Source organism: Phaseolus vulgaris, chromosome 4, assembly GCF_000499845.2.
Source record: "Phaseolus vulgaris cultivar G19833 chromosome 4, P. vulgaris v2.0, whole genome shotgun sequence".
Classification (NCBI taxonomy): Eukaryota; Viridiplantae; Streptophyta; class Magnoliopsida; order Fabales; family Fabaceae; genus Phaseolus; species Phaseolus vulgaris.
The window spans coordinates 32,522,733-32,594,821 of NC_023756.2; the positions used below are offsets into that span (position 1 = coordinate 32,522,733).

The 72,089-nt window shown below is 36.6% G+C and overlaps 2 protein-coding genes across 4 annotated transcripts; both read left to right on the top strand.

Annotated features, from left to right (window-relative positions):
* Positions 1-43,069: 43,069 nt before the first annotated feature.
* On the top strand, positions 43,070-50,625 carry LOC137837536 (SPX domain-containing membrane protein At4g22990-like). 3 transcript variants are annotated; one of them, XM_068646556.1, is made up of 12 exons: positions 43,196-43,379; positions 43,480-43,573; positions 43,838-43,931; positions 44,024-44,144; positions 44,373-44,684; positions 45,027-45,131; positions 45,279-45,733; positions 46,050-46,351; positions 47,649-47,824; positions 48,734-48,924; positions 49,157-49,290; positions 50,075-50,625. In XM_068646556.1, exons 3-12 carry the CDS (start codon positions 43,879-43,881, stop codon positions 50,311-50,313), a joined length of 2,088 nt encoding a protein of 695 aa, XP_068502657.1. In that variant the 5' UTR covers positions 43,196-43,379; positions 43,480-43,573; positions 43,838-43,878; the 3' UTR covers positions 50,314-50,625. The 3 variants fall into 3 exon arrangements, with proteins under 3 accessions (XP_068502656.1, XP_068502657.1, XP_068502658.1); XM_068646555.1 differs by lacking the exon at positions 43,480-43,573 and having other exon boundaries at positions 43,070-43,337; XM_068646557.1 differs by lacking the exon at positions 43,480-43,573 and having other exon boundaries at positions 43,197-43,379.
* A 6,896-nt stretch (positions 50,626-57,521) lies between these two features.
* Positions 57,522-58,570, top strand: LOC137838673 (uncharacterized). The gene is made up of 2 exons (XM_068647906.1): positions 57,522-57,694; positions 57,781-58,570. The coding sequence occupies exons 1-2, from the start codon at positions 57,522-57,524 to the stop codon at positions 58,568-58,570; spliced, it is 963 nt and encodes a 320-aa protein (XP_068504007.1).
* Positions 58,571-72,089: the final 13,519 nt, after the last annotated feature.

Here is a 72,089-nt window from a genome sequence, read left to right on the forward strand (position 1 = left end):
AATAGCGAAGAGCTCAAGGCTTTGCCTGTGCCATCCACGTGGCGCTCCTTGTATAGCTGATGGGACCTTCTATCATTCGACTTGATCCACGTGGCGCTGCTGGTATGGTTGATGGGGTATCTAGTCATTCCATTTTCTGACTCCTGCTGTACCCCTGGCTCTCTTTCGACGGCGCATCGTACCACTGGACATTCTGCTGATACGACGTTTTCTGATTTAAACCAGTGGTGTCAGCGTCATCCTTTCATCTTCTGCCACGTGTATCAATCGTGCGGTGCATCCATTCACGTCGTTTGGCGCTCTAACTGCTTTATTTAACTCTTCAAACTCTGGAACTATCCTCATTATTTTCTCACTCTTCATAACCTACTTACGTTCTTTCTTCTTGTACCCTTCCTTCTTGCGCCCTTCCTTCTCTCAACTCTTGCATTTCTGGCCATCCTAATCTCGTTAAAGAATGTCTTCTCACGATGCTTCCTCCAGGGTCCGTCCCAAAGACTTGTACCCTTGGGCCTCGAGTGAACTTCTTGATGAGTGTTCATGCTTGCTCTCCACCAGGGCCGTACGGGAACACAAAGGGGAGTTATGCTCTTATGACCATCGGGCCTTCGCAAGGAGGCACGATGACGACATCGCTGTGCTCCCTTGCACTCTGGGGGAGCCAGTGTGTGGAGACGAACGGGCCAACGACGGGGTCCCTTTCTTTTACTTTTACCAGGTGGTGTTCAAGACCATCGGGGTGCGCTTACCCTTCTCCTGGTTTGAGAAGGAACTGCTGACGGAGATCAACGTTGCTCCGGCCCAGTTATATCCCAACAGCTGGGCCTTTGTCAAAGCCTTCGACGTTCTCTTCGGGTTTCTGGGTTGTGCACCCTCGGTTGACCTCTTTCTTCACTTCTTTGAGGTGAAGAGACAGAGACACAACCTCCGGGTAACTCTCAGTAATGTGCCCGGGAGGGTTCTCTTCACACCCTTCCAGAGCTCGTTCACCGGGTGGAAAGGCCGGTTCTTCAAGATCTGTCGTACTAACCTTGTTCCCGACGCTCTGGATGGGTTTCCACTGTACTGGGTGAGAGAGGAAAAGGCTCTCAAAGCCAAACCCCTCAAGAATCTGGCTCCAAGTGATCAAATAGCTTGCCGGATTCTTGCTGAGGCGGGAGGCTTTGACTCTGCTACGGTGATCAGCTTGTAGTTCAACGCTAGGACTCTTGAGAAGTACATATGTGAGAACCACTGCCTTAGGCAACTTCGGCCTTCGTTACTTTCTAACTGTGCCTGTCTTTCTTCCCGGTGTCTCTAATACATCTGTTCCCTTTGTGCAGGTTCGAAAATAAGCCAAGAAAAGAGGACACGACTTACTCGAGCGCTGCGGGCTGGGAAAGGGGCTTCGCCTTCCTCCAGTGATGACTCTGATGAGCGCTGAGAAGTGGCTTGTTTGTGTTTTTGCATTTTGTACTGAACATTGCTTGTAACAACAACTTTTCAATATCATAATTCTTTACAACGCCACTTTACTTTGCATATGCTTCATATACCGCGCGACTTCCTTTCGTCTCGTTCTGCCAACGATGCATGCTTTTACTTGGGCGACGCCTTCTTTCTGGGCGACGCCAAGACCTAGGCGACGCCTTCTCCCTTGGCGACACCATGGCCTAGGCGGCGCATCACATTACTTCTAACAAGGAAAGATAAAGGCTGAAAACCAAGGCACTTCTTTTTCTCAACTGGTTTTTCCATTTATTAGGGTGACCTCATTAAAAAACCCCCGAAAGGGAAAAAGAGCGTCCCCTTCAACTAAATTGTTACATGCTGCTTACATAAGTCAACTGAAATAAAATTTTAAGTTGGCTGCATTCCAACTGCGCGGGATAGGGCCTCCATCTAAAGTCTCCAGGTTGTACGAACCGTTGCCCTTAGCCTCAGTAACTCTGAAGGGCCCGGTCCACTTGGGAGACAACTTATTCTCCAACTCGTATGGGTGAGCTTTCCTTATCACTAGGTCACCCACCTGAAACTGTCGCGGCTTTACTTTAGAGCTATATTGCCGCTCCACTCTTCTCTTCATCGCTTCAGCTTTTATTCTAGCTTCTTCCCTGGCCTCTTCTAGCAGATCCAGGTTTACCCGTCTCTCCCCATTAGATTCCTCCGCCACAAAGTTTTGAAAACGCGGTGAGCTTTCGTGTATTTCTACTGGAATCATCGCGTCCGACCCGTACACCAAACTGAAAGGCGTCTCCATAGTAGAGGATTGGGGTGTGGTGTGGTATGCCCATACAATCCTTGCCTTGTGCCAGTCGGCGTGCTTTTGGCATTGCTTACACCGCTGGGCGTGCCGTGCGTAATCCTCTTTCACTATTGGCCAGAAGAAACCTGCGCGTATTACCTTGGAGGCTAAGGACCTTCCTCCTACATGGCTTCCGCAGATGCCTTCGTGTAGCTCCGCCATTATCCTGGTGCACTCATCGCCACTGACGCATGTTAGGATAGGGTGAGTGAAACCGTGCCTGAACAGCACCCCATCCACCAAAGTATATCTTGCGGCATTTCTTTTGATTTTCTTACCCTCTTCAGGGTCCACTGGAAGGACCCCATCCGCCAGGTATCGTTTATAGGGCGTCATCCAGGTGTCTCCCTTGGACAGGACACAGACCTGCATCTGCTCTTCCTCAGACACACCCGCGTATATACTGATGCGGGGCGCCCTCTGCGTATCTTGGGTCAATGAGGAGTGACTCCTCGGCCTTCCCCTTGATGCATAAATCTGGAGGACATCCACCCTGTTGTCTTCCACGAATCGACGCGGAGCTTTGAGAGTCTCCTGGATCATTGTCCTCTGTCTACCCCCCTTGCCTGAGCTGACCAGCTTTGCGAGCAGGTCAGCTCTGGCATTCTGCTCCCTCGGGACGTGTATTAACTCAAGAGCGTTGAACGCCCCTCTCAACAACTGGACGTATTTTAGATACGCCGCCATCTGTGGGTCCTTCGCCTGGAACTCACCCGACACCTGCCCCGTAATCAACTGGGAGTCGCTCTTCACTAGGAGGTTCTGTGTGCCCATCTCCTTGGCCAAGAGCATTCCTGCAATCAGGGCTTCATATTCTGCTTGATTGTTACTTGCCTTGAAGGCAAAACGCAAGGCCTGCTCGATCAGTATGCCGTCAGGTCCTTCCAGCACTATTCCCGCACCACTCCCTTGTTGGTTTGAGGAGCCATCAACCGAGAGCAGCCACTGTGAACCCGCTTCCCCCTCTTGCTCACCTCCGGACGAAAGTTCTGCTACAAAATCCGCGTACACCTGCCCTTTGATGGAGCCTCTAGGTTCGTACTGTATGTCGAATTCTGACAGTTCCACTGCCCAGCGTACCATTCTTCCTGCCACATCGGGTTTCTGCAGCACCTTCTGTATGGGGAGATTGGTCATCACTACCACCGTAAAACTGTGGAAGTAATGACGGAGCCTCCTAGCAGAAAACACTACCGCCAGCGCCGCCTTCTCCAGTGCTTGGTACCTTGTCTCAGCCCCCTGTAAGGCCTTGCTTACAAAGTAGATGGGCTTCTGACTCTGGTCCTGCTCTTGGACCAACACAGAACTGATGGCCCGCTCCGTTACAGTAAAATACAACCGGAGGGGCACGCCCGTTACCGGCTTGCAGAGAACCAGTGGCGTCGCCAGGTACTCCTTCAGCTTAATGAAAGCCGCTTCGCACTCATCAGTCCAGGCAAAGCGACTGTTTCTCTTGAGGCACTGGAAGTACGGGTGCCCCTTTTCTCCTCCGGCGGAAACAAACCTCGAGAGCGCCGCCATCCGCCCTGTCAACTGTTGCACCTCCTTTACCGATGTCGGACTCCGCATGGCGATAATAGCCGCACATTTGTCGGGGTTTGCCTCTATTCCCCTCTCGGTGAGCAAAAAACCCAAGAACTTACCGGCCTCTACCCCGAAAACACACTTTTCGGGGTTCAACTTGAGGCGGTATTTGGATATTGTGTTGAAAAACTCCTCGAGGTCTGCCATGTGCTGCACCCTACTCTGTGACGCCACCACCATGTCGTCGACATAAGCGTACACATTCCTCCCAAGCATTGGTGCCAGGACCTTATCCATTAGCCTCTGGTACGTGGCGCCCGCATTTTTCAGCCCGAAGGGCATCACCTTATAACAGTAACTGCATGTCTCCATCATGAATGCAGTTTTGCTCTCGTCTCTTGGGTGCATCTTGATTTGGTTGTACCCTGAGAAGGCGTCCAGGAAACTCAACGCCTTGCTGCCGGACGCGCTGTCTACCAAGGCGTCGATGCTGGGCAGCGGATAGGAATCCTTTGGGCATGCCTTGTTCAGGTCCGTGAAGTCAACGCACATTCTCCACTTTCCGTTCGCCTTTTTCACCAAGACGACATTGGCGAGCCACTCAGGGTACTGAATCTCCCTAATGTGGCCAGCACTCAGCAGCTTCTGCGTTTCGTCTCTCACCACCTGTTGTCGTTCCTCATTGAACTTCCTCCTTCTCTGACGCACGGGGCGGACCGTGGCGTCCATGCTGAGGTGGTGACACAGGAAATCAGGGTCGATGCTTGGCATATCCGAGGCGGACCATGCGAAGGCATCCAGGTGGCGCGAAATCACTTCTACCACCCCTTCCTGTTCTTCTGGGCTTAGCGAGCTTCCTAACCTGAAAGCTTTGCCGCCAATCTCCCTTTCTATGGTGTTAGCTGCAGGCTGCTCCCTGCTATCATCTTCGACGGACGCCGCCTCTTCGACAGGCGCCGCCTCTTCTACGGGCGCCGCGTCGTTAGGGCCTTCCTCCATTGGCACATATGCTTCGGGCCTCGCCCTCTCTGCTATGGCCGCTTCAGGCGTCAGCCCAACGGGCGTCGCCTCAACCATCGTCGTGTCCGCTCCTGGCGGACGTTCATACACCACAAATACGCCTCTCTTCGTCTTCAGGCTGTTTTCATAGCATTTCCTCGCCTCCTCCTGGTCTGACCTGATGACTATCACCCGGCCACTGAGGTCCGGTAGCTTCATCTTCATGTGACGGGTGGAGGACACTGCACTCAGACGGTTTAACGCCGGTCTGCCCAGCAAAATATTGTAGGCAGAATTAGCGTTCACGACGAGGTACCGGATACTCTCAGTGCGGGAGGCCTCTCCGTCCGTGAACGTAGTCCTCAACTCCAGGTACCCCCGGACTTCTACCTGGTTATCCCCAAACCCATACAAACATCCCGTATAGGGACTCAGCAGATCGGGGGACAACCGTAACTTATTAAAGGTCGACAGAAACATGACGTCTGCCGAGCTTCCTTGATCAACAAGCACTCTGTGGACCTTCCTTCCAGCTGTGACGACTGAGATGACAACGGGATCGTTGTCGTGGGGCACCACATCTCGGAGGTCTCTTCTTGTGAACACAATATCTGACTCCCAGGGCTCCCCCGAGAGCCTCTCTTCGATTGAATTCACCCCCCTCGCGTATTTCTTCCGCTGGGAGGTGGTGGGTCCTCCGCCGGAAAAACCTCCAGCAATGATATGGACCTCGCCAAGCACAGGCATCTCGGGTGCTGGCTCATCTGCCGGCGGCGGCAAGGTGGCGGTCGTGGTGGAATCTGCGACATAATCTTTCAAAAACCCAGTCCTCACCAGCTCATCTAGCTGGTAGCCCAACGACAGGCAATTATCAATTTGGTGCCCGAAAGCCTCATGAAATTCGCACCAAGAGTCTTTGCGGGGCCCTAACACCTTGTCGGTCTTCGCCGGTCGCCTCAGCCTCTCGGCTATGTTGGGTACGGCGATCAAATCCTTCAACTCAACTACGAAGTTGTACCTCGCCGGTCTTGCTCTTTCTCTGGCGGGGCGTTCGCCTCCTGCTGGGCCCCGGGGCTGGGGCTTTCTGGCTTCGTAGGGGCGTCTCGCCTCTGGCTTCTTTCTCCCCGTCGTGGTCTCATTGACTCTGACGGGTTGAACTCGCGCCGGTCCCCTCGGGCGTGAGGGCACGGCGCTGGTGCGCTTCACACATACCTCCCCTTCCGAAGCAATATGCTCTACTGCCCTGCGCCGTAATTCAGCGAAAGTCCTAGGGCGATTACGGATAATGGATTCTCCGAAGGGGCCGGAGCATACGCCTTTCACAAACGCGTACACGATCATAGGCTCTTCTGTTGTGCCAACCTTCACGACCTGGGCCCCGAAGCGATTGATATACTCCTTCAGGGTCTCCCCCTGATATTGCTTCACGTCGAACAGGTCGTAGGAGACCGGCGGCGGGGCCTTGTTGGCTAAGTACTGTTCTCGGAATAACCGCGACAATTGGCGGAAGGATGTGATATGACCTTCTGGGAGGCTAATGAACCAGTCCATAGCCATCCCGGTCAGGGTGCTCATGAAGAGCTTGCACTTGGCAGCATCAGAACCGCCTATCAGAACCATCTGCGTGTGAAATGTAGCCAGGTGCGTCTCTGGATCCTCCATCCCGGTGAAGATCACCTTGGGTCCCGCGAACGTGTTCGGGATTGCTGCGTCTAGGATCTCCTGTGAGAAAGGAGTGGAAAACTCCCTTGGTGGGGAATGGTTCTCCGTCTCGTCATGCCCAGGCCGCCTCCTATCGTTTCTCAGGCCCTGGCGCAACTCCTCATTCACACGGTGGAGCTCTTCGTTCCGCTCATGCGAGACGTCAAGGTCTGCCTGCATGCGCTCCTGCTCCATTTTCGAATCCGCCATGTCCTGCTGCAGCCCCCTCATTATTTCCAGGACCTGCTGCATGGATAGGTCTGCTGGGGCTGCGCGCGCTGCTCTTCGTCTGGTGGGGGCCATTGTCGCTCCAAACTCCTTCAACGTTACTGTAACTTGATAAACCTTCTCGAACTTGTGATGGGACTGATGTTTTATATCGGCCCCACGGTGGGCGCCAAATGTTCCGTCCGGTTGACCGGGACGTCTTCGTGCACGACCTCAATCGTCAGCTGGGGTCTCCTTCCCGCTGGTTACCCGCGGTTGCAAAAAAGAGGACAAAGAGGCGCCCTAGCGGCCGTGTGCACTCCGACGCTCAAGTCAGCCAGCAAGAAACACCAAAAACTGTCCACCCACGTATCTGAGCACCGCGTGTGGCACTCTGAAGGTGGTAAAAGAACTGTGTATATGTGTGTGTTGTCTCCTTCAGGCAAAAATATTCTCCAGTCACTTGTACGTAATCTTAAAGCACGGGCAAGCCACCAGAGATTTTCTCGTAAATTTGCCAAAGGTTCCAACCTTTTTTTCGACATTCTCAGCGCTATTTAAACTGCCCCAGCATTTAAAGCGCCTTAAAGCGCTTTTACTCACAAACGTAACGCACTCATTAAAGCGCTTAATTACGAAACGTAGCGCATTTAAGACGTTGAAACGCTCGGGAGCCATAATAGTACCTGAATGCTCGAAAGGGAAACTGTATTGAATATCTTTAATTACCTGGCACCTGACTAGAGGGTGTTTCTATTCCGGCATGGCTGTCGTACACGTGGAGGGCCTCACGACGCCATGACCCCATCTGGGGGCGCTTCGGCCCACCTGGGGACGTTTCTACGTGTGAGTCCTCCTGCTGGGAGTGCTACTGCGCTAGGGGTGGCTTTTTGGGTGCCAACTCATGCCCCCAAGTATCTAGCCACTTACTCTGAGAGCGTATCTGCCTTCCTCTCGCACCCTGCACCCGGTTATCCTGGGCGTGAGCTTCCTCTTGGGTCGTATCTGTCCCGAAGGCTTCTCTAGGGCGACAGGGGTACTTCACGAGTCAGGCTGCCCTTCACTGGTACTATCACTATGGCCTTGAAGCCACCTTTTCCTTCTCTTTATCACTTTCCCGAGATATCGGGTCCTGAGGCTTTCCCACGGCGTCGCTCCCTCCATGGTCTTTCCTACCCATGGGTATCGGGGAACCATACCGTGATTGCCTTACTTTTACACTGTTTGATCTGGCTACGCCCTGGTTGGGCGACGCCTCCACCCAGGCGACGCCTTGCCTTGGCGACGCCTTGTCCTATCTTGGCGACGCTTCCTCTTGGCGTCTCTACACCTGGGCGACACCTTGAGTTGACTTTGACTTTCCAGTCGTTGACTTTGACTTAGTCAACGCCCTGATACGGGACGGTACATCACCTATATGTTTTTAAGTCTTTTATAAGTGTAAGGGTATCATACTCACACATGTAAAGAAAGGAAATAGTGTTTATTAACTATCAAACGCAACATACAACATGCAATCACAGTCATACTCTTGATAGTTTTGTACTTTAACAATTGATTCTCCTTTGAGCATTTTTAACATCTCATACTCTTGTATTAGAGCATGTTTCCTTGCTCTCTTCACATCATTTGTTCCTTCATGGGTGACCTCTAGAGTATCCCACATTTCCTTAGCAGATGCACATTGTGAGATCCTGAAAAATTCATCAGAGTTCAAAGCAGAGGTTATGATATTCTTGGCAATGCAATCAAACTTGGCCTTTTTATTTTCAGCATCAGTCCATTGGGACCATGGTTTATCAATAGAAGATCCATCCTTTTCAAATTTAGGAATAAAAGGGTCATTTTCAATTGCATCCCAAATTCCTTTATCAAGTGATTCCACAAAGATTTTCTTTCTAACATTCCAAAACTGATAATTCAAACCACAAAACAAAGGTGACCTGTTAATTGAGGCACCCTCCCCAAAAGGTAGTTTTTCAGCCATAGAAAAAAGATTTTAGGATCAAACTTGAATATTTTTCAAGTACCAAGCACTTGATGCCAATTGTTAGAATATATGGCCTTAAACAAGAGAGGAGGTGAATTGTTTAAAAGGGGTTTTTGAAAACTTTTTCAGGTTTAATGAAATTCTTTGTATAAATCCAGAACATGAATCAAGTTAGCCAAGAACTCAAGCAATTATGCAGCAATACACAGAAAAACAATCGGTTGTTTCTTTGAAACAATCGGTTGTTTATATAAGATAAACTTAAAACAAAATTAAAAGGAGTTCAGAGTAAGAGAGAATTACACAAACAACTTATACTGGTTCACTCTTAAGCCAAGAGCTACATCCAGTCCCCAGAATACCACTGGGTAATCCACTAAGCAATCAAACCAAATTACAAAACACAAACTACCAAAGCAGTGACCTTGAACCCTTCAAGAAACACACTACCTTTGGCAAACCACACCAAGAGTATTGATCTTGAACACCTTAAGAACACACAATACTCTATGGCAACACAACAGCAGAAATACAATAGGTTTAGAAAGGATTACACCTTATCACAATACAATCTGAATTGAATACAATTGCAATCCTATTTCACTCTCTCTTGAAAATCCAAAGCTTGATGTGAATCTTTAAATCTTAGAAAACAAATCTGTCAAAACTGAATTTCTCTAAACTGTTTCTTATATATGTTTGAAAACATAAACAAACCATTTATATTTTCCAAAGATTGGTCAAAGCATTTAATGAAGGAGCGTATTTAGTTAGAAAACATTTAAAACAGATTCACCATTTTAAACTGAATTCTGTTATGATTTTCAAAGAAACAATCGGTTGAAATCACGAAACAACTGATTGTTTTGTCGTTAAGTTAACCAAACCAAACACCTTTCAACCTTTTTCAAAAAATCCTAAGAGTAAAACAACTGGTTGATTCGACAAAACAACAGGTTGTTTTTCACTTAGTTGGAAAAACACTTAATTTCAAAAAGGTTTTAATTCACATCAGCTTTAGATTCAACAAAGGAGTGGATCACACTCTATTCTACCCAGATCCCACCCAAACATAGCAACAACACCAGTCTTTCATTAAACACCTTGGGTTTGGATTCTTCAAAGCACTTGATCACACTTGATCAACACAAACATCCCCTACTGGGCCATGCAAGCCCAATCTACTTAATACTCGCCCTTAAACTTATGTGGCAAAGATCCTTGACCATAAGTTTACTCTGAATCTTTGTAAAAGAGGCACTATAAACCAATTTGGTTAAGAGATCAACAACGTGATACTGTGAGGGAAGGTGAACCACAATGAGGCACTTTTGCTGAATCATGAACAACGAAGAGGTCTAACTCAAAGTGATTGATTTTGGAATGTAGAATAAGATTGGATGCAAGAACAACACCAACATTGTCTGAATATATCTTAGGTGTTGCTGATAAGTGTCATAATTAAGTAATATTTCATACAAAAAGATAGACACTAATGGACTTTAATTGATAAAATAGTTATAATTCAGCCTCTAATTTAGGAATTTTAACATTTTTTTACATATTTTTGGATTATAAGATGAATATGAACGATTTATTCCCAAATTTGTGTTAATTTAAGGAATCTAGAGGAAAATGGAGCTAAAAGGGCTAAAGGGGAATGAACAAGTTAAAAACAAGATGAAAAGATAAAGTTGGAACATTTATCAAAGTCACTCCAGGGGAACTCGCCCAAGGCTCGCTTAAGCAAGTAATATCTCGCTCAAGTGAGATGCCACTTAGTCCAAGCTTTATTAGGTTAAATAGAAAGCGTGAGACATAACCCTAAATATCATTGGGAGGAACCAAAGGAAGGAAACCCTAAAGGAGGCAATCGTCAAGGAGAAACGCTTTGGATCCTCTCTTTTTGTTGTCCATGCTTGTAATAGCCACCATGAGTGGCTAAATATTTCCTTTGAGATTGGGGGTTTCAAACTCTTATGTATTGAGGTGATATTTATCTATAATATTCAGTTATTGATTGATGATTGGTATTATCATTTTATTCTCAAAGTTGTAAATATTCATGATTTTGATCCTTAGATTTGGTTAGAAAGTACTTCTAAGCATCTGACCTAAATGATAATGCTTAACATATTTGAATTATAGAAATAGATTTGAAATGTTAATTGCTTTATAGCATTTGTTCATAATGATAAGGATTTTTTATAAATATGCGAGAAATCAATATTTAGGAGACTCTCTTAATAATTTTGTATGCGGGGAATCAATATGAATTTTTTTTACATGTGCATCAATGCCAATCAAGATGGAATGTTATATGTTTAAAACTACAGATGAGTGAGAAGGATTAACCTCATTCTCGATTTTCTTAATTGAAATGTTTTACTCATTTAATTTGCTTTTATTTAAATTTTATGTAAACTATTGTCAGTATCAAATCAAATTAAATTATTGTACATATTCTTATACATAGTGAATGCTATGATTAGGATTTTAAATAACTGTTCCTTGTGGGTTTGATATCCGTTCTTGGGGAAAAATTATTACTTCTGACTCAATCAATTTTCGTAAAAAAGAGTCATTAGTTGCAGACGGTAGACGAAGTTCAAAAAAGGATGCACTTCGTAACTTTACAATGATGAACTTGTGGAGAGTGCATGAACTAACATACCTTATTATCAGAGAACGAAATTTTAGGTCTAGTGATTGTGATATATTGGAGAGCAACCAACTATTGATCGATAGAGGGTAGGATCGTCCATAGCAATAGAGTCGTCAATGGTTAACACGAAGAGGACACCATTGGTGTTGGTTGGAGATTTGAATCCTGCACCGTGGCACGTCGAAGGAGATTATAGATGTACTGAGCTTGTGACAAATGTAGAGAGCCATCAATCTACTAGGATACTTCAATGCCATAAAATAATGGAGTTTACCTAAATTCTTCAATGCAAAAAGATCACTTAATTGTTCGATAAAACATTGTATTAAAATAAAGGTGATACATGTAACTAATATATCATCAACATAAATAAGAATAATTGAAGTTCCTTCAGTAGTAAAATGAAGAAAAAGAGAAGAATCACTTTTGGAGATATCAAAATTCATATAAATAAGAGTATTAGATAGTTTAAGAAACCAAGATTGTGGGGCTTGCTTCAAGCCATAGAGCGCTTTATGAAGCTTGCAAACGAGCGTGGTATCCGGTGAAACCAGGTTTTTGTTGCATGTAAACATCTTCATCAAGGTCTCTATTTAAAAAACCATTATTAATATTAATTAATGGAGAGGCCAATGTGCAAACAAAGCCATCGTGAGGACAATGCGTATAGTGGTTTGCTTTACACCAAGACTAAAAGTGTTAGTATAATCAAAGCCTTCAGTCTGATGATAACCTTTAGCAATCAACCGTGTTTTATGTCATTGAAGAGTGCCATTTGTGTTGAACTTTTGTTTGAAACCAACTTACAACCAACCAGACTGGCGCCAAGAGGTAGTGGAGTAAGCGTCCATGTTTTGTTAGAAACAGGCATGTCATATTCAGATTGCGTAGCTTGAAACCACTCATGTTATTTCAGAGCTTGTTTGTAAGTTGTGGGTTCTTGCAGATGCTTAGAAGTGGTAACCTGAAAGACCTTAGGCTTAGAAATACTTTCCTTTGCACTAGTGATCATAGGATGAACATTGGAAGGAGAATCAGATGACTGTTGTACATGACTTATAGTCAAGGGTGAAGTACTAGCAAAAAAATTGTCATGAGATTCATCATAAAGCTATTGTACAGGACCTACAAATAATGGTGAAGTACTAGCACAAGAGTGCTCAGGTGTTTCATTCTTATGAGATTCATTACAAATAGTTGGACGATCATGTAAATTGTGAAAAAAGATACCACAATTAAAGGATGAGTCATAGAGGTAGAAGATTAAGTAGAAAACATAGTAGTAAAAGAATTATCCGACATAAAATAAGGAAACAAATATTCATTGAATAACACATGCCTTAATACAATATTTTTTCTAGACGATTCTGTACACATATCCTTTGTCTCTAGAGTTATAGCCTAAGAATAAGCACAATGTGGATCTAAAGTCAAATTTATGTTGATTATATGTTCATAATAAAGAATAACAAACACAAGAAAAAACTTCCAAGAAATTGTAATAAGGTTTTAACAATAAACACTTTTTATAAGGACTGATATTATGAATAACAAGTGTTGGAAAGTTATTTATAATATGAACAATGGTAGAAAAAGCTTCACCCTAGTATTTTAAAGGCAGGGAAGCGTCAACAAGAAGAGAAAAGCCCATATGAACAATATGCTAATGTTTGCACTCTATAGAGCCATTTTTCTTATGCGTGTGAGGGCATATAAGACAATGATGAATTCAATTAGAGGTAAGATAAGGCGTGAGAGATAAAAATTCTTTCGCATTATCAATTTGAAGAGATTTTAAAATAAAAATAGTTTGACGTTCAACATATAATTTCAACTATAAAAAAACATTATTAAATTGACTTAGAATGAAAAAGATAAAACCATATATATATCTTGAAAACGCATCAACAAAAGAAATGTAATATATGGAACCATTAGAAGCATGCATTGGGGAAGGTCCCCAAATGTTAATAAACGCTAACTGAAGAGGTTTAGTATAAGCAGTAACTGAGTTCGAAAATGGCAGTTGATGAGTTTTAGCTATAACACATGTTTGATAGAAAAAATCAGGTTTGGTACACTTTATATTTCACAGACGCATAACATGATGAACAGTTTTAGAAAAAACATGGGCTAGCCTAGAAGGCCACAATTGAGAAGGTGAGAGCACACGATTGAAAATAGTACTAGAAACAGAAGATTTCAGTGAAGGTTGTATGGTTGGAAACACATATAAGCCATCATTAATTTTTTCTTGGAGGATTATCTCCTTGGTGTTCTGATTTTTAACAAAACAATGGTTAGGATAGAACTCAAAATATATGATATTATCCTTAGCAAATTGAGAAACACTCATTAGGTTCTTATTGATGGATAGAATGTGCATCAAATTATGAAGACAAATGAATTTCATGGAATGAGGATTAGTGACTGAGCCAATATGATGAATATGCATACCTGTTCCATTCCCAGATTGAACCATATTAGGACCATTGTAGGGTGTTTTGGTAGATGTGTAGCACCATTGTTAGGGTACCAAAGCGGATCGTTAAGAATGGACGGGGTGCCCAATATTGAAGGCTTAACAAGATCATTTTCTAAAGAACAAAACTAAGAAGAATTAGCAATAATTGTAAATGAAGAATGAGGATCATACCGATGCCAACAATCAGGAGCTTCATGACCAAACTTGTGACAAATTTGACACTGAAAACGGGTACACAATGAGGGATGAGGTATAGACAAATTGTTTCCAAGGAGATTTAAAAATAGACTGAGAACTATAGTAGTGTCTAGTGGGATTGTTATTTCGTGGCGAAGGACGAAAAACATGATTCTGAGAAGAGTTTGCACCAGGAATAGGTCTAGATGAAGAAATGTAAGTGAATTGAGTGGAAGCAAGATTGGCTTGAACAAGATGTAGTTCATGAGATCTATATTTTTCAATACAGTCTTCCAGTGCAAGAAGCAAAGCCTCAATGTCTTCCATAGTGTAGGGGTCTAGACGCGTGGTTACAAACATGATGAATGATTTGTAATATTCGGATAAACAATCCAAAATGGCTTCAAGATACTTTTCGTTGGAGATTGGTGAACCTGTAACTGCAAGGGTATCTACAATCTTCTTGATATCAAGAAAATATGCATATATGAATCTGTCATGCTTTGACATTTTTAGTTGAGTCTTGAGTTTCTTGATTCTTGAACGGGTTTGGGAAGCATAATAAACTTGGACTTGATTCTAGATTTAAAAAGTAGTACGCAAACCCACCATTTTGGTCAGAATCGGCATTGTCATTGATCCAAGGAGCCATGCAACCAGGATATGATCTTGTTGTTGATGTAGAGTGAACACCAGATTGACTTTATTGCTGGCAGAATCTTCGACAGTGAGAAAGCGAGGAGGTGTATGTGAGTCTTCAAGAAACCGAGTTAGAGGCCACAAACGTGAGTTAGATTTAAGGGTGGACAAAAAATCCAATTCATAATTATCCAAATTCATATTACTTTTAAGTCCATTGAAATGGATTTATCTCAAATCCAAATTCATCTTTTTGGATTTTATTTTCAATCCATTTAATTGGATATGGATTAGAATCGATTGGATACAATTTTGGATTATCCAAAATGGATTTTTGGTTGGATTTTGAGTTGACCCAAACCCAGGTTGAGCCGAGTTAACCTGAGCCTAGATCAAGCTAAGTTAGCCCGAGCCAAGGTCCAGCTGAGTCGACCCAAGCCTAGGTCAAGTCGAATCGGCTCGGCCTAGGTCGAGCCAAGTTGACACAGACAAGGTCTAGCCGAGTCGACCCGGGCTTAGGTCGAGCTGAGTCGACCCATGCCCATATTGAGCCCAAGTCGAGTTGAGTCGACTCAAGCCTGGATCGAGACCAGTCGATATGGGCCCATGTCGAGCTGAGTCGGCTTGGTACCAGGTCGAGTCGACTAGGGCACAAGTCTAGCAAAGTCGGCCTGGGCCCATGTCGAGCCAAGTTGACCCAAGCCCAAGTCAAGCCGAGTCAACCCAAACCCATATCGAGCTAAGTCAACCCGGGGCCATGTTGAGCCGAGTGGGTTCGGGCCCATATTGAGCTGAGTGCGCCCAAGCCCATGTCAAGAACATTGGAACTAGGCCCATGTCAAGCCAAGTGGGCCCAGACCCATGTTGAGCTGAGTCGGCCTGGTACCAAGTCGAGTTGGCTCAGGTCCAAGTCAAGCTTAGTAAACCTGAGGCCATGTTGAGTCGAGTCGGCTCGTGCCCATATCGAGTTGAGTCAATCTGGGACCATGTTGAGTCGAGTGGGCTCAGTCCCATGTTGAGCCGAGTGGGCCCAGACCCATGTCGAGCTAAGTCGATCTGGTACCATGTTGAATTTGCTTGGGCCCAGGTCGAGCTGAGTGGGCCTGGACCCTTATCAAGTCGAGTCGGCTTAAGCCCATATCGAGTCGAGTTGGCTCGGGACCAGATCGAGTCGAGTCAGCTCGAGCCAAGGTCGAGCTGAGTCGGCCTGTTACCAGGTGTAGCGTAGTCGGCCCGGGTCTAGGTGTAGCCGAGTTGGCCCGGGTCCAGGTTTAGCTGATTCGGCCTAGATGCAGGTCTAGCCGAGTTGGCCTAAGCCCAATAGGAGCCAAGTTTGTCCATTTTCAGATCGAGATGGATTTAATCTAGATTTAATATGTTTTAATTGAATTTGAAAAAATTCAAATAAATTTGATCTATTAAAATGGACATAGATTTTAAATGCAATCCATTTTATTGGATCTGGATTGGATCTAGATTGGATGTTGAAAAATTCCAATCCATGACCACGCCTAACTTAAAATATGTTGTTGTCAAATGAGATAATTATCATTATAAACAACGAAAAAAGTATGGAGAAAGTATAGAATCTTGAGAAGTAGAAGCAAAAGAAGAGTGACAAACATGATGAAGAAGAAGCAAAGAATGCGGTGAGGGGTAAGCTAGCATAATAAATATTTTCTTTTACTCTTGATACCATGTAAGAATATCATACTCATACACGTAGAAAAAAGAAAACAATGTTTATTAACTATCTAACACAACATACAACTTGCAATCAAACTCAAAGAAACAATATATATAAGGTTGATTCTCCCTGCACCCAATCATGTTTGCGAAAATTCCAAAATGCCCTTAATAAAATTTGCGAAAATACCAAAATACCCTTAATGAAATTGAAATTAGGTTAAGGGAGAGATTTGCACCCAATCACAACACTCCTTCGTTTTCGCGCAGCAACCACCACTGCCACCTTTGTTTTTACGTAGCAACCGCCACTGCCACCTTCGTTTTCGCACTGAATGCAACGGGCTGCGTCGTCTTGCCATTTCTTCCCATATATGAGTCCGGTGTATCCATTAAGAATGCTGGAAAAAAAATATCACTTAGCTTCCGAATATAGAAATCCATAAGTCAAAAAATATATTTCTACATGCCCACATCCAGAACACAATTAACTATTCCAGATATGTACATCCAGAATTCAAAACCCAATTCCAGATATGTACATCCGGAATACAAAATCCAATTCTGGATAATGATATCCATAATGCATTTCTCTACTACGGACATAGGTGTCCGGGAGCTTCAACTGCAAATGTTAATTGCTTACGTTTATATCCGGAGTGTTTAACAATGACTTCTGGACGCTTGCATCCATAAGGTTAAAATCAGGATCCCGGATATCGATATCCATGACCACCTCAGCTCGAACAAAATGCGAAAAACCAACTTAAATGTCTTCTTACCTCACAACAATGTCAACCGGTGGACCTTACCGTACAAACGACTCATCCACCACCACACTAAAACCACCTCCTCTGCAACTCAAACCACCACCAAAGAGGAAAAGCAAGTTTCTCTACACCTACACTATTTTTCAAAATAAAGAAGACAAGGGTATAATAAAATTTTAAAAAAAATTGTTGGGTGCAGGAAGCAATTGATTGGGTGCAGGAAGTCACAACCTATATATATAAAGACACAGAAAAGGCCCAATCTACTTAACAATAAGTATTTAGTGTTTAATAAATAATTTTTTATATTTAGTATATAAGTAGATGAATTTTTTTAAACTCATTTGCATAATTACTTTCAATCAAAACCATATCCATCAATCAAAACACACCCATCAATTTAACTATTTAGTCAAATAATTTTATATTATTATCTTCTTTTTATATTCTCTATTATTGACTGGCCCACGATTAGGCCACTACAGAGTTTGAATGAATCATGTTTCTATGTCCATATATTTTATACCACATTAAAGAGACGGGGTTCGAATTTTTCAAATGACAGGTTTAGCATTTTAATATAATTTCTTTTGTTGGATTTTATTAAGTTTCAATAAAATGGGGATAACTCGTGATTTAATTTTTACAAGTTTAATTTATATTTCTGTTCTATATGAATTATATATCATATTCTAAATTACTTTTTAATATAAAGAATGTATAGATAAACAATAAATTAAAAGTAAATAAAATAAAAAAATAAAGAATTATATTATATTTTAATTTAACTATCTAGTTTTCTTTTTATTGAAATTATTTTATCATTAAAATAATTAGCATGTAATTTTTAAAAGTTATCAGAAAATATATAACGGTGATTTTTTTTAATGTACATATAATGATACAAAAATAAAAAAATAGAACGGCTACAAACGAGTTCATATTATATTTGGGACGAGTAATATTTGTTTATCTCCTGTCTTGTTCATTAGAAAAAATTGACACCTAGACAGTTTATTTATAATAAAAATAACTATTTTAAAATTAATTATATTAATATTTTAAGTATTTTTTATATTATTACATTAATAAAATAAAATTGTCAAGTGGGTGCGTTTGATAAAGAGTGTGGAATTTTCTTTTTCTAAAACTATCATCTAATGATTTAAATTAAAAAAAAAAAAAAAACTTGATGATGAGTCTATATGTATGTTTGAAAGGTTTTGTGAACCTATTATCCTTTGATTTTCACAACAAAATCTCATGTTACGTAAAAACTCAAAGTTGTTTTCAAACATACTACAAAGCAAATCTGCAACCCTTTTTTTCTCTACTCTTATCTATGTTTTGGATTGAGGTATGTTATCTGGTTTTGAAAATAATAAAGTTTCTTTTACATTCTAAATAGTAAAAACAACTATCCTACAACTACTTTTTAAAATAAAATATTATATTATAATAAAATAATATATTTTTTTAGCTGTGAAATGAATATAATGTTGGGAAAAACAGGTAATTTTCTCACTAAAACAGAATCCTAACAGAGCTACCCGACAAATAATATTGAATAAATAAAGCGGAATAATAAAAGAGATAAAGAGGAAAAACACACCAGAAAATTGTTAACGGAGTTCGGCCAATTTAGCCTAATCTCCGAGCACAGCAAAAACAGCTCAGTTTTATTATTATGAGAGAAGATATTACAAATTGGGATATCTAACCGTGAAAGAGGAGAGTTTAATTTATAACCCTCAAACCTCCTTCCCAAACAATGAACCCACCGATGTGGGACTTGGGATTAAGCCAAAATCAACAAATCTCCACCTTGACTTAATTTCAAGTCCCACCTAAAACAAATCTTCTCAAAACATAACAAAAACAAAATTTGTAGAGCTTCAAATTTGCGCCTCCGGGCGCCAACTTCAAATGTGCAAGATATTAACCAAGTCTAAACAATGTTCAAATTTGGCTCTTGTAACCACCTTGCCTTGTAGCGAACATCTTCTTTATTAGGAAATTCTTCTTTCTTTTCAAATACCCATTTGCACCCAATTGCTTCTCACCTTTTGGTAATTGTGCCAGCTTCCACGTCTTGTTTTTCTTCAAAGACTACATCTCCTCTTCCATCGCACCTGCCCAATTACCACTCTCTGAACTCAGAATGGCTTCTGGGTAAGTGGATGGAATGTCATCAACAACTGGAAGTGCATAGGCAACCATATCCATGAAACGAGCAGGCTTCTGAATATCTCGTCTCTGTCTTCTAACAGCAATTGGCGCTGATTGCTGTTGAGATTCTTGGGTAGGAACCTTTTCCTCATCTGACTCTTCTTCTTCCATAGGAGAGTCACTTGTGGTATTTCGTGTTGGGATCACCACTGTCGACTCAAACTCCACCTGCTTCCGGGCACACTCCACCTGTTGTGGAGTACTATCAGCTCCTTCTGGATTTACCTTCTTTAACATGGAAGATTCATCAAAGGTAACATCCCTGCTGATAATCGTCTTCTTTGCCTCTAGACACCACAAACGGTATCCCTTCACTCCAGGACTAAAGCCTATGAAAAGAGCCTTCTTTGCCCATGGATCCAACTTTGATTCAATCACATGATAATATGCAATAGAACCAAAAACATGCAAAGAATCATAATCAGTTGTAGGTTTTCCAGACCATACCTCTAACGGGGTTTTGCCATCTATAGCAGATGATGGCAAACGGTTGACGAGATGTTGAGCGTATGTCACAGCCTCAGCCCAAAACTCTCCGCCTAACTCAGCATTAGACAACATACAACGAACTTTCTCCACAAGTGTCTTGTTCATACGCTCCGACATCCCATTCTGTTGTGGTGTTTTTCTAACAGTGAAGTGTCGAACTATGCCACAATCTTGACATACCTTCAGGAACGGATCACTCTTGTATTCTCCTCCATTGTCTGTGCGAAGAACCTTAATCTTCCTTCCTGTCTGGTTTTCAACTTGAGCTTTCCACTTAAGGAAAATTTCAAGCACATCATTTTTGTTCTTCATAGTAAACACCCAAACTCTCCTGGAAAAATCATCCACAAAAGTGACAAAATAATGCCTACATCCGATTGACGGAGTCTTGGCAGGTCCCCACACATCTGAATGCACATAATCTAGAATACCCTTGGTATTGTGAATTGCAGTGCCAAACTTCACTCTTCGTTGTTTTCCCAGAACACAATGCTCACAAAATTCAAGTTTGCAAGCCTTCGTACCTTTCAACAATCCCTGCTTGGTAAGAATTTGCAAGGATTTCTCTCCAGCATGTCCCAACCTCATATGTCACAACTTCGTTGCCTCGGCATCCTTCTTGGTGCTAGAAGTTGTTGTCGCTACTGTCCCTACCATTGTGCTACCTTGATAGTAATATAGATTGTTCTTCCTCACGCCTTTCAACATCACCAGCGTAGTCTTCAAATGTTCAAATTCATCAGGAAGAGATGATAACAACATCAAAGCCAAATCCTCATCCTCAAACTTCACATCTAAATTCAACAGGTCTGCTACTAATTGATTAAACATAGTGATGTGTGCATTCATAGTAGTACCTTGTTGGTAGTCAAATCGGAACAACCTTTTCTTCATCAGGAGCTTGTTCTGACCACTCTTCTTCAGAAACTTGTCCTCCAATGCCTTCCACAGTTTGTGTGCAAAAGTCTCGTTTTTTACAGCATACTTCTGCTCTCTGGACAGGCAGGATCGAATAGTTCCGCATGCTAACCGGTTGATGATGCTCCAGTCTTTCTCCTCTACCTCTTCTGGTTTCTCTCCTTCAATAGCAATATCAAGACCCTGTTGAAAAAGAGAGTCCAAGACCTCTCCTTGTCACATGCCAAAATGTCTAGTGCCATCAAATATTTCCACCGCCAATTTCAAAGTGGACACCGGGAACCTCGACCATGATGACGAGGAGCCCGACACTCTTGATACATCCTTCGCTTCTTCTTCTTGATTTGCCATTACAAACTCAAAATATAATATTCAATATTACAAATAATTTCAAACAACCCAAGACGAACCTTCGGCTCTGATACCACTTGTTGGGAAAAACGGGTAATTTTCCCACTAAAACAGAACCCTAATATAGCTACCTGATAAATAATATTGAATAAATAAAGCGGAATAATAAAAGAGATAAAGAGGAAAAACACACCATAAAATTGTTAACGGAGTTCGGCCAATTTAGCCTAATCTCCGAGTACAGCAAAAACGGCTCACTTTTATTATTATGGGAGAAGATACTACAAATTAGGATATCTAACAGTGAAGGAGGAGAGTTTAATTTATAACTCTCAAACCTCCTTCCCAAACAATGAACCCACCAATGTGGAACTTGGGATTAAGCCAAAATCAACATATAATTGGTATCAAGATATTATTGCTCTCATAAAATTATCAGATCAACCAAATAAACAAGAATTAAAAAAAAAATGATTTTGACAGAGATGATAAATAAAAGGTTTCACAGTATGGTATGGGATAGAGAAAATTAATTACCGGAAAAGTAGAAGATCACAAGCGAAAATTAGTAAAAAACAAAAAAGAAATAGATACGTGGTCTATAGGAATAAACTTTTTTGCCAATATTTTATTAAATTCCAATTTACTTTCTATAAATTCACAAGAAAATAACAAGTAACTAATAAATAAAGTACATAAAAGGAACATTGATACAAATATAAATGTGCGTGAAGACTAAAAGAAAAAAAACCATATTCTCAACTTAAAATGGTATATTAAGCAACAAAAATAGGAAATGCAGAGAAAGCTAAATTGCTAAAATAAAATGAAAAATTAACGTGCATTGCATGAAAAATAGATAAACAAATCAAATTAAAGGTGCATGCAACACGCAATTAAAGAATATAGTGGTATAAAAAATACTGAATTAAAGGAATTATGACCTTTTTATTTCATCCTTCAACTCTTTAAATAGCTCTTGTACACATGGAATGTATATACAAGTTACGTGAACTATGTGGACATGTTATGTCATACTATTTTTTGATTGGCAAAGAGAATATTATATTTGAGAGATAAAAGAGATACCAAGTTTTACACTCACATATAACCCACAATCACAAAACTTCTACCTTCTCAAACAAAGTTATTACATGGTTATGGTTATAGAAACACATAAATATAACCTCAGACCTAAGGTTTTTTTACTAAATTACTGTACTTTGATTTCGAATTTCTGTAAATGGATAAATTTTTTTTGAATTTGTGCAAATCCTAATATAAAGAGTATGAATTAATTATGAAGAAATCGTTATTTACATTCACGATTTTTTTTAAAAAAATAGTATATATTTATTGTGAATATAATACAGGTTCTGTGTAAATTCTTTGCCTTAAGCCGTAAACCCAGAAATCCTATTTTAATGTGTTGGATTTAGGATTTTACTGTAATTATTAATTTTTATACATTATTTTCAATCATAATAACACAACTAAATCTTTCTTAAACTATCCCATCATTTAAAAAAATAACAAGTTTTACTCCTAAAAAAAATCACTAAATTGAAGTTGTACTTGATAAATACGAGTCTAACAAAATTTCATACAACTGAAAGTTGTACATGACAAATGCAACTGAAAGTTGTACATGACAAGTACGAGTGCAACTATACATCAGTTTTGCAAAAATCGTTTTTCACATGTCCGATTTCAGGACTAACTAAAATCATATTTCTCACATATGATTTCTTTAGAAATAATTTGCGCACAAAATTTATGCAAAACTTGTGTTTACCTTATATAATTTTTTGAAAATTTTAAAAATGTTGAGAGTAAATGATGATTTCTTCATAATTAATTATGATTGCACATTTTATGCGTTACTCTTTTGTTATGATTTTTTTATTAACAATTATGGTGAGAAACCCAAAGAAGATTTTCACTGGACACGAACTTAACCAAATTGTTAAGTAAGTGTGAAGGTACACTTCTAGAGGGCAAAGAGAAAACACAATTATAGTGTGTGGATGATGATGAGGTGCGGAAAATAAAGAGTATATAATAGAAAGAAATAAGATGGAAACCGAAATAGAAAAGAAGAACACAAGAATATAAAGAGGAATGAAATTGGTGCAAGGAGTGAAGAGATGAAGAGTTATAGGAATCTTATGGATGATGATGGTGGTCAGGTCACTTGGAGTGTTGGGAGACTCCAAGATGAGTAGTGAAGATGATACAAACCAAAGCAACCAGCGAATGACTAAGGACAAATCAAGCACCTCACAAAAAGGTCGGTCATCTTAGTATACAAAGTCGGGCCCCACCAAACTTCGAGAAAGCATCAGCCGAAGAAGAAGCTATAAACCAAAATATCAAAAGTTCTTCCTTATGGTCTTTTCCACAAGAGAAAAGTTATAAATTGGGTCCACTTTAGAGGCCAAATAGCAAAGATATGCTAGAATAAGGTGCCTTTAGCATAATAGGGGGTGTGAGTAGCATTTTAGCTTGTTCCTAGCCCTTTGGAAGACATTTTGACCTAGTTTCTAAAAGGACAAGCCTAGGATGCGGGTTTGACTTAGTCAAATCCTAAGGCTATTCATTTTTTCCCTTTTCCCATCCTACCCCTTTAGCTTGTTCTCCAAGGCTCCTTCACCTATAAATAGGAGGCATACCTAGTGTATTTTTCAAGTTGAAATTAATAGAAGAAGAGTTACTCGGCACAAATATTGTGTGAGCTTGAGTGAGTGTTATCTCCTCTCCCTTGGTCTTATCTGAATGAGAATGAAGCTCTCAAGTGGTGGCCTTCCACTCATCTTGATGGTTACCAACCATCAAGTGGCGTGAACATTACTCTCATTTTCCATAAGTTTCCTTCTTCCATTCTCCTTCATTTTCGCCTTCCATTATGTCCATTGTCTTTGTTTTTGTCTTCCTTAATTTGCTCTCGGTTTTGTTATGTTTACTTAAGTTTTGCATCCATTCTCACCATATCTTGTCTTTATCTTTGCCTTTGTGAAATGAACCTTCACATGTACTTAACCCCTTGGTTAAGTTAATGTCCAGTGGGAATTTTCCTAAGTTCTTCACTCTTAAATTCCTAAAATCTCAATCCTAAAAGTAAAGTGTCACCAAAATGAACAATCCTAAAATCAACTCACATCAGAAGAGTCGTGTTTTAAATCAAGTGTGTTCAAGCTTTGAAGAATCTAAATCCTTTGAGTTTGATGGAAGGCTGGATGTGCTTGTTGTTGCTGAGGTGTTTTAGAATAGGATCTGGGGTAGATTATCTGTGTTAATCCACTCTTGATTGAATCCAAAGCTTAAACATTTTAAAACCTTTTGAATTAAAAGTGTTTTTCAAACTAAGTGAAAAACAACTTGTTGTTTTGTCGAAACAACCGATTGTTTTATACTTAGGTATTTTGAGAAAGGTTGAAAACTGTTTTTGGTGATTGACTTGTTGTCAAACCAAAACAACCGATTGATTCGAGCATTCAATCGATTGTTTGTTTTGAAACCATAACAGAAAATTGTTTTGTGCTTTGACTGAGCTTTAAATGATTTTATAATTGAATGCACTCCAGTTTTAAATGCTTTGACCAGTTTTTGAAAGCAATAAAGAGTTTGTTCAGATTATGTAACAAACAAGAACTGAGATTTAATCATAGAAAAACATATTTGAGTTTTTCACTGTTTTTGGTTTTCAAGAGTTAAAGATTGCTTTGAGATTCCTTTGATCAAGAGAGAGTGGAATAGGATTTTCATTTGTATTGATTTCAGATCATTCTGTAACAAGTGTAATCCTTCTGTACTTTGTGTAAAATCTGGTGCGTGAAGCCCAGAACTGTTGTGTGCTCTTGAGGTTGTCAAGATCAACATTCTTGGAGGTGTATGTGTTGAGCCAAAGGAAGTGTGTGTCTTGCGGGGATCAAGGTCACTTCTTTGTGTTGAACCAAGTGGTGTTCAAGCTTTGAAGAATCCAAACCCTTTGAAGGATGTTGAAGCCTTGGCTGTGCTTGCTGTTGCTGTGCTGGTTTAGTTTAGTTCTAGGGTAGTTTGAGTGTTGTAATCCACCCCTTGATCGAATCTAAAGCATAGACATTCTCAATCTTTGTGAAAGAAAAATGTTTTTCAAACTAAGTTAAAACAACCGATTGTTTTGTCGAAACAACCGATTGTTTATACTTAGATGTTTTGAGAAAAGATTGAAAACTGTTTTTCAAATGGTTGAGCTGTTAAAACCAAAACAACCGATTGATTCGAGGAAACAACTGATTTTTTGTTTTGGGACCATAACAGAAAAATTGTTTTATCTTTGACTGAGCTTTAAATGATTTAACTGCTTATGCTCCAGTCATTAAATGCTTTGACCAATCTTTTAATGCAATTTAAGAGTTTGTTAAGATTTGATAACAAACAACATCTTTGAATAAATTCAGAAAAACATATTTGAGTAATAATCTTTTACAAGATTTTGAAAAGAGTTTTTGAGTTTTTCAAAGAGTTGAGATTGCTTAGAGTTTGTGATTGATCAAAGTGTGTGGAATAGGATTCTGCTTGTATTGATTTCATATTATCTTCTGTAACAAGTGTAACCCTTGTACTCTGTGAAACAAGTTTCGTTTCTGTGTTTGCTGAGATTGGCTGTGTGTTCTTGAGGGGATCAAGATCAGCAATCTTAGTGTTGGTGTGTTGGCCAAGAAGAGTGTGTGTCTTGAGGTGTTCAAGGTCACTTTCTTGGTTGTGGTGTAAGTGATCAAGTTGTGATTGCTTAGTGGATTTCCTCAGGGTTTTTGAGAAGACTGGATGTAGCTCTGGATTTGGAGTGAACCAGTATAAACATCTGTGTGCAATCTCTCTATCCCTAACTCTTTAAATTTAGTTTTGTTTGATGTTTGCTGGTTTAAACAACCGATTGTTTATGTGAAACAACCGATTGTTTATGTGAAACAACCGATTGTTTATGTGAAACAACCGATTATTTTTCTAGTACTGTTGTTTTTGATTGCTGTTTTGGCAAACTGAATTTCTTATCAATTGTTTCTTGAGATAATTTCATTCTTGTTTTAAAAGTTTGCGAAAACCCTCTTTAAATAATTCACCCCCCTCTAGTTTAAAGCCATCCATTCTAACAATTGGTATCAGAGCTTGGTTCTTGAAAGTTATTCAACTTGATCCTAAAACTGTTTTTAAAATGGCTGATAGACTACCTTTTGGGGAAGGTGCTTCAATTAACTGACCACCTCTGTTTTGTGGTTTGAACTACCAATTCTGGAAAGTGAGAATGAAAATATTTATGGAATCACTTGACAAAGGAATTTGGGATGCAATTGAAAATGGTCCTTTTGTCCCAAAGTTTGAAAAAGATGGATCTTTCATTGAGAAGCCATGGTCTCAATGGACTGATGCAGAAAGCAAAAAGGCCAAATTCGATTGCATTGCCAAAAATATTATAACCTCTGCTTTAAATTCTGATGAGTTTTTCAGGGTCTCTCAATGCAAATCATCAAAAGAAATGTGGGACACCTTGGAAGTCACTCATGAAGGAACAAATAAGGTGAAGAGAGCTAGGAAGCATGCTCTAATCCAAGAGTATGAGATGTTCAAAATGCTTAAAGGAGAAACAATTGCTGAGGTGCATAAAAGATTCACGCACATCATCAATCATCTCATGAGTCTTGACAAGACCTTTGATAAAGAAGAGCTGAACATCAAGATCTTGAAATGTCTTGATAGAGCATGGCAACCCAAGGTAACTGCTATTTCTGAATCTAAAGATCTAACATCATTAAGTGTTGCTTCTTTGTTTGGAAAGCTTAGGGAACATGAGTTAGAGATGAATAGACTCAATGTTCAAGAGAGTGAAGACAAGCACACAAGGAGCATAGCCTTAAAAGCTTCCAAGCATAAAGGAAAACAAGAATCCAGTGATGATAGTGATGAGGAAAACCTTAGCTTGCTGTCAAGAAAGTTCAACAAATTCCTAAAGAGAAACCGCAACAAAGACAACAACAAAGATAGGTATGGAAACAAGAAATCCAATGATTTTAATTCCAATAACTATACTTGTTTTGGTTGTGGTGAGCAAGGTCATATAAAGGCAGATTGTCCAAACAAGAGCAAGGAGAAAAAGCCTAGCTATAAGGAAAAGAAAGGCAAGACAAAAAGAGCCTACATAGCTTGGGATGAAAATGAGGTGTCATCATCAAGTTCTTCATCAAGTGAAGATGAGAAAGCAAACATCTGCTTGGTTGCTGAAGATGATGATGAATCTTGCAGCTCAAGTGAGTTAAGTTCATGTGCTTCCTTGAATGAATAAAATTACAGTGAATTACTTGAAGCCTTTCAAGAAACTCATGATGAAGCTAATCGATTGGTTCTTTCAAACAACCGATTGAAAGAACTTAACAGTTGGCTAGAAAAGAGAGTTAAATCACTTGAAGATGAGATTGAAAAATCTAAAAATGATTTCAAAAATCTGGAAAACCATTTCAAAAATGCTTTTTGCAAGTGTGACACTCTCATTTGCGAAAATTGTGAAAATCTTGAGAAAAAGGTTCACTATCTTGTTGAAACTGCGGACAAGCTTTCAAAGGGGAAATCTAACTTTGAGAATGTATTGCCATCTCAAAGATGTGTTTTTGGAAAGGCTAGTTTGGGTTTCAATCCACAGAACCAACAAGATAAGTTTTCAAAAAAAAATTCAAGAAAGCCAGTGAAACAACCGATTGTTAAATCGAAACAACCGGTTGTTACATGCTTTTATTGCATGAAAAAAGGGCCATTCGGTTAGATTCTGCAATATAAGAAAAAATTTTGTTCCTAGAGGCTACATGAAATGGATTCCGAAAGGATGTGAGGTTCCAAATGAGAAAAAGAAATTTATTGGACCCACATTTGTGAAGGGACCAAATCTTATTGCTTGAACTCATGTTTGTGCAGGAATTCTAAAAGAAGTGTGAAGAACTAAGTCATGTGATCAAGTTCTTGGAAGAAAAAGACAATCATTGAAGTTGAATCAATGCTATGCATCTGTCCAAAGGACCTCAACAGTGAAAAGAGGCTTCTTGATCCTAAAGCACATGGCTCATTGAAGAATTAACATAAGGATAAGACTTTCCTTTATTTGTTCTTAATTTCTGTTTTAAAGTTCTTTCTCATGGTTAAAAATCTTTCTAATATGCTTAATGTCATCTGCTTTGAACTCTTTCTGCTCATGGTTAAAATTCAAAATCAGTTTTAACTGTTGCAGAAAAACAACCGATTGTTTTAGGTCTGACAGCACTGTGAATAAATCTTTCTAATTGCTATTTTGAATTTCTATCTGTTGCAGATCAATTCAAAGAGAGAATCTTGGTCAAAGAATCTGTGTTGAAAGTTGATCACGTTCAGAGAGAAGTTACAACAGTCATAAAGGAATATATTCCAAAATCTTGGAAATTCAAGAGTCTTAATGACTAGTCAAAGATCACATGTGAAGACCATGTGATTTTCAGCTTTTTCTGACGTTTTCTGTGCAGGGCAGAGTCAAGTCCTCTCTCTGAAAATTAGGTACCCACTCATAACATTGAATGCTAATTGATTCTTTTTCTGCTATAAAATCTGGTGCAACTGATCTCTTCCACAAGAACAACCAATTGCAACTTCTCTTGCAAAAATATGTGAAGTGAGCTCTTCTCTGTTTTCTTCTCTGCCATCATGGAATCAACTCCTCCCACCTCAAAGAGAGTCAAATCCAGGGTTGTAAGGTCTGGAGGAAGGCTAGAAGGCTGGTTTTCTGGAGACAATGATCTTATTGAGAGGTATAGGTATGAAACAAGTATCAAAAAGATAAACAACCCCAAGGTTGTATGCTTTGATTGGCTGAAAAGTCAAAAGCTTGATAATGTAAGGAGGCTGCTCAAAGATCAATCTCTCAGAAAGTTCCTGGAGATAAAGGGAAACATTTACCCAGATTTGGTAAGGGTGTTCTACACAAACCTAAAGTTTGAGGGAAACAATCTAATTTCTCATGTGAAAGGTGTAGAAATGGAGATAACTCATGAAGTATGGACTGTTGTTGCAGGTCTCAAGTTCTCTAGGCTTAGAATCAACAAGGGAAATATTGGTGTAGTGGAGGATTTTAACAAAATCCAATACTACAAGAGTTGCTTGAAGAATCAACATGCTCAAGTGAGAACATGCTCGGTTAGAGGTCTGATCTTATTACAACACTCAAACTACCCTGATCACATGAAAGATTGCTTGCTCTCATTGTGACTTGGATTTTAACTCCAAGGGGGAGTAATCATTATGTTCTTACTGAGGAAGATCTGGTATATATTTTATGCATCATGAAGAAGATCAAAATCAATTGGATCCACATCATCAAAGAGCACATGCAAAAGGCTATGAGGTTAAGTGACTATCACTATCCATATGCTATTTTGGTATCTAAATTTCTACTCTATTTTGAAGTGAACCTTGAAGATGAAACATTTGAGTTGGTCAAGTCAACTCAAGAGTTGAACAATGGATCACTCAGCAAAATGGGTTTTACCAAAGTAGGTGGCAAATGGATTAGCAAGGATGGTGACCTTGGTGCCTCATCTAGTGGTGTTGCTGATCTTGAACAAGATGAGCCTGCAGATATGGATGTTCAACATGAAGATCCACCTAAAGATTATCAAGATGCTGGACCTAGTGCTGGTGCTGGAAATCAAGAAGAAAGGATGCTAACCATGTCTCCTTTTGAAAGACTCATGGTGAATAGGCTTGATAGCTTTGCTGAAAATCAAAGAAACCTCCATGATCTCTGTGTTAGTAATTTTCAGAGGATTGACAATAGGTTTGACAACATGGATGCACGCTTCATGACTCTAGATGAACAAATCGAAGTTGTCCAGAACCAAATCCTTAATCTTTAGTTTGCTGATGATGATGAATGAGGAAAAACAACCGGTTGATGTATCGAAACAACCGATTGTTTTTAGTGGTTACATCTGGTTTTTAAAATTCTCTTTCCTTCTGTTGTTGCTGTTCTAATTCTGATGTAATCAAAACAATATCTTGTTTTATCTCTTCTCTTTGTCTATTTGTGAAGACAAATAGGGGGAGATATATATGTTGTGTTTAAATTTCTGTTTTTTTAGTTGTTAAAACAGTTTGGATGAGTAATATTTGTTTCTGATATTTAGCTCTAAACTTTAATTCTTATATCTGTGCTAACCAAATATCAGAAGTTCTATGCTTTGTTCAAAACTGTATCTTGCAAGAACTGCTTCAGATAAAATCAGGTACAACACAAGCATCAGGGATTTGTCTTCATCAAATAGGGGGAGATTGTTGAACCAAGTGGTGTTCAAGCTTTGAAGAATCCAAACCCTTTTAAGGATGTTGAAGCCTTGGCTGTGCTTGTTGTTGCTGTGTTGGTTTAGTTTAGTTCTAGGGTAGTTTGAGTGTTGTAATCCACCCCTTGATCGAATCTAAAGCATAGGCATTCTCAATCTTTGTGAAAGAAAAATGTTTTTCAAACTAAGTTAAAACAACCGATTGTTTTGTCGAAACAACCGATTGCTTATACTTAGATGTTTTGAGAAAAGATTGAAAACTGTTTTTCAAATGGTTGAGCTGTTAAAACCAAAACAACTGATTGATTCGAGGAAACAACTGATTGTTTGTTTTGGGACCATAACAGAAAAACTGTTTTATCTTTGACTGAGCTTTAAATGATTTAACTGCTTACGCTCCAGTCATTAAATGCTTTGACCAATCTTTTAATGCAATTTAAGAGTTTGTTAAGATTTGATAACAAACAACATCTTTGAATAAATTCAGAAAAACGGATTTGAGTAATAATCTTTTACAAGATTTTGAAAAGAGTTTTTGAGTTTTTCAAAGAGCTGAGATTGCTTAGAGTTTGTGAGTGATCAAAGTGTGTGGAATAGAATTCTGCTTGTATTGATTTCAGATTATCTTCTGTAACAAGTGTAATCCTTGTACTCTGTGAAACAAGTTTCATTTTTATGTTTGCTGAGATTGGTTGTGTGTTCTTGAGGGGATCAAGATCAGCAATCTTAGTGTTGGTGTGTTGGCCAAGAAGAGTGTGTGTCTTGAGGTGTTCAAGGTCACTTTCTTGGTTGTGGTGTAAGTGATCAAGTTGTGATTGCTTAGTGGATTTCCTCAGAGTTTCTGAAAAGACTGGATGTAGCTCTGGATTTGGAGTGAACCAGTATAAACATCTGTGTGCAATCTCTCTATCCCTAACTCTTTAAATTCAGTTTTGTTTGTTGTTTGCTGGTATAAACAACTGATTGTTTTTCTAGTACTGCTGTTTTTTATTGCTGTTTTGGCAAACTGAATTTCTTATCAATTGTTTCTTGAGATAATTTCATTCTTGTTTTAAAAGTTTGCGAAAATCCTTTTTAAACAATTCACCCCCCCTCTAGTTTAAAGCCATCCATTCTAACACTTTGGTGGTTTGTGTAAGTAATCTAGGTTTGGTTACTGAGTGGATTCCCCAGTGGTTTCTGGGAACACTGGATGTAACTCTTGGTTTAAGAGTGAACTAGTGTAAACTTGTGTGTGCAATCTCTCCATCCCTTAAACTCTTTAATTTCAGTTTATATTTGTTAACTGGTATAAACAACCGATTGTTTATGCGAAACAACCGATTGTTTTTCTGGTGATGTGCTAAATTGCTTTGTGTTTTTGGCAAACTGAATTTTGAATCAAGTTTTCTCCAAGGAATTTCATTCTAGACTAAAAAGTTTACGAAAACCCTCTTTAAACCATTTACCTCCCCTCTAGTTTAAAGTCATACATTATAACATCGTGATGTGAGTTAATTTTAGATTTAGCCATTTTAGATGTGACACTTTACTTAGGATTAAGATTTTATCAATTATATGGTGGAAACCCAAAGAAGATCCCCACTGGACACGAACTTAACCAAGTGGTTAAGTATGAAAGTTCACTTCTAAAGGGAAAAGGAAAAATACAAGTATATGGTGATTTATGACGAAGGGCGAAAATTAAATGAACATGAATGGAAACATAAAAGCATGATGGAAACTGAATTGACAATGGAGAAAAATAAGAACATAAGAACACAAAGATAAATGGAGTAATGGAAAAATGGAAGAGGTGAAGGAAGGAAAAACTTATGTGATGGAAGACAGTTGGACATGCCATTTGGAGTGTGGTTTTCCTCCAAGATAAGTGTTGATGGCTGCCACTTGAGAGCTCTCCAGTCATTCAAGATGAGACCTAATGCTAAGAGGAAACGAGTCTCACAAACACCTCACACAATTTGTGCAAAGTAACTTTTCTATTCAAATTCAACATGAAAATACAAGGAGGAAGACACCCTATTTATAAGAGATGGTGCCTTGGAAAACAAGAAGCAATGGTAGGATGGTAAATGTGTGAGGGGGCTGCCTTTAGGGTTTGACTAATTCAAAACCACACCTTAGTCCACTTCTTCTAGAAACTATGTCAAAAACAAGCTAAAATGATAACTACACCCCTATTATGCTAAAGACACTTATTTTAGCCTATCTTGCTATTTGGACCCCTAAAGTGAACCCAATTTATTTACAACTTGTTTTATTCTTAAGAAGACCAGAAGGAAGAACATTTGATGTTATGGTCTTTACCCATTTCTCCTTCTGGTGAGGTCTGCTAGATCCTTGGTGGGGTCTTCACTTGAAAGTTGAGATGACTTTTCATAGTGTGAATGGTAATTTGAGTCCTTGGTCATCTTCTTGTTGGCTTGGATTGCATCAAGCCGTCACTTGAAGTGCACAAACACCCAAGTTAAGACCAAAAAACGAGAGCACTCAAGACTCACTCAACACTATGACAGAATTTGTCCAAATCTAGAAAAAAAATTGCCCATTTGTAGGAATTCCATATCAAATTACATTAATTTTGAAAAAAAAAACCTATTAACTTCTAACAATTATTTGTAAATTGAGGAGAGTAAATGAAAATGTGAATGAGATATTACACATCCAAATGCTATTTTTTTAATTAAGTTTAGAAATAAAGTGAAAATTATTATCAAAATTAAGAGAAAAAAGGCATTACTCATCATATATAAAATGATTTTTTAAACTTTGATTCTTTTAGTACTTAAAATATAATACGGTAGAATAAAAGTAAAGGAAACATTATTTACTATTTGTTATACACTATGGTAAATATATAATAATAATAATATAAATTTATTTAATAATAATATAAGATAGTGGTGGTAGTAATGATATAATAATAATAATAGTAATAATAATGATAATAATATTATTATTGTAATAGTAATAATTACAATGATAATAACTATTATGGTTATAATAACAATAATTATTATAATAATTATAATAATAATAATCATTAATAATTATTATAAAATATTTAAAATAATGATTGGAAATTATGATATTTCTAAAAGTTATTATTATATATTATATAATAATAACATGTATTGATTGATAAGAGTATATACATTATATATAAACTTTATATATATAGTGTAAAAGGAATTTCTTTTAATACGATATTTTATTATGAGATACAAAATTATAATATATGTATTATAATATTATTTCATCTCTTACTGTATTTCTAGGATACAAAAGCATCCTTCCATTTATTAAAACCTCTATTCACGTGTAAAATAAAATGATCATAGTAGGTTAAACAAAAACAATAAATATAAGATAAATTAATGATTCAAAAATAATAACTCACAAATATATTATTAAGTAAATACACATAGTCATATTTTATACATCGAATAATTTTAAATTACAAAGTTGTTAGGTCTAAACTCAAAGAATAATACATGTGAGTCATATTATAGTGAGTCATTCTGCTAATACCTTCTATCAACCTGCTACCTTACCTGTACGGGGTAGGACACAATTGGAATTGTATAAAAAATTTCTAACTTATTGCAGCATTAGGACATTTCTTATATCCCCCATCAATTTCTCACCACCTGACACTTTAGTCTACGTGACTGAGATTACTAGTGGAACTTGGATCTCATTGAATCCACTCTAGCATAACTCACCACGCTAAATGCAAGTTATACCTCCTTGGATGCCAAACTACTCATCACCACATATCAATAAATTATGGACATTAACATTTATCTCTACTTAGCCTCACACGCAAGTAGTAGATTATGGACACTAATCTTTAACTCTACTTAACTTTACATCACTTACCTCAAAGTACAAACATATAACTACCTAATAATTTTCCAATTTCACCTTGATAAAAGTTCTAAAACACCCAACAAATTGGATTTGATAAAAAATAGACCCAAGAGTAAGGTGATTTTCTACTTTATTTTTACTTAAGCAAAAAAGTTGTCACTAAAGCAAAAATTCACTCACCTTGATAAAATTCCATTGTTAATTTCGCTTAAGCAAAAATTTGCATTGCTAGAACTTTAGCTTGAGCAAAAATATCGCTTCCTTGGGTCACATAAGCACCAACACACTTGCACTTGAGAGAAAATTGCACCGCTTTGGATCATATCAACACCGCCACACTTTTGCTTGAGCAAAAATGGGCTTGAGGCAAAACTTTCCACGAAGGAAACCCTCATTTTCACCCAACAAACACGTTTCCCATCTCTCAAATCATCAACAAAAAAGCAAATAGTGGCTTTAGCATCCGAAACAATACAGAAACAAGGTTTCAAACAAGCATAACAAATTTCAATCATTATGACAATTTCATACCATACATCTTAGGTATTATCTTTGAATGTTAACTTCCCTAACCTAAAGTTTGTTAGTTTATTTTCTCAAATAAGAATGTTGTGACCCAAACCTTTGGTTCCATTTATTTCAAAATATTGGACAACATTGTTCTATGACCAAAATCCATATAGAAAAATCCTTACAAAACACAAATCCTACCCAAATAAACTCTTAAGAATAAATATACTTAGACTTAGACTTATATGTTTACAAATTTGACCGTGTAAAATTCTTCCTTTCATCATAACTTCTTGTTACTTCTTCCGAATTTAGAAATCGACAAAATTTTAGTGTGATTTTCTTAGATAAAATAGTGGTAGAGATAAAAGTTTTGTGAAAATGAACCATTTAGCTATCTTTATTTATATATTTCAAGAAGAAACTAAATAATATTATAATATCTTTAAATTATATTATATTTTTTTTCATAGTTAAAAAAATAATGATGACAATATAATAGTACAAATAATAAATGCTTACAAGAAAGATTGGACATAACCAAAGAAAGACCGGGCATAACCATGACAAAGTTAATATGAGTGATAATGATAATAACAATTATAATAAAAGTAATATAATTATCTATTTTATTACTTTTTAACTCATGTATGGTAATAACTACATATTAAAAGAATACGATTAATAATATCACAAAAAAAATTATATTTTGTGAATTTGTGGTGTCACTTTAAGATAAAATGTGTTTGATAAGATTAATAAATTAATTATTAATTGATTTTATTGACTTGTAAGTTTGTTTGATGAATATAATAAATATTCACAAATATTTTATTTTAGGACTTTCTAACTAATAACTTATAAATTATTTAGTTAGCTTATAATTTATAACTTATTTAATTTTCTTTTACAACTAACCTTTATATTTTAATACATTTATGTATCATTCTTAATTTATTTCAATCTTGTAAACTCCTTTTAAACAAAGTGCAACAATCCCCCTCTCTCTTTGTCATTTTTTTTTTTACTTTTCTTACTCTAAATCTCATCTATTTTAGAATCCGATCGCACCTTGCAATAGCTAAGGAACTACGAGCAATCCTATCTGATCAAAATTTTAAATGAAGTAAATTCCTTTTTACTCTAAAGATAAATTGTTTTATATTTTTCTCATGATTTTTTCATTAATCTTAGTGGGGTTAGTTGAGAAAAGTGATATTTTCAACTTATTTTACCATATACTAAAATTTGAATGTGTTTGGATAATTTACTCTAGGTCCCTAGATTTTGGAGTAATCCTACTGTTTGATTTTGGAAATTTCTTTGAAGACAAACAATTTAGATAAGGGAAGTTACTTTTATGTTTCATATAATTTTAGAATAACTTATATAGCTAAGGAATTAGTCTATGAACCAGGATTATGCAAATTAAAGTGGAAAGCTAGATAAACTAAGATTTGATTTTGGTTTTATGGGTAGGTGAGTTTTGAATTGAAAATGGTGGTATAACATCATTTTTGAGTTGGATTGGTGCACTGGATGCTTGTATTAATTGAATTAACTTTGAATGCATATTTGAGAATGAACTTGAGTTGTTAGAAATGTTAGATTTCTAGTTTAAATTAGGTATTGAATTTAATGTTCTGTCAAATTTGTTCAACACAAGCTTGAGCAGATTAAGTTGTAGATTTTGGGGTGCTCTCTGCCCCAAACTTGCTCAACACCTGAGCTTTGGGCTTAAGCGAGTGCCTAATCTGCTCAACGTATCTCAAATACGCTTAACATATTTTCCATGCACCCAAGTAGATTAAAATTGTTGATTTGGGGTGCTCTTGGTCTCAAATTCGCTCAAGGATTTTCCTTACGCTTAAGTAGATTTACATGCAAAGTTTGTGGTGCTGTTCACCTCAAATCTACTCAACAAAATTTCCTTGCGCTAGGAAGATTTTCCCTAGGCTTAAGCCTCAACTTTCTGGACTCGAGCCATTTTGACAACATTTGTCATTTTGCTTGGTTATCTTTTTGTTTCTTTCCTATGAGTCATAAAATTGAATTAAACCTTTGGAAAATTTATTAATTTGAAAATTGTAATTAATTACAACTTTCTAATGTAAATATTTGATTCAATTCATGTAATTCTAATATTTAAAACAAGTAAATCTAACCCTTATTAAAATGAAAACTAAATACTTGTTTGTATGATCAATTGAGTTGTGAAATTTCTAAATGATATGGATTAATGTGAATGATGGAAACGTATATGAAATTGAGATATATGTGTAAATTTTTCGAGAAATCTTAAATAATGTATGAGTGATTGATATGCATAATATACAAATGATCTGTTGTATGTGAATGATGAAAGCTTATATGAATTTGATGACATATATTTGGGATATTGTATTAGATGTTGTGTATTTGTACCTTAAGTATGAAAACTTATGTTTAACAGAGATCCTCTAACTTCACCGAGGATCTAAGTCACATAGACTAAGATATCAGTTGGCACTACAAGAAAAAATGGAATTACATACAACAGGCAGGCAATCGAAACCAAGACCCTCTAGAGACCAAGGAAGCATCAACCACTAGACCAAACAAGTTCTTTGGTCATATTACTATTTTTATTATACTTATTATTATTAATACAATTTATACATATTATTATTAATACAATTTATACATATTATTATTAATATAATTTATACTTATTATTATTAATATAACTTATACTTATTATTATTAATATAATTTATACATATTATTAATATAATTTATACATATTATTATTAATATAATTTATACTTATTATTATCAATATAATTTATACATATTATTAATATAATTTATACATATTATTATTAATATAATTTATACATATTATTATTAATATAATTTATACATATTATTATTAATATAATTTATACATATTATTATTAATATAATTTATACAATTTATAATAATAATAATATAAATTATATTCATATTATTAATATTATATTCAATATTCATATTCTTAATATTATATTCATATTATTAACATTATTCATATTATTAATAATATTAATAATATTATTAATATTATTAATATTATTAATATTATTAATATTATTAATATTATTAGTATTATTATTAATAATAAGTATAATAAAAATCATAATAATTCATAAGAAGTTGACTGTTGTAGTGATTAAGTTTTCCCTAGTCACTGAAGGAACCTGTGTTAGAATACGTATGTAATATTGATTTTACATACGGATTTTGATCCGTATGTAATAATCCGTATATAATTCGCGTTTTTCTTGTAGTGTGGTGAGAAGCTGTGAGAGAGTTCATACATACCATGACCACTTGTAGTCACACGATTTTGGATGTTTAAACTTACCCTAATCCTTTCTCTTAAATTCGTGTGTAAATATAAGTCTTGTGTATTAGATCAAATGTTAGTATTTGGTAGAGACATACTTAATGAGTCTTTTGAAAAATGATGGATTCATGTGTACTCAATATGATTGAAATGAAATCAAAATACTGGAAAATGAAAGGAAATCAAGGTACGGTGATTGCAAATGAATATATGTGTAGTTAGTATGATTGAAATGAAATCAAAGTACTCTAGATTGAAATGAAATCCAATGATAATGATTGTAAACAAATCCATGTGTAGTTTATATGAATGATGTAATTGGTATTGAAATTTTACATAACAACATTTAAAGAAATTTTATGAAGGATTAGTCTGATTCAATTTTGTTTTTGCACGAATTGAGTATGTTATGGAATTTCTTTTCATTAGTTTTCCCTTACTTTTCTTGTTGTGTTGTGAATTGCGATGATTGTACTACATACACAAGTAGATGCTAATACAAGTGCAGGAACATCTGAGAGGCTTTAGGGTTTTATCTTGAGCTTTGGATAGTAATTATTCATATTTATATAAGTCGTAATCACGTATTATAAATATTTTGAAAAACTCTAAACTTGTTTAGAACCTATATTATAATAATTAGATATATTTTTGTGGTGTTACAAAGCTTATAAAGACAACTAATTATTATTACATTATGTTTAGTATTTATAGAATTACTTTTTAATTTTTTATGTAATTTAAATTAAAAAATATTTAATATTATAAATTGAAGTAAGTAATGGTTCTTACATGATCTTATATGAAAAATACACATATTAAAAGTTGTAAAGAATAAATTTCGTGTTACAATAGTTGAAATAAATAATAAAAAAAACAAGTAAATTTTGAAAATAAATAAATATTAAATTTAATTAACACTTATTATATCAACTCATTTAAATAATGTACATAATTTTAAAAAAATATATAGAAATACCAACACATTTAATAAGAAGTTAATCATTTTAAAAAATATATAATAATATATGTTTAAATAACACAATTTTTTTTAAAGTAAAATTTCTATAATATATTTTTATGTTATTTTATATTTTTTAACTAATTTATTAATTAATTTATCAAACACTTACAATCAAATAACTAATTTATCAATTAAAAATTTATCAACTAGTAACTTATCTGGTTGCTTCGGAAGGTGGTCTAGCGTGAGGTGGGAGTGAGATTTCTATTGGAAAAGGGAGTGATTCGAGTGGAAAAACCTATGGTAGAAGATTTTTTGTCATGCTTGTCACAAGTTTCCCTACTCCCAGATAAGGAGGATTTATGATTATGGAGCGACCCCCCGTCCTACAGTTTCTCGGTAAAATCTGCTTATAAAAAGTTAGCAAACCATGAAATTGAGGGTGTAGCTGTGTCGTTTGCACATATTTGGAATCTAAAGGTTATGCCATCTGTTTAGTTTTACGTGTGGAGGACCTTATCGGATAGAATAGCAACTAAGTTGAATCTGCACAAAAGGGGTTTGACGTTGAGGGATACATTATTTGCGTTATGTGGAAGGGAAGAAGAATCGACTTCACACATTCTTGTCTCATGTAAGGTATCAACTACAGTCTGGAACTTGTGCAATAATTGACTTGGAATTAGCTCGGTGAACCATAATGAATTGGTTAATCATTTTGAACAGTTTTCATGTATCTGCTTTAATAAAGAAGGAAATAGATTGTGGAAAAGTCTATGGGTATCTGTGATATGATGTATCTGGAAGCATAGAAACAGAGTTATCTTCAATCAAGAAAAGATAGATGCAGTGGAAATCCTTACCATGACACAAGTTCAATCATGGGCATGGATTAGACATAAAGTAAGGAAATTCAAGTTCTCTTTTTCTGATTGGATCTTATGCCCCTTAATTTGCATTAACATGGTAACAAAATAATTTGTTTGTATTAAAAGCTTTATTTGCTCCATATCTGTTTGTTTTTACTGTTTGGTGTTAATGCTTTGGTACCTTTGAACTGGCTGAAAGGTGTGGAAGGTTGAGTTTTATGGTGCAGGGTATGCTATGAATGAGAAGTGTTTTTCTACAAAGAAGACATCAGAACATGGCTTTGGAACCAAAATGTTAAAATTCATCATAAAAAGGAACATTATGAAAATGTGAGGTTATAACTGTTTAGTTGTGAAAAAGTGGTGGCAATGCAGGTTAGTTTAAAACAAAACTATAAAACAACTTCAATATGCTCTCAATAATGATGCAAAATTGGGGTGAGAGGAACGATAGGTAAAGATGAAGAAGCTATCTTATTGCATATTATTAGCAAGACGATCTTGTTTTTTATCCTTTAGCTGTGTAGAATGAGAGAATGTTAAAGAGCATGTCGCAGGTTTATTGAGAAGTGTTGTTAGTGTTGATCATATGATTAGATATGGGTCACCAAATTTTATAGATAAAAGGAGCAAGCACACCTATATGGATTTATGAGCGGTTGATTTTTTGCTTATTATGTTTGTTAGATCTGTTTTGTAAGTATGTATCTGGCTGGGATGACTTTCTTAACAACAAAATTTATGTGTAATATGTCCTGCATTTCTATGTAGATTAGTTAGGATGTGTAAATAATTTTGCTGGATTTAGTTCTTGTAAGGGTTGGAACACCCCTAAAGTGTTACTTTTAATTTTAATTTTTTATTTATTTTCCGCAAAAAGAAAAACTAGTAACTTATCTATTAACCCTAAACCCTAAAAAAAATATACTTATTTTATAATCACCAAATCTACTCTAATGAGAGATGCCATTTGATTATAAGGATCTCACGTGTATTTTACACACATGCCCATTCAGCTACTAATCAAACTAGAATGACTTTTCAACCTATTTTTCCTTTTATTTTTAATTCAAATGATTGTCACACATAGTCTCCCACTAGTAGAAAATATAAAGAATATAGATGAAAAAGATATGAGGAAATTCAGAGAAAATATATGCAGATCTTAAGAATTTTTTTCTCACTGTAATCCTCAGAAGAAAACAAGAGAAACGAGAACTTTATCTATTTAATAGCCTTTCCATTAGTATAAACCTATTTTATTTACTCTTAATTTTGTTTTAACGAAATAGGAAAAACAAGGCTTTCCATAAAAGAAGAAGAAAACGAGATTCTTAGTTTTGTTTGTCCTCTTTGTCTAAATAATAATAGAAAATAATTATCTCTTTATTAATTACAAACACACCATGTGTTTGGTTCATTTCTTTTTCTATACACTATTATTTGCTTATTTGATTGACAATACTTTTTAATATTTTAAAAAATCCCGTGACATATGCTACCTTTGAAATTAAATATTTTATTAAATGCTAGTGTTCACATAAATATGCTACCAAAACAAAAATAAGAGTTGACCCATTAATTTTCATAAAATGAATAATCATTAAAATGCTGTAAGAATAAAACAAAATTTTAAAACAATTGCACAGTCAATTCTTTTTAACTACAGATTTACGATAAATTTTAAAATATTAATAGCTAAATTTATATACAAAGCCTTTTGAGTTAAAATTAATTTCTTTTAAATATCTTATTATTCGGAATATATTCATACTCTAGTAGAAATAAAGTGACAAATTTTTGTATATTAAGCATATCCACAGCTACATTTTAGGATTAGTAGTTACTTTTTTCTTAATATCCCATGAAAGCAACAACTTTTTTTTTAATTGAGTCGTTATCGATTAAGCATATCCACAATTTTCACGCGCTGTGACGTAGACATCTCAGGACAAATATTTAGGAGTGTATTTATTACATGTATTTGAATATATATAAATATATATATATATATATATATATATATATATGCAATTTTCTTTACTTTATTATATTCAATTTAAGTAGTAGTAGTTGGTTTATTTTTTGTCCTCATCTTTTTTTTTTTCAAAAAATTGAGTCAAACCTTCATTTTAATTTCTTTCCAAATTTCAATCATAACATGTTTGACAAATATAAAGAAACTTACTTTATAAAGTTATTATGTCTATCTGAATATAAATTTAGAATGACTAACTTAAAAAATATTTTTGACTGTTATTTTCTACTAGGGTGTTTTGAAGATTTTTTCCCTTTAATAAAAAGTATAAAAAAGTCTTTAATTTTAACTTAATTAAAATAAATTCATCATTATAAAATATCTTATTTCAACAGAAATCAGTTATTATTATACTATAAACTATAAATTTAATGTTGAAAATATTAAATTTTAACAATATTTTAAAAACATTCCGTTATTATAAAATACACATGTACTTTTTTTTTGTCTTGTATAAACTAAAATAGGGTAAAACAGTACGGAAGTTCCTGAATATTTTGATAATTACAATTAAATCTGTTGAATCAATTTAATGAACCTGCATTTAGTTTTACTTAAGTTATAGGTAATTTCAGTAAAACAAAATTAATAAACAATATATAGTTAGAGACCAATTCAATTTTTTTTCAAGATACTTGAAATTAAACTATTTTAATTTTAAAATGGTACTAATAGTGTTTTTATTCTATTTTTTTTTTGCGGTGAAAGACACTTGAAATTAAATTATGGCGGCTAATGAATAACACGAAATCTATTGTTATCTGTTCTCTACCCTAATTGAGGCACACCTTGTCTTTTTGTTACTTTTTTTTTCTCAATCATTTCTTTCTTTTTTTCGATAATAAGTTTCATTTCTAAATTTTCTTTCCCCATTTTCTTCTCCGATTAAATGAAATAAAAAAAATAAAAAATAAAAAAATAAATAAAAAGAGATTTTTGTTAAATATGATCAGCTAGATTCTCAAACCATCCTTATAATATAGTTAAAAAAAGCTAAAATAATCATCCATTTCGCTTTTCTTCTTATTTTTTTAAGCGTCTTTTATTAATTTATTATTATTATTTTTTATTAGTGTTGGCATCTCAGCCATCTTCGTCCATTATATAATAGTGATTGTTTATTGAGGAAAAGAGTGATACTGATTCTTGTTAGTGTTCCGTTTGTTGGTGGCTAAGAATCGTCCACAAAATCAAAGTCCGAAAGCAGAAAAAAAAGACAAAAACAAACAGAGATCGTATTTTTTTGTTTGAGCTGGAAGCTACTAAACCCCGGTTCGGCCATCAGATTCAATCGCACTTTTTCAATATTTTAAAGTGATTTTATTTCAAAAAAATTCTTTCATTTTTCTTCTTAGTATGCATGTTTAATTTTTTTCTTGTAACGTGTGTTTTGTTGTGTGGTTCTTCTGTAAAGGTTGCGTATTCATTTTAGTGACATGTTGTTGAGTATGCATATTGAAGTAGGTGTGAAGATTCATAAGTTGTGAATTTTGGTTTGCCAGTAATTTGTAAGTAACATTTTTGTGCCTTTGATTTTTTTTAATATGCTTTGGCCCTTTGAAATCGGGCAGTCTCTCCCAGATTGCCTTTTAGCATTTTTGTTAGCAGAAAAAGGAAAAGAGATTACTGTGTTGCATGTTGGATTAAGAGCATGTTTTTTGTTGTGAAGTGCCTGATTAAAGTGGTTTCTTTTGAACTGTACTTGTTTTGATTTTCATGGTTTTGGTTTGGATGTGACGAGTTTGATCCCTTTTAATGGTTGATTGGTTTAGTTTGCTTTCACTGAGCACGGTCTTTCCCATTGCTGAAAGAGATGGTTGCCTTTGGGAAGAAGTTGAAAGACAGACAAATTGAAGAATGGCAAGGGTATGTTGTGTTGGGGGTTCTGAACTTCTGAGTTGAATATTAGCCCTGCGTCAATGGTACTTCAGGTTCATAAGTTTGATTTTTTGTTACAGATATTACATAAACTACAAACTCATGAAGAAACGAGTTAGGCAATATGCCCAACAAATCCAGCTTGGAACTCAAGATCGGCGGCATGTACTCAAGGATTTCTCACGAATGCTTGATAATCAGGTTTTTCTGTTTGCTTTGTTGAATGATTGTGCAATACTGAATGGAGGTGGATCCTTTTTCATTACTTTGAATACTTAAATTAGATTCTGGTTATGCTTAAGGAATGGATGCAATTATTGTTTAGAATGAATCACAACTGTTATCAAAAAATGTTTTTGTGTTATGTTGTTGGGGAATCTTAGATGCTCTACACATTTGTTTCAAAAATTTCCTTTTGTTGCTATTCAGATTGAGAAGATAGTCCTTTTCCTGTTGGAGCAACAAGGGCTCTTGGCAAGCCGGATAGCAAAGCTTGGAGAGGAGCGCGATGCTCTTCAGGAGGAGCCTGAAATAAACAGAATAATTGAATTACGAGAAGCTTATAGAGTATTGGGGCAAGATCTATTAAAGCTTCTCTTTTTTGTCGAGATCAATGCTGTTGGTTTGCGAAAGATATTGAAGAAGTTTGATAAACGCTTTGGCTATAGATTCACAGATTACTATGTCAAAACTCGTGCAAATCATCCTTACTCCCAGCTGCAACAAGTGTTCAAGCATGTGGTAATATATTTTGTCCAAGCATGACTTTTACTGAATTAATACACAACAAATGAATTCCCATGTAGTTGATAGAAACCTGGTATTTTATGAGAAAGAATCAGGGATTTCTCCCCACCATGCGGTGCCTAACTTGCAGAACATCAAGGGTCTACATCTCTCAATGCCCAAAGATCTCAATTGTTTCACAAATATCTTAATTCTCTAATTATCCACGCGCCAAGTAACTAGTGAAATAATACATCGCTAACGAACTAATTTGTTGTAACTAACTACTAATGTAGCTTACACAAAAGTCAATAGTTTAAGTAAATGAATATTGATTGACTGATATGGACTTTGTAGGGATTGGGAGCTGTTGTGGGAGCTTTATCCCGCAATCTTCATGAACTTCAGGATCGTCAAGGGAGCTACTTATCAATTTATGATCAGCCTACCCTTCCTCTCCAGGTCTCTTTTGATTCACTTTACTCCACTTATGCTTACTTTGTTTATGTTCTTTCTTAATGTTCTCAGGCATGCTGCTAGATAGGCAACGCGGTAGTAGCTCATGGTTGGTGGGGATTTTTCATAATATGTACTTGGTCTTGTATGCAGGATCCAGTTGTTGATTCAATAAATGCAGCCGTTGATAGGTTAACTAACTCAACAAACTTCCTTAACTTTTTGGGGCAGCATGCGCTCATTATGCAAGAAGAGCTGCCTAGCCCTACCGAGGAACATGTTGATGATCAACGATACAATTTTATGTCTCTTCTCTTGAACTTGGCAAACACATTTTTATATATGGTCAATACATATATTATTGTCCCTACAGCAGATGATTACTCAATGAGCCTTGGAGCTGCACCAACAGTTTGTGGTATCGTGATTGGGGCAATGGCTGTTGCACAAGTGTTTTCATCAGTGTATTTTAGTGCATGGTCAAACAAGTCATACTTTAGGCCTCTTGTATTCAGTAGCATAGTTCTTTTTCTTGGAAATATCTTGTATGCTTTGGCATATGATATTAGTTCAATATGGGTTCTCTTAATTGGTCGCCTTTTATGTGGGTAAGCAATCTTTCATTTCTTATCCTCCTGCCATTACTTGATGACCATACTTTGTTTTATTGTGCATTGACTTTAGATAAGATAAAATCTTTCACTTAGTTTCAGTACTAGGCTTACTACCATTTTCAGCAATTCAGACTAAGAGACCTTGTAAATTTGCTCTATGGAAAAGCTAATACTAATTGGAATTAAAACAGGTTATAAAATAGGAATCTTAGTATATCATTATTTTCATGTTATGAACAAATTGTGAAAAGTATATACACTGATTACCATTATGTTGAGGCTATTATGTAACACTGGACTGTTATTACAGATTTGGTTCAGCCAGAGCTGTTAATCGGCGATATATCAGTGATTGTGTGCCATTGAAAATCCGCATGCAAGCATCAGCAGGTTTTGTTAGTGCCAGTGCGCTTGGAATGGCTTGTGGTCCTGCATTAGCTGGCATATTGCAAATTAATTTTAAGATTTACAAGCTTACATTTAATCAGAATACCTTGCCTGGGTGGGTTATGGCTGTTGCTTGGCTGGTATATCTGGCATGGTTGTGGATCACTTTTAAGGAACCTTCTCTTGCAGCTGAAGAGGATCATACACCACATCAATCAAATGACGGTACTGGACTTATGTTGCATCAACTTGCTACTTATTGTTTAAGACTTTTAAGTATTTGATTGCTCCAGTTTTTGGCTCAATTTTTCTGAATATCATGAATCTCTATATCTCACTGTTTATTGGTTTAATTTAAGAATCTTACAAATAAATGATAGTATGCTATAATCATAATCAATTATATTCTTGTTCATCAAAAGTGAGGGGAAAAAAGCTTCTGTTCAAAAGAGTTTGGCTATTGGGACTTTTAGCAGCAATAATGTGATGGCTGCATGGATCAAATGATGCCATTATCCTATATCAAAATGTAATATTTAGAAAGGACATTTAGATCTGGTTCTTTCTAATGGTTTCTATTATATTTTAATTGGTTTTCCTACTCCACCTATTTATTCAGCTATTTTCTGTCTGATCAACTTTTTTTATTGGTTTTCTATTAACCTATTCCAACTATCTTTAATGTGAGATTCTGTTCAATGGGTGCTACTCCTATGTTTTTGAATACATCTAATCCTGAATCATTTGAATGGTTGAATGGTTAATTTGTCTGGACTTGGAAATTTTAAAAATCATGAAGTACGCGTTTCCATTGTTGTAAATGTGCTCAGCATGTCAACACTGTCCCTTGAAACAATGATCTCTCCCTAATTGATTCTATTTTGTTTTATTTTGTTAGTTTCTGTTGAAATGGTTGTGGATGTCAATGACATCTCCATATTCCAGGCTTCCTAGCTACATTATATTACACTAGAATATTATATCCATTAAGAATCTCAATAAGATGTCTATGTTTGTATGTGTCGTCTTTAGTACAGTGGAGCTTTGTAAATTTTACGCTTGTTTTGTTTAGGTTTGATTGGTATTTGGAGTGAATTTTGACTTGTGCCACTTCGGTTAAAATACATGTTATGCTAAATTGCTTTGTGTTTTGTTCATATTCTACACTATACATATCACAACTACTAAGCAAGTCATATTGAGGAAATTGTCCTTAAAATCTTAAAAAGGATTTAACAATTAATCTCTATATTATCATCTGTCTTTGGAATGCATATCTAGCCAATTGGTACTCTTCTGCAAAAATATAAATACTGTGCAAATGGTGGAATAACAGGTAATATTTCTGGCCTCGATGGTCTACTATCAATCCCATCATTCATATTTATAAAAACAATGTGGTTGCGTTATTACTTCACCTTATGTCGTAGTTACATGTAGTGTATTTTTTGTCACGATATTTATCATTCTGATGAGCCTCAATACAAATAATAGAAAATGATGTACTTTTTCGTCTGTCCAGAAGTAAACAGTACACTTGAAAAAGGCCTAAAACAACCATTGCTGGTTAGTTCAGAGAATAAGGTAGATGAAGATGCTGACCAAGATTGTGATGATAGCGAAGAAGCTCCAGAGGAATCTCGCCAGCCGGTCAATTCAATTGTAGCAGCATATAGACTCCTTACACCTTCTGTGAAGGTTTGTGAGAAACCTCCCTTCACCACATTTTTATTGGATTCCTATTGATAAAATATGATATGGGTTTTATGTATAAACTTCAAGTTATTGCTAGTGTTAAGATGGAAAACTAATTATTGATGTGAAAGTGATACATGCATGTTCCTGTTCAGCTATGAAACAGTTACTAATAATTAATTTCAAATGGGACCTTTGAGGAATTAAACTGGTGCTAATTGCATTTTATTATACTAGCTAGTTTCTGTTTACTAACTAAGAAACGGGAATAGACTTATTAGTGCCACTTAAACCTAACAGCTGATTCACTTTTGAAGTTTTGAATATAATGATTAAGTTTCTTAGAATTTGGGTTTGAACTAATCTCAATTCCACAACACTGCCTTAAGGTTTGCATCTCATTTATATGCTCTATTTTAGTCATATTACTGGTTAATATGAGATTAAACCACCACCCTTGAGGTTGTAATATGGTCAACCTCCAAAGAGGATGCAACTTAGGCAGGCTAGAGATGATTGCAATTAAGGTGACTTTTCAACATTTCCCCTCACACCCAAGACTTCTTCTGCCTTGAGCCTGACAAATGCATGTGGCCAAATAAAGGATCTATGATAGATTTTGATGCCTAGAATTTGGGTGAGTTTATTTCAATCCACAAAATTGGCTCGGAAAGTGACTTTTTCTTCACTTAACTATAAGTAAAATTCTGAAAATAATTCCTTAGCATGTTTGAATCACCACATAAAGTGGAGCTAATTTTGTAGGATGGACCCTTTCTCCTCTCATGTCTACGAGATGATTTGAACATCAAGCATTTCTTGAGATGATTCTTATACAGTGGAAGATGATGGTTTGATAAAATACTGGGAATTTAAATGATTTACCTGACCAAATTTTTGAAACATCTCCAGGTTCAATTATTGATATATTTCATGCTCAAATATGTTATGGAGATTTTGCTATCGGAATCCAGTGTTGTTACAACATATTACTTCAACTGGTCTACAAGCACAGTTGCAGTTTTTCTTGCTTGCCTTGGCTTGACAGTTCTTCCTGTAAATATTGTTGTCGGAAGCTATATAAGCAACATGTTTCAGGACAGGTAATGTCTAATAAAACTCATACTTAATTTGGTTGTCATCCATAACCCACTTAATACTTTAGTTTGATTTCCGATAACGCTTGTGGATATTTAATAAAATAAAAAGGAAAAAAATTCCTAGAGATTTAGATCCTCACTCTTAGTCTGTTACAATAACCATTTAGAGACTTAAAAGTTGTTAAAATATTTTCCACGTGTATCTGAAAGATTACTTATTTTTAATCTGTTTTAGGCAAATTCTGTTGGCATCAGAAATCATGGTTCTCATAGGTGTTCTACTGAGTTTCCAAGCAATCTTTCCATATTCTGAGCCACAATACATATGTTCGGGTCTCCTTTTATTTGTTTCTGCAGAAGTACTTGAAGGTAAGATCATATCTTCCTTTATTATTTATAATCATGGATAGGATTGTATTGTTAATGCATAGGAAGATATGCCCTACATTTGTTAGTATGCCCTACATTCGTAAGGAATATGTCCATAATGAAGTTAGGCTATAATGTTTTGCCCCATTACGTGAAACCATGAAATTTCAGTAATAAAACTGATAAAACATTTCTGACCTTAAGGCACCAGGAGCAGTATTATATTTATTAGAATAGGGGCAATAAAAAGAGAATGTGGTCGCTTTTTCATCATGATCTTTGTTCTATTCAATTCCAGAATGTGGTTGATGTTATATGGCAATACTTATCTATATCTGATTTCTAAATCACTTTTTTTTAGCTTCAAGCTGTCATATTCCCCATCTCATTCTCTATTATTTTCTTTAGACTTTATGTCACTTCTTTTGATGAATTCCACCATTTGTTGTTTTAAAAATTTAATGACAAGACTCATTTGTAATGCTCATGAAAAGTTGGGCTTTGTAAGGCTCATTTGTGTCGCTTCTGTAGTTGTCCAAGTAATATATCAAGCTTGATGACAAAACTATTGGCTTAATTATAACTGCATAACCCATGATCGATGGTCATTTAGTCACAAAACCTGAACTATTGATGCAAGTGGGACAAGTACACAATGTTATAACTTCCGCTGATAAAATGATATCAAAAGGGTTTTGGTAGTTGCTGATTTAGTGTTAATATTTTTGTTTTCAATACCAGAGTTTAGTTGATATGTATAACCTTTAACTTTCATCCATTCCAGGTGTCAACTTGTCACTGCTTTCGCGAGTAATGTCATCAAGGCTTTCTCGTGGAACCTATAACGGTGGACTTTTGTCTACAGAGGCAGGGACACTTGCTAGGGTGGTTGCTGATGCAACTATTACCCTAGCAGGGTATGTGCGTCAGAGTATGCTCCTTAATGTGACCCTCATTCCTTCACTCTTCATCTGCATAACTTCCATCCTTGCAACCTGCTTCACCTACAATTCTTTATATTGAATTTGTTTCTGAGGCTGAGATTGAGATGAAAAGAGGAGAATGTTCTTCACCAAAACCTCAGTCAGTCTCCTCACCAATTGGCCCTGCATTCTTTCCTACATTCAATATTTTTTATCAATAAAGTCTTCAGTGGCACCATAAAGTTGGAAAAGTAGCTAGGCTCATTTTATGTAGATTGTGCACATTTGTATTTCTTATTAGCATGGATTTCTGTATTGTCATATTATCTTTTTGCTGTAGAGATGAATTGCTTTGTTATCTTTTGATAATAGATCTCTGAATGATAGAAATGAAATGAAATGCTTGTTATTATCTCTTGGTTTGCCTTTAGTTTCCACTCTGTATATGGCGAGTGTTCACATGCAAGAGTTGAATTATTTGTTATATTAATTATTGGTTCAATTTAGATTTATTTATAAAAATTACCATGCTTAATTATATATTTCATTATATACGTTTATATTTTTATGAATTTTAAAATTTAATAAAATTTTGTTATGTAAATTTCAAAACAATATAATTTTTTATCTTTTTTTCGTGAATGGAATGTATACCGTTCCGTACTTAGGGTGACAACCATGACTAGTCGAGCACGTGTTGAAACGGACGTTTCAAAGTAGTATTGAGAACAAAGGTCTAATAGTTAGGTAATAGAACATCTCTCTTTAGGCGACACGTTCGTCAATCACGAGTTGCCCATTAAACAATGGGTGTGTTCAGTTCTTGGGTGTCATCTTTGTCACGTCTAGTGAGATTAGTAGGAACGATAATTGTTTTATCGAAATTTTTGGGAATTCAACCAACAACTGAATTCTTTGATGTTGGAACTCATTTTTCTGGTATGTTATATCTTTTACCTCTCAAACGATAATTCTTAATTTTGGGAATTCAACCAACAACAATTTTTTTGATGTTGGAACTAATTTTTCTGGTATCTTATATCTCTTACCTCTCAAATTTGTTTTCAGTACTTAAATTGATAAGAACACAAATAAGGAGGAAATACGTGTAAATATGAAGTATTCCAGATGGTAAGGAACACTTGAACTCACTAGCTTACATAATTATTTTGAACCATAACAAATTGATGTTTACGGTGGAGTTAGGTAAAACTTTTACCTTTAGAAGATAAAATAGGTAATCTTTTCACTTACAAAATAGCATAATGCAACGTTATAATTTTTATTTTATGCTTAAAACTTGAATTTTTATTTTATTTTCTAATGACCTCACCTAAATGAAAATTCTTGATGTGTTTTAATACGAGGAGTAAATTATAATTGTTCTCACCTGACATGGATCGGACCTTGTTGGTGGACTCCGGGATGACTTTTCTTTTTTGTTGTTTTTGGTTTGAGATGCTAATAATTCACAGTGAGAGGAGCTCCACCTGTTGATTACATTTCGACGATCCAGTCAGTGAGAGAATATAACTATCAGAAACTGAATACAAAATAATTGTATGAGCGTAGTCTCTCCCGATTTTCAACCTCCTTTTCTCAGGGTCTCAAGCCCCTTTTATAGTATTCATAAAACTCCCTTCAGGAGTTTAACAAACATCAAGATATCCCATTAATATTCTCTTTATTTTATGGTTACAGGCAGAACATTATCTCTAGTTGTTCTACTGAATTTTAGAATAATATCTATACCCAACTAATTCACGTATTCCTTTGTTTATCCTTATTATCGACTTACAACTACCTGGGCTGACCACCTGATGTGGCATTGAGCCCTATCATCTACTAGTCCGAGCTTAAACGTTTAACTTCAATATGTCAGGACGCACAATCATCCTTACGTTAATCATCTCTTCAAAATGGGCTCTATTTGTCCAAGCCGACCTTTTGGCGTACCACTGAGCCTATCATTCCCTTTTGGGCCGAGCTTGGTCCTTCCCCAAATGGGTCTGACTAGCTGAGTTAACACGCGTAAGTGCTCGAGTCGGAGATCCGAGCACACCCGACCAATACACAACCCCCCAGCCTCGAGCCGAGCTTGGTGAGGCGAAAAGGCTTACTTGCACCGGCGACTGACATGACATTTCCCTCAAAGGGTAGCTAAGACATAATTTTCGAAGTGTCTTTTGAAAAAACGTTTCACCATACTAAATATGGTGTGTACACACGGCAAATCATCAACGGTGTGGAGTTCCTACCGTTTCGACTTCTTTTTTTTCAAAATTAACAGCCTTCCCTTTTCGAACTCACTTTATTTACCTTCACTCTTGTGCAAAACAAAATTCTCTCCCCTTCTCTGCACCACCTAGCATTGTCGTGAGTCACCAGAAAACAAGTACATTTAACTCAAGCCTTCTTTGATCGATCACTTTTTTCGTTTATTTATTTCAATTGGACCATGCATTTTACCATGCTTCGACTAGTCTGTTCTACTTATATGCTTTCATGAACTGCGTTTTGTATTTCCATTGCCTTCCATGTCTTAGTTGCATTCGAGATAGGTTATAGCTCTGCTTACCCTTGAGCCAAAAAGGAACTGCTTAAAGAAACTTCTATTTTTACCACCCGCTCGAAAATTAGAGAGTTAAGGGAACCGGGGGCGTTATGTAAAATGGACCAATCTTTAGTCAAGGTCGTAATCTATAGGGAGGGAGAACCTGCATATAGTGACGAGTCATTGGATCTTGAGGGGTCGTTATGCTTTTTCTATGCCACCTTTTTTACTAAGGTTTTACTGCTTCTCCCCCTGTCAATCTTCGAAAAAAAATTGCTAACCGAGTTCAATGTAGCTCCTGCCCAGCTGCATCTGAATAGTTGGGCATTTATTATTTTGTGCTCATAGCTCGACATTTTGCTGACCGTGTAAGTTTTGTTTTATTTCTTTGAACTCAAACACTCTAGTCGACAATTGTAGGTCTCTCTAAATGGCATTCCTAGCGGAGGTCTGCTTACCCTATTTCAATCCTCTTACAAAATCTTCAAGGGTCGGTTTATAAAGGTTCGTGCCTCAACCGGGGATCTATCTTTGTTGGATGGCTTCCCTTTATATTGGTTGCCTAACCACCGATACCAGAGTGCTCGGCATCTGGAAGACCTGTCCTCAAGGGAACGAGGTATGTGTGAACATTTAGAGAACCTTAAAGTAGTCTTCAACATACCAACCCTTTTGATAAAAGAGTACCTTTCGGGCGCTCTCAAAGCCTACATCAGCACACCTCTCCTAAACCTTACCTCTTAGGAGAACCTTAACTCATAAACTCTAAGAAGAGGTCGAGCACCTTAGCCCGAGGTTGGCCGTTTGGGTTTGGAGCTTGCCAACAAGACCCAAGAAGGACTCGCTTTGGTCGAGGAGAAGAAAAAACTCTCCCATGAGGTCTAGGTCTTGAAGAAAGAAAAAGAAGAGGAGATGGTGCGCAAGGAGAAGGTGTTCTCCAAGGTGGTTGACTCTTTCAAAGACAACGCAACTCAATCCTACATCGTCGGGTTTGAGACTGCTTTAGAGTAGGTAGCCGTCGTCCACCCCACAATGGACTTCTCCGAGCTGAGCCTATGCAAAAGTATAATTGATGGAAAACTTGTGGAAAACTTTTAACCTATGATATTACGAACCTTATTTTATTTTGAAGTATGCATTTAATATTGGGATTTGGTAATCGTTTTGTACATCTTCCTAAGTGTGTATTTTAATGTTTGAACTCAGACAAGACATAGGTATGTTAACATTTTATTTATTTTAAACTCGTGATTTTCCCTTAATTGTGCCCTTTTACATCGTTGATAGCCTTATCTATACCATATAAATGCATCCACAAAATGACCTTACCAAATAAATTTACTTCGCATACCAAGCGCATCATAACTTAACACAACACGATTTTGCTAACCTGAGCGAGATGAAAGCGACGACAATAGTTTTTTAGCTAACACATTAAATCTTGATGGATGACACCCTTTTAGGTCGGTCAAACCATTAGCTGCTCCAACTTTTACCTGCATTACTGGTTAGCTTGACACATCTCGCCAAGAAATTTTACCAAACATAGGACACCCACTCGGGTAACAATATCTGTTTCGAGCTAGGTCGTCTTACCATGCTTACTCAAACATCGTCATCGTAGGGTGCCTGCTCGGGTAACAATGTCTGTTATGAGCTAGGTCGTTTTATCATGCTTATTCAAACATCATCATCACAGGGCGCTTGCTCGGGTAACAACGTCTGTTCCGAGCTAGGTCGTCTTACAATGCTTACTCAAACATCGTCATCGTAGGGCGCCTGCTTCGATAACAACGTCTATTTCGAGCCAGGTCGTCTTACCATGCTTACTCAAACATCGTCATCACAGGGCGCCTGCTCGGGTAACAACATCTGTTCTGAGTTAGGTTGTCTTACCATGCTTACTCAAACATCGTCATCGCAGGGTGCCTGTCCGGGTAACAACGTCTATTCAAAGTTAGGTTGTCTTACCATGCCTACTCGGACAATTATCTGCTCATAAATTTCCAATTAACGAATTTTATTTGTGGGCGACCTCATTAAAAAACCCCTTTAAGAGGAAAAAGAGTGTCACCTCAAAAGAGAACGTAAATGTTCAAGACACAAACAAACAAACCCTTTAACTAAAATAAAACTCGAGGCTCGCTACATTCCATGTCTGCGAGATGATTTGCCCGTCTAGAGTTTCTAACCTGTATGCTCTATTGCCGAGGACCTCGATTACTCGATATGGCCCCGTCCACTTGGAAGACAGCTTGTTCTCAATCTGATAAGTGTGGGATTTTCTCATCACCAAGTCGGCTACCTTGAATTGTCGAAGCTTCGACTTAGTTTTGTGCCTCGCCTCTACTTTTCTCTTCAAGGCTTCTGAGTTTATGTGGGTGCGGTTACGTGCCTCCTCCAACAAATCTAAGTTGATTCTCCTTCCCTCGTTGGACTCTTCAGCAACAAAACTTTGAAACCTAAGGGCTCTGATACTTCTACTAGTATCATGGCATCTGACCCATACACCAAACTGAAATGTGTCAACTTTGTTGTTGACCAAACCCCTTTCGGTTTTTCAACTCTCCTTTTTAGACCTCTGCAAGAACCTGTTGGCAGACTCGGCCTGGCCATTTGTTTGGGGATGTTCCACCGAGGCAAAAATTTGTTTAACTCCAAGCTCTGTGCATAGCTTCCCGAGCTACCGATTGGCAAATTGGGTCCCATTGTTAGACACCAGATGCCTGGGAACTCCAAAACAACGTACAATATTCTTCCATACAAAATGTTGGACTTTGTGAGTGGTTATCTGCACAACTAACTCAACTTCAATCCACTTAGTAAAATACTCAATGGCGATGATGAAGTATTCCATTTGTCGTAGAGCTAACGGGAAATGGCCTAAAATATCTATTCCCAAGTATGGAAAGGCCATTGCAGCTCCTCAGGTGGTGAGTGACTCCAATCGACATGTTTCTGACATTGTTCACTCATTCTGATATACTTCCCACAGTCTTCCTTCATCGTCGACCAATAATACTCTGCTCGGATAGCCTTTAAAGAGAGGGCTCGTCCACCAATGTGATTTCCACAAATGCCCTCGTGGAGCTCGGACATTATTCGCATGCATTGGTCTCTACTTACACAGGCGAGTAGTGGATGCGTATAGCCTTAACGAAAAAGACGACCATCCACCAGAGTATATCGATTCGCATTCCTATTGATGCTCTTGGCTTATGAGGGCTTAGAGGGGAGCAAACCATCGACAAGATATCATGTATATGGTGTTTGCCAAGTGTCCACCAAGCTGATATGCATGACCTCGATGTAGTCATCCTCAGGGAGCCCCTGACAGTCGTCCTTGTCAATTTCAAGGTTTACTGAATTTTAGAAAAATATCTGTACCCAACTAATTTGGGTTTTCCTCTGTTTATCCTTATTATCTTTTTATTACCGACTTACATCTACTTGGGTTGACCACCTGATGTGCATTGGGCCCTATCATCTATTCGGCCGAGCTTAAACGTTTAACTTCAATATGCTAGGACGCACAATCATCCTTACGTTAATCATCTTTTCAAAATGGGCTTTATCTGTTTGAGCCAACCTTTTGGCGTACCACTGGGCCTATCATTCCGTTTTGGGCCGAGCTTGGTCCTTCCCCAAATAGGTCTGACTAACTAAGTTAACACGCCTAAGTGTTCGGGTTGGAGCCACGCCCAACTAGTACAATAATGGGCCAGATGCCATGATTCCAGTGGAAATCCAATGAACCGTCCTCGGTTCCAAAGCTTCGTTGTTGAGGATAACCTGAGGGTAGTGGGTTTATTCTGTTTCTCCTGCGTGTAGATTTTTGTTTAAGTGTAGCCTCAAGACTTAGTTAAAAGTTTCTAATAAGATGTTTGAAAAAGTTGTTTTTCTTGAAATCTTGTTTGTGTTCGAGTCAAATTAATTGTTATGAATAAAGATGAAAGTATTAAGAATGAAAAGAATCTTGATAGAGTGGTGAGGGTGCACACTCATGACTAGATCAAGATTATTTTCTATCTTAATTCTAAGTAGCTAGAGTACTTTTTAGAGATAAGTTTTGATTGATTTTTACTTGTTTCGTATGATTATTTCTTTGAAGTTAATTTGTCTTAAAGTTGTAGTTGGAAATTTTTAGTAATTTCTAATCCAATTCTCTATGTGCTTAGAAGATGGCACGTAGACCACATACTCCTCCTCCACCAGTAGATATGCCCAACTTAGCTCATGCAATAGAGATGATGGCAAAAACCTTGCAACAACAGAGTGCTACTATGGCACAACAACATCAGGCCGCCCTTCATCAATTAGAAACAACTAAATTAGTAGCTGAAGCGTCTCAACTTCATCAATAACCCCATACCTTTAGTCTGGAGGATTTTTTGAGACACAATCCACCCAAGTTTAATGGGAAGGTAAAACCAGATGAAGCAGACCAATGGGTGAGAGACATAGAAAAAATCTTTGAAACTACTCAATGCCCTGAAGAGAGAAAGTTATCCTATGCCATTTATGTACTAACTAGAGAAATTGAATTCTGGTGGATAGGCATGAAGCAAATGATGGAAGATAGAGGAGAAGATGCCACTTGGCAGAACTTCAAAGTAAGATTCCTAGAGGAGTATTTTCCTAATAGTGTCAGATATGCAAAAGAAATTGAATTCATGCAGCTGGAACAAGGAAATCTTTCAGTCACTGAATATGCTACTAGGTTAAAACACCTAGCTAGATTCTACACCCAGACCATGACTGAGGCTTGGAGATGTAGAAAATTTGAGTTTGGGTTGAAGCAAGAGCTTAAAGAAGTGGTGATTCCTATGACTATTAGAGATTTCCTTGCTCTAGTGGAGAGTTTGAAAAGTAGTAGTAGACTTGCTAAGCCTGAAGTGGGAGGGCCTACTTCTCAGTTGCTACAAATGTCAAATGTTTTAGATGTGGTGGGGAACACATAGTTAAATTTTGTCCTCATCCAGTGCTAAACGTTACATGTGATAAATGCCATAGATATGGTCATGCTACGAAGGACTGTCGTGCCAGACTTCTAGTCCCAAATATTACTGGAGTGCAGCAAAATAATAATCATAAAGCCAGAGTTACTGGTAGAGTTTTTGCCATTAGTGGAGCTAAAGCTTCGCAGTCCGATAGCCTTGTTAGAGGTATTTGTTCTATCATTGGAACACAATTATCTATATTGTTTGATTCTGGGGCAACCCATTCTTTTATATCTTTTGATTGTGCTAAGAAACTTAAGTTGCTAGTCCGAGAGTTAGAAATTGAGTTGGTGGTATCTACACCAACAAAAGGTATTATAGTAACTTCTTCCATGTGTGCTGAGTGTCCAGTAATTATAGATGGGCAGAGATACAAAATCAACATGATTTGTATACCTCTAAAAGATTTGGAGGTTATATTGGGAATGAATTGGTTTTCTGTTAATCATATCCTTATAGATTGCGGTCGGAAGAAGTTAATTTTCCCTGGATTAGAAAGAATGCAGATTATCTCAACTCATCAGTTTAAGAGAGAGATACAAGAAGGTGCAAAATGTTTTATGCTCTTGGCTTGTTCTATAGTTATTGATAAAGTACAAAAAGATATGTTTGTAGTTCAGGAGTTTATGGATGTATTTCCTGATGAGATTCCTGAACTTCCACCTAAAAGAGAGATAGAGTTTGCAATAGACTTGATTCCTGGAGCAGGCCCTGTGTCAATTTCTCCATACCGAATGGCACCAGTAGAGTTAGCTGAATTGAAGGAACAACTAGAAGACTTATTGGAGAAGCAATTCATTTGACCAAGTGTTTCTCCATGGGGAGCTCCAGTGCTATTAGTGGAGAAGAAGGATGGTTCGTCACGTCTATGCATAGATTATAGACAATTAAACAAGTTAACAATAAAAAATAAATATCCTCTTCATAGAATTGATGACCTGATGGATCAGTTGCATGGGGCAATTGTCTTTTCTAAGATAGATATGCGCTCAGGTTATCACCAAATTTTAGTAAAAGCGGAAGATGTTCAGAAGACTGCTTTTAGATCAAGGTATGGTCACTATGAATTTCTGGTTATGCCATTTGGTGTGACTAATGCTCCAGCTATTTTCATGGATTATATGAATCGGATATTCAGACCTTTTCTTGATAAGTTTGTGGTAGTGTTCATAGATGACATCTTGATCTATTCTCGTACAAGGGAAGAACATGCATAACATCTTAGAACCGTCCTGAACATTTTGAGAGAAAAATAGTTATATGATAAACTTTCAAAATGTGACTTCTGGATGTCAGAAATACAAATTTTAGGACATGTCATCTCTGCACAAGGAATATCAGTAGATCCTTCTAAAGTGGAAGTTGTACTTCAGTGGGAACGTCCTAAAATACTTACAAAAATTAGAAGCTTTGTCAGGTTAGCAGGATATTACAGGAGATTTATAGAAGGCTTTTCTAAAATAGTGGCACCTTTGACCCAATTGACTAGAAATGATCATCCTTTTGCATGGACTGAACAATGTGAGAGAAGCTTTTAAGAGTTGAAAAGAAGGTTGACTAATGCTCCTGTATTGACAATCCCTGATACCAATATGTCTTTTGAAGTTTTCTATGATGCTTCCTATCAGGGATTGGGTTGTGTTCTAATGCAGAATAAGAAAGTTGTTGCCTATGCTTCTCGTCAGTTAAAGGTGCATGAAAAAAATTATCCAACTCATGATCTAGAATTGGCAGCAGTTGTCTTTGCTTTAAAAATATGGAGACATTTTCTTTATGGAATTAGTTTTGATGTGTTTAGTGATCATAAAAGCTTGAGGTATTTGTTTGATCAAAATGAGCTTAATATGAGGCAGAGGAGGTGGATCGAATTTTTAAAAGACTATGATTTGCAGCTAATATACCATCATGGGAAGGCAAATGTTGTTGCAGATGCGTTGAGTCGTAAAAAAATACAAATGTCGTCGCTTATGATTAGAGAGCTAGCATTGATTGAAGATTTCAGGAATATGAGTTTGGAGGTTTCCATGTCTTCAAATTGCATTAGTTGTAATACAATTGTTATAACTAATGAATTTCTAAAGAAGGTGAAGGAGAAACAGTTGGAAGATTCAAAATTGAAGAACTTCATGAGCTTATTAAATACTGACAAAGCTAAAGACTTCTATTTAGGAGTGGATGGTATTTTGAGATTAAAAAATAGAATATGCATACCAGAAGATAATGAACTAAAGCAAACAATGTTATCTGAAGGTCATTAAAGTAAACTCAGTTTACATCCAGGAATGACCAAGATGTATCAAGATCTCAAGAAGTTTTATTGGTGGCATGGCATGAAGAATGATGTAGCTAGTTTGTAGCTGCTTGCTTGACTTGTCAGAAATCAAAGATTGAACATCAACGACCTAGAGGCATGTTAACTTAGTCAGACATTCCAGTGTGGAAGTGGGACAATATCTCAATGGATTTTGTTACCCACTTACCACGTACTTTAAGGAAACATGACTCTGTTTGGGTCATAGTGGATAGGTTGACAAAGACGGCACACTTCCTACCTATAGATTCGAGAATCTCTATGCAGAAGTTGGCCTAAATTTACATAGATGAAATAGTCAGATTGCATGGTGTACCCTCCAACATAGTTTTAGATAGAGATCCCAGATTCACCTCCAGATTCTGGCAAACACTTGAAGAAGCCTTGAGGACTAAACTCAGACTTAGTTCAACATATCATCCTAAGACTGATGGACAATCAGAGAGAACTATCCAGTCCTTAGAGGATTTGCTTAGGACTTGTGTGTTAGATCATTTGGGCAGTTGGGATGAAATTCTACCTTTTGTGTAGTTCACTTACAATAACAGTTACCAAGCTAGCATAGGAATGGCTCCTTTCGAGGCATTGTACAGAAGAAAGTGCAGGTCACCTTTGTGTTGGTTTCAGGATGGTGAGAGTGTGTTAATTGGACCAGAATTAATACAACAAACCAATGAGAAAGTCAAAATGATTAAGGAAAGATTGAAAACATCTCTCAGCAGGCAAAAATCTTATGCAGATCAAAGAAGAAGACCTTTAAAATTATCTGCAGGCGAGCATGTCTTTTTGAGAGTTACATCGTTCACTAGTGTAGGAAGAGCACTCAAATCCAAGAAATTGACTCCTAAGTTCATAGCACCTTGTCAAATTCTCAAGAGAATAGGCCCTGTGGCTTATGAAATTGCTTTGCCTCCACCTTTAGCTAACATTCACAATATTTTCCATGTATCCCAGCTAAGAAAGTATGTATCTGATCCTAGCCACATTCTAGAGTCTGATTCCATCTAGGTGAAAGAAAATTTGTCATTTGAAGTGAAGCCAATCAGAATTTTAGATTCACAAGTGAAACAACTTCGTGGAAGAAGTATTCCCATGGTGAAAGTATTGTGGGATCTCATCTCTAGAGATTCCACTTGGGAAATTTAAGAGGAGATACGAGCATCATACCCTAATCTCTTTCTTAGTAAGTTCATTTTCGAGGACGAAAATTTTTGTAGTTGGAGATAATGTGACAACGTTAAAAAAAAGCACAACAGAATCCCCCCTGCAGGCACCATTCTTTTTCTTTCTTTTTTTCTCCCTCCATCTCTCCCATCTATCTTCTCTCTTAATTTCTCACTCCATACCTCATCTATTTTAGAATCTGATCGGACCACGTTGTAGTTGGCGAGTTAAGGAACATTTCTACCTGATCAGATTTTCAAACAAAGTAAGTTCATTTTTGCTCTAAAGTTCCTTTGTTCTCTATTTCTCCTCAGGATTTAGTCATCAATCTTGGTGGGGTCAGTTGAGAAGTTTAATCCTCTCAACTTATTCTACTATATATTGAATTTTTGTTATGTTTGGATAACTTGCATTAGGCCCGTAAATCTTGAAGCTTATTCAGACTGTGGGGAATAAAATTCTAGAAGTTGCTTGGAAAGCAAGCAATTGAGGCAAGGGAAACTAAATTTAATTTTTAATAGAACCCTAGGCTAGAAGATCTGGATGTGGAAGGGATGTGGTTCCAATATTCAATTTCTTTTGCAGGGATGTTGTGTGTTTATATATTGGGTTGTTTGTTTATATATTATTTAAATTGGTGGAAATATTAGGTTTTGATGATTTAGTATTAAAGAGTTATTTTTTTATATCAAATAGACTTTTGAATGTTGTGGATCACTTTTTGAATGATATTGTATGATGAAAATTGTATGAAATTGATGTCATACATTTGGGATAATGTATGAGTTTTTATTTGATGGTACATTAAGTATGAAAAGTCTATGTTTAACGAAGAACCTCTGGCTTCACTGATGATCTAAGTCATGTCGACTAAGATATCAGGTGGTGAGAAGCCGAGAGGGAGTTCATACACACCAGGTCCCACTGTAGACACTCGGTATTGGATGTTTGAACTTATCCTGATCCTTTCTATTGGGTTCGCTGGTAATCTTTGGGTCAGGTGTTAGTCTCTGGTAGGGGCATACTTAATGAGTCTTCCGAAAGACGAAGTGGGATTGAAATGAAATCCAATGATTATGGTTGAAAATAGATCCATGTGTGGTCTATATGAATGATGGAATTGGTATTGAAATTTTACATGAAATCATTTAAAGAAATGTTTATAAATTATTAGTCTAAATTGGTTCTATTTCCAGGAATTATGTTATGGATTTCTTTGCACTAGCTTACCCTTGCTTTTCGTGTTGTGTTTGAACTGCGATGACTGTACTATGTACACGAGCAGATGACCATACAGGTGCAGAAGAGCCTTATAGGTTTCAGAGTTTTATTTTGAGCTATGGATATGTAAATATTTGTATTTCTATAAATCCTAATCATGTATTAGGAATGTTTTGAAAAACTCCAAGTTTGTATAGAAACTGGTAGAACTTTTATTGTAATAGTTATATGTAAATTATGGGGTGTTACAAGAAGAGAGAGCGTTTGAGAGAAGAAAATGCTCGAGAAATGCTAAGTGAAGTAATGAACAGTAAGGAGCGTAGGAGTTTGAAGGGTTTAAGGTATACAGAGAAGCGCAAATGGCAACGAGCCTTAACCGTTGATCTTGCCACGTGTACATTGATTGAAAAAGTAAGGTGAGACGTCACTTCGGTGCACTGTTCACGTCCTGTCACCCTAGTGCCACGTAGGTCACCACAGGCGATCACTTAGCCTCTTCGCTGAAACAAGTTACAACTCGAGCCTTGGGGGCTCGTGTACTGGCCAGACCTCGGACATCGGCTAAAGAAGAGGTCAACATCGGACCTTGGTGGTCCGACAGTAATAATGGGCCACGTAAGCTAGGCAACACAAATAGTATGAGTTAACATGAGTTAACACCCAGATACCAGAAATACCTAAATCACGAGAGGATCATGCATGGGGTGTGTATAGTACATGCGGGTACGACACAAACAAGTGTTCCCTGAAGGCGCTAAGGCCCGTAAGGGTTAGAGTTTTCAAGGAAAGACTACATGCATGACACATGAATAATTAGGGCACCCACAAAACAGATGGCGCCATAGTGCTGGTACATGAGTTGGTACCCTGGCGGCCATGCTGTTAGAAAGATTGAACTCCAGAAGAGGCAAGTCTTGTGTCCCGACTGCGCTAAGCTTGTGCAACACGTCACAAGATGCCTCACCAGTAAACCCTAATTCCATTTAAGGAAAGATCCTTGAGGGATTGGGAAGTTGACCTAATTACAACCTATATAAAGGGTGGTAAGAACCCTAGAAAGGTACATCGTTTCTAAGACTGAAACTGCTTTACATACTTATTGTTTCTTAGTCCAATACTGACTTGATCGTCGGAGTGCAATCAACAGGTAGGGCCCCCTCAGTTTCAACGGAGCAACTTTCAGCTACCCATGGAGAGAGCGGAAACCACAAGGAGATAGGAGGAGCCACCATCTGCCTTTGAAGTCAACGGCGACTGAGTCAACCGGCGAGAACAATGATCATTCTAATGGTCATTGTTCTTATCAAAACAATTCACTTGAAGCTGAGGTAAATTACATGGGTCATTAGAGAAGGCAAGGTGGTTTCCTCAATAATCAAGGTCCTTTCCAAGAACAACAACAAATCATGTATCCTTTAGTTAACAAATTGGAAGATACCTCGGAGAGATTCATGAAAGCCACTATGGTCAGTCACGAAAATAATATGGCGATAGTAAAAAATATAGAAATTCATATGGGAGAGATTGTCGAACAATTAGCAGATGAACAAAGTGGCCAGTTCTCAGCCAACACCCAAACCAACCCTAGAGAGCATTGCAATGAAATTTTCGTTTGGTGTGGTGAAAGAATAAGAGAGAGGGACGATAATAATATAGTGGCTGAAAAAGAAGAAAAAAATGAGAAGAGAGAGGAGAAAGAGAGAGAAAAGAAAAAAAAGTGAGGAAGAATAAAATAAAAATAAGGAGAGAGGTGTTCTTGAAAAATATTTATCATACCTCATCCTCCTTCATGAAAAAAAGAGAAGGAAAGATTTTTTTTTTGATAATTTGCTCCCTAAAAATTATTTTGCAAAAAAATTATTTAGGGAACATTCTTAACAATTTTATATGCGAGGAATCGATAAAAATGACTTTTATACGAGCATCAATATCAATCAAAGGACACCATATTATGATTAATCAAAATACAAAAGAGTGAGAAAGATGAAACCAAATCCCTATTTTTCCAATTGAAGCAACAACTCTTTGCTTTGTTTTCTTGTTAATCATTGCCATCCCAACAATCTCTCAAGAAATTTTTATTATTTTGTTTTATATTTAGCGAATCTTTCACTTGAATATTCAACTTTTTCTTGTGGGATTGATTACCGTCCTTAGGGACAAATTATTACTTCTGACAACGCGGTGCACTTGCCGTAAAAAGTCATCATTAGGTTTTTCTCAAATCTAGATTTTTGCATGTGACTCTTTTAGCTTTAGGATTAGTCTTTGTTAGCTCAGAGTCATAGGGATATAGTTGGATTTTTAATCAGGACTTTGTGGTGCAAGTTAAGCTACCCTTGAGATTTTTGTAGGTTTTGATATCTTAGTGAGCATCTGCTCAAGTTCAGGTAAGGGAAGCTAGTTTTAAATTTCCAATAAAACCCTAGGCTAGAAAATTTGGATGTAGGGGTGACGTGGTCATCGATCTCAATTTTTCTTGCAGGATTTCTTGTTTTTTACTAGATAAGCATTTGATTGAGATTGAAATGTGAAATTTTAGATATGGTAAATGATGTAGAATGTATGAGTTTGGAATTGAATGAGTTAATAAATGTATTTGAATAATTTGTTGAATAATTTCAAATGTAATGTTTGATGAGAATTGGATGTTTTATTTAGATGATTTTGGTTTAGAAAACTTATACATGTATAGACTGTCATAATAGCTCAGTGACTCAATGAGAGTGCATGAATAATTATGACCAAGAACTGTCAATTGAATGTGTAAATTTATAAAATTATAAGTTGAATGAAATTTTGGTTGAGAAATATAATAGTTATAACAAGTTTATGCAATTTTTTTTTTTGCATATCTCGCTAAGGCGATATGCGATAATAAAATGAAAAAATGGGGTGCTCTAGGGTCCATTTTCGCCCAAGCGAGAAGAAATCTCACTCAAGCGGGGCTTAGTGATGGGAGTTGATTTTATGATTTCACATTTAATTGGTTTTACTTTTGTTAAGAATTTTTGGATTAGCAATTTAAGGTGAGAACACTAAGAAGATTCCCAATGGACACGAACTTAACCAAGTGGTTAAGTAAGTGTGAAGGTTCACTTCAGAAAGGCAAAGAGAAAAAGACCATTATATGGTGATAAATGATGCAGCGAAAATAGAGACAAGTAACAAATAAGAAGGAGACAAAGTAAAGAGCAAATTAAAGAGAAGAAGGAGATATCTATGGAATGGAAATGGATGGCGCAAAATAGAATCAAATAGAGAAGAAGGAAGTCACACAACTTGGAGCAGAGGGACTCCAATGAGTGATGCAAGAGCCAACACTTAAAATGTCACTCACTCAAGATAAGACTCAGAACCGCTCCTTAGGATATTACCTACCCAAGATAAGACCCAGATACCCAAAGCACTCAAACTCAAAATTTCACTCAAATAGAGTTTCTTTACTTCAAAATTCAATGTGTAAATACATGGAGGAAGACACCCTTTATATAGGAAGGAGTGACTTGGAGGGCAAGATGAGTGAAGGGTGGAAAAGGAAGGGGAGAGGGGCTACCTACGGTGTTGACCATGGTCAAAACCGCCTAGGGTGTTGACCTAGGGTGTTGAACATGGTCCAAAACCCTAATTCTAGGTGCCTTGTCTTGCAAAAGTGGGTTTTGTACAAGCCCATTTCACCAAGTACACTCCTTTTTATGCTATGTGAACCTACTCTAACCTATTTTGCTATTTGGACCCCCAAAGTGAATTATATTTATTTACAAAAATGTTTTTGTCTTTTAAGAAGACTAGAAGAAAGAAAAGTTGATGTTCTGGTCTATGCCCAATTCTTCTTCTAGTGAGGTCCGTCTGATATTTGGTGGGGCCTTGACTTGATTGCTGAGATGACTGTTCACATTGTGAATTGTCTCTTGAGTCCTTGGTCATTTGCTTGGCTACTTGGATTATGTCATGCCCCCAAATTGTCTCTTGAGTCCTTGGTCTGGGTGCTCTCTAGTTGAATCTCACTCAAGCAAGAGAATTTTCACTTGGGCGAGACCCATTCTCGCTCAAGCGAATAAATTTCCGCTCAAGCTAGAAAAGAAACTTAAAAAGTTTATTTTTGCTTTCGAAAGCCTAGTTTATTATTGTTTTTTAAAGTGGAATTCTAAATTTTATTTAAAAATATGATTAAAGGAACTTAGTGATGTGTTTAAGTAAATTTTGAGATATATTTTGATTGTTAAGGAAAGTTTAAAATCTGATGTGATTTAATGGTGTATTTATGTTACATGAAGTATGGAATGATGTGAAAGTTTGATCAAAACATAGTATTTTCAGGAAAGGAAATACCGTGTTGAGATTGTTATTAGGGTGTATTGATTTGTTAGGTTTTGTTAATGAGACGGTCCTGACTCTATTGACATAATGGAATCACATAGATGAAGTTATTCAATTGGTGAGAGTCGAAGGAGGTTCATATGACTTTGTCTGCGATTTGAAATATAATTTAGTCTTTCCGGTCATGAATTTACCCTATCATATGAGATGATGAGATATTGAGATATTTATGTGCATGGCTGTGTGGATTCAAAGCGAGTAGTATGACATGTGCAGGTATCAGGATGCTAATTTCAATACACGAGTCTTCCAAGAGTAGAGTCAAGTGTCTGAGTATGTGAGTCAGTAGAAATCTGACATGAGTAATGTGAATGATGATTTATGATAAACACTTGATGGTTAAGAAATTGTGAGACTTGTTGAATTATGTTTATTAAATTGAAATTGAAGTTATATAGAAATTTTTATATACCCTATTGTTTGTTATGTTTTGTTTACTTTATCTGTAATGATCTTGTATATACATGGGAGCAGATGAGATTGCAGGTAATAGAGTTTGTCAGTGAGTAGTCAGAGGAGGAAATGCTTTTATTTTGGATGTTTTGTTTTTAAATTTTTGTATATATATTAAAATCCCTAAGAAGATTGATATATTTTGAGATACAATATGAGATAGCAGTATATGCTTATATATTAATCAGATATTACATGTATAATATTATTAAATATGGGTAAAAATAGGGATGTTACAGTAAATATTTGAGAGTCCTTTACAGAAGAAAATAAAAAATTCTTCGTGATGCAAAGAAAATAATAATAAAAAAAAATCTAACAAATATTAAAAAATTAAATTTACTTTTTATTTATTTATATATATATATATATATATATATAAAACAATCAATTTTTTTATAAAATTTGTAACATTATTTATAATATAATCGATTATATTATAACAATTCAATTATTTTATAAGATAGTCGATTACACTATAAAATTTATAATTTAATATTAAAAATTTATAACATAATCGAAATTGATTATATTATATAATAATTATATTAATGCAATATAATATAATAATAATAATGAAATAAATAGTAATAATAAATAATGTAATATATTTATATAATAATAATATAAGTATACGTATATAATAATATTAATAGAATAAATAAATAATATTTAAGACTAATTTATAAACTAATAATAATATATTCAAAATTAATGAAATTATAAATAATAATTATAATAATAATAATATTAAAAAATATATAATAAAATATTTTTAAAATAATAATAATAATAAAATCATAAATATAAATAATAATAAATATAAATTAGATAAAATTATAATTAAAAAAATATTAAATAATAATAATATTCATAATAGTAATTTTATTTCATGAAAATATTTTCTATAAAGATTTTCTGAAATAGAAATATAGAACTAAGTAACTTGAAAAAGACATAAATTGTTAAAATATTGCTCTTCTAGAAGGATAATGTAAAAAGTAAGATATTTTAAACTTATTCATATAAAAGAAAAAATGGCCGACATAGATGTTATGGATCAATTTTGTTTGTTTGTCCATCTCTTCATTTTTTTAGTTAGTGAAGTTAAATCAAACAAAAGTTTCAGTTCGGTTTTGAATCAGAGACATTAAATTATTAAATTAAAATGATAAATTAATGTTCATTATAACCTATAGCCTTCCAAACAAAAGTGTTATGTTCGTTATTTTTTATTTTATCTAAATCTATCCTCTTTTCTTCTAGATTCAATCTAGAATAATTAAAAAAATTGTCAAGTTTAGATTTTTTATTATATTATTGATATAGTAGCAATAATATTTTAATTATATATAAGTTTTGTGTTCAAATAATTAATCATATTTAATTTTAAATAAATTTTAATTATAAAGATAAAATTAGAATTTTATTAATTAAAAAATATTTTATTAATTACACTTATTATATCATTTACAAATCTTCTCTCTATTTTCCACTCTTTTTTTTTTCTCAAATCCATCATTTTTATCTATCATGAACAAAACATTAATTCTTTAAACAAAGTTTGAGTTTCAAAACTCAAACCATCAATAATCAAATATATATATATATATATATATATATATATATATATATATATATTTTAGCTGGTTAAGCTAGGTTGACCTGAATGAAGAGTTTTGTTTCTAATCTGTCTTCTTTCGTTGCTCGGGAATGTGGTTCCGTTATGACAGAGAGAGCTTTACCCACTGATCACACTTCTACGATTAAGTTAGTGAGAGCATACAAAATAATAATCAGTTTCAGTCTCAAGTACTCAGAAATAGTGTACCTTCACCGGGGGTCTCAAGTCCCTTTTATAGTTACTCTTCCAACAACTTCCTCTGATGAGCATAAAATCACAACAGAAAGCATATACTCATAATAGAAAAACATTCCACTTACGTGCTCCCTTATTCTTAGGTGCTAACAACAGAAAAACATTATGTTTCACATGCACATTTATTTTCGGGTGCTCACTACTTTATTCTCAACAATTTTATATTTAACAAATAACTTTGTACTAACATATCTTCTATGATTAAACTCGATATTCCCTTTTATTTTACTTACAATTCTCCAGGCTCTTCTTTACCTGAGATGAACTAACAACCCACTTTTTGGGCCTAAAACCGAGCTGACCATCTATACGTTGGGATCGAGGTCTCGAGCACTCGTGCCCAATATACAAACCCCCCAGGCTTGAGCCGAGCTTGACTTGGCAAAGAGGCTTTCTAGTGCTTTGGTGGTTGACACGAAGGTTTCCCCAACGGGTAGGTGAGGTGCGACGAACGAAGCATTTATGAGGTGACATCTCACCACACTTAATCCAAAGCGCACACGTGGCACAATATCGACAGTGGAGAAAACCTTACCATTTCAAATTCCATTCTTCGTATGTTTATCCTTAACTCAAAAGCTAAAAGATCCTACCACCACTTCCCCAGACCCGACTAACGATGATGAGGAAACTACCTCGGGGTTAGTTTTTTCACGAAAAAGGAAGGCAACTGCTGCCCACACCGAGCACTCTCACTCGAATGGGCGAGCTCCCTCTCACCATGATGCTCCCTCCGAAGGCCAAACTCTGTCCCGCAATATGATGGTCATCCAAAAAGGCGAAAAGGAGAGCTCCAAGGGGAAAACCCTATGGGATCCGAGCCTTGACGTTCTCACGCACTTGGAGAAGGCCCTCTTGCCCAACGAAGGTAGGGAAAGGCTCATGGCTTATGACGAAACCCACTTGGTTCGTGAAGCCATAATACAATTTGGACAAGCCCTCGCCACAAGTTTCTTGGCTACAACTAAGATGAAAGATCAGAGGGCAACAGAGGATCTGAAGGCCCAAGAGATCGCTGAGATGCGCAAGGAAATAGAGCGTCTACAAAATGAGCTCAATCATTCCACCAACCTGTAACACGAAATCGAGTGTCTTTATTCCGAGAAAGCCAAAGGGGCTGTAGACCAAGCCCAAGAGGTTGCACGCCTAGCTGAAGAAAGGAGTAGGCTCTTGGCTGAAGTTGATAAACTTAAAGGAGAGCTGGCTAAAAAAGATGAAGATTTGGCCAATGAAACTAAGGCATTCAAGTTGGACGCTGCCCAATCCTACCTTGTGGGATTTGAGGTAGCCATTGAATAAGCGTTAGGACTTCACCGGATACTTACGCGTACGCCGAGCTAACCCTTAACTATCACAGGTAAATTTACACACTGGGCACCCATGCTTGAGTAATCGTACTGACAGTGAGCTAGGTCATCTTACCTGCTACCAAATAATCAATTTACACACAGGGCGCCATACTTGGGTGCTCGTATGACACCAAGCTAGGTCGTCTTACCTGCTATGATATAATCAATTTACACACAGGACGCCTTACTCGGGTGGTCGTACTCACACCGAGCTAGGTCGTCTTACCTGCTAATATCAATTTACACACACGGCGCCATACTCGGGTGGTCGTACTAACACCGAGCTAGGTCGTCTTACCTGATACTAACTCAAGTGGATCAACAAACAAAGTAATCTCACAGATGTGATGGTCACTACTTATAATTTGTTTCTAGGGTGACCTTCCCCGAACATATTAGGTGTGGTAGCCTCAACGGTCCATATGAAGATGAAGTTGCCTTCTGCTGAGGGAGGAGTGGTCACTAAAAGGTCGATTAGAGAATGACATGAAAATTCTACGAGAGCAGTATGAAGAATCGAAGGGAAGCTTACACAATTACTGTCCAGGCGGGAGAGCCCGGATGGATTGCGAAGGCAGTTGTCGCCGATGAAAGACGACCTGGACCTGCTGCAGAGGTTTAAGAAAAGGATATAAAGGGGAAGAAGTTCAAGCTCGACACCTCCATGTGCAAAGAGTTGGAAGATAGGATAACCAATGTGATAGTAGAAAACATAAATACTTTCGCATGGTTATCCTTGGACATGCTCGGGATAGATCCAGACTTTTTGTGCCATCGGCTTACCATGAATGAACGGGTTAAGCCTGTGGTCAAGAGAAGAAGAAATTTCAACGATGATAAGCACCTCGTCATCTAAGAAGAGATTCAGAAGTTGTTGAACGCTGGCCACATAAGGGAGATCCAGTACCCTGGGTGGCTAGCGAATGTTGTGTTGGTACAAAAGGATAATTGGAAGTGAAGAATGTGTGTTGACTTCACCGATTTGAACAAGGCTTGTCCCAAGAACTCTTACCCGCTGCCGAGTATAGACTTCTTGGTCAACAATGCCTCGGGTTGTCGGTTGTTGAGCCTTTTGAATGCGTTCTCGGGTTACAACCAGATTCGGATGCACTCAAAGGACGAGTGTAAGACAACCTTTATGACCGAGTTCGCCAACTATTGCTACAAGCTCATTCCCTTCAGCCTTAAGAACGTTGGCACCATCTATCAAAGGCTGATGGATCGGATCCTCGCCCCAATGCTCGGGCGAAATGTACAGGCGTATGTGAACGATATTGGTCATCATGTCTGGCAAGAGAGATCCGCATGTGGCCGATCTGGAGGAGTTATTTGCAACAATAGCGAGGTATAATCTAAAGCTTAACCCTGATAAGTGTGTGTTTCAGGTAGAAGCAGGAAATTTTCTTGGTTTCCTTCTGATTGAAAGGGGCATAAAGGCAAACCCCGAGAAATGTGTTGCAATCATAGGGATGAGAAGCCCAACCAATGTGAGAGAGGTCTTGCAGTTAATTGGGCACATGGCTGCCCTGTCTCGTTTCTTATCAGCGAGTGGCGATAAGGGGTAT

Bases quoted from the DNA above. Each gene is read 5' to 3' on its own strand.
- LOC137837536 (XM_068646555.1), top strand. From the start codon at position 43,879: ATGGTTGCCTTTGGGAAGAAGTTGAAAGACAGACAAATTGAAGAATGG. The intron at 45,734-46,049 runs GTAAGCAATCTT...CTGTTATTACAG, and splicing joins ATTGGTCGCCTTTTATGTGG to ATTTGGTTCAGCCAGAGCTG. The intron at 47,825-48,733 runs GTTTGTGAGAAA...AAACATCTCCAG, and splicing joins TCCTTACACCTTCTGTGAAG to GTTCAATTATTGATATATTT.
- LOC137838673 (XM_068647906.1), top strand. From the start codon at position 57,522: ATGACTGAGGCTTGGAGATGTAGAAAATTTGAGTTTGGGTTGAAGCAA. The intron at 57,695-57,780 runs GTCAAATGTTTT...TAAATGCCATAG, and splicing joins ACTTCTCAGTTGCTACAAAT to ATATGGTCATGCTACGAAGG.